The sequence below is a fragment of the Misgurnus anguillicaudatus genome, chromosome 17 (assembly GCF_027580225.2).
Source record: "Misgurnus anguillicaudatus chromosome 17, ASM2758022v2, whole genome shotgun sequence".
Taxonomy (NCBI): domain Eukaryota; kingdom Metazoa; phylum Chordata; class Actinopteri; order Cypriniformes; family Cobitidae; genus Misgurnus; species Misgurnus anguillicaudatus.
Genome location: NC_073353.2, coordinates 22,178,005 through 22,250,093, shown reverse-complemented (window position 1 = coordinate 22,250,093; position 72,089 = coordinate 22,178,005). Strand labels below are relative to the sequence as shown.

The following is a 72,089-nucleotide window of genomic DNA, read 5'->3' as shown; positions in this document are numbered from 1 at the left end:
AATCATTGCTCGTATTGTTATGAAACATGATGCCTAATGCAGAGAGTTAAACACAAGATCAGATATACGAATGGGGAAATTACGAGTCTGTTAACTCAAATATCATTTTCATTAACATTATCATCCTGATCATCTCATCTTTTTAGATTTCAGAGTGATGATATTTACTCCTTCCTGATAAATGAATAAATCATGCTAGATTATAAATACAAGTCTGGAGTCGCTGTATATTTAATGTATGTTTTGAATCTGTGTGTATCTTCTGGGATTAGACAGAGGCTGGAACTGAAGTAATTACAACAAACTGACAAACAGCTTCTCTCATCATCTCACCATTTCTCTCCTCCAAATCTGCCTCTCTCACACTCTCAGAAAAAAAAAGGTACAATAAGGTATAAGCTGTCACTGGGGTGGGACCTTTTTAAAAAAGTACACTTTTGTACCTAAAAGGAGCATTTTGTTACTTTAAAGGGATACTTCTTTTTTTTAATTACTCATTTTCCAGCTCCCCTCGAGTTAAACATTTGATTTTTACCGTTTTGGAATCCATTCAGCCGATCTCCAGGTCTGGCGCTAACACTTTTAGCATAGCTTAGCACAATCCATTGAATCTGATTAGACCATTAGCATCGCGCTAAAAAATAACCAAAGAGTTGTGATATTTTTCCTATTTAAAACTTGACTCTTCTGTAGTTACATCATGTACTAAGACTGACAGAAAATTGAAAGTTGCGATTTTCTAGGCAGATTTGGCTAGGAACTTTTTTTTTTTTTGGCTAGGAACTATACTCTCATTCTGGTGTAATAATCAAGGACTTTGCTGCCATAACATGGCTGCAGGAGGCGCAATAATTTTATGCAGTTTCTGAAAATAGTCCCCTGTTTTTGAAAGTTACCATAGATATGTACACTAGATGTCGCCTTGGCTATGGCAGTTCATTGCACCAAATGCGTCAACTAGAGCCGCCATCTTAAAACAGGGGAACCCCACATCAGCGTCATTGTAGGCAATGGTGTAACAGAAATAAAATCACCATAAATCGTCATGAACGCAATTTTCTTGGTTTTCATTTGGTTTGTTTTAACAGTCAGACATGTATTTAGCATTTAGTTCAGGAAAAAATAAAAGTTTTGATTTTATGAAAATTTACTTTTTCTAACCATAATGCATAGTGCTAGTAGCCCTAACATCCATACGCAGCACAAAAGTCCGGCATCGTCCATGAATTCGAAGTACAGGCGGAGATAGCAGCTTTACCTAGCTACTTCCTATGACAAGACCCCTGTTCTAAGATGGTGGCGGTTTTGACGCATGCTCGGAGCCCCAAGCCGACATCTAGTGTATAATTTACTAACGGGACTATTTTCGGCTGTTACAGCAGCAAAGTCCTTGATTAATACGCGAGAGTATAGTTCCTCTTTGGCTATTATAATAACTCTTCGGTTATTTTTGAGCGCGATGCTAAATGGTCTAATCAGATTCAATGGATTGTGCTAAGCTATGCTAAACGGGGTACAGCTAGACCCGGAGATTGGCTGAATGGATTTCAAAATGGTAAAAATCAAATATTTAACTCTAGGGGAGCTTGAAAATGAGAATAGTTTCAAAAAAGTGGAGTGTCCCTTTTAAGGTACACATTGGTACCTTAGAGGTACATACTGGTATCTCAAAGGTACATATCTCTCCCTTAAATGGTAGGACCTTTTAAAAGGTACTGTCCCAATGACAGCTTTTGTACCTTTTTTTCTGAAAGTGCACTTGTTTTACCTTACTGTCATACCATTTAAGCTCATGTTAAAACACCATATTCACTGAGTTTGAGAAATCTGTAAACCTCATTTTGAAGGTTGGAATGGAGGGCAAACCACAGCCAGTTCATATCAGTTTAAGTTTTTACATGCGATTTACAGCGGTGTTAAAGATGCCATATTAAAACAATAAGCTTTTAGAGATGTAGGAAAGTAATTATCCTAATCCTCTGCCTTTGTTGGCACCTCAGATAATTGACAGCTTGATCTCCATTCTAAATCCAAAAAGTTTCGTCCTATCCCACTTTAATCCACTGAGCAACCGTAAGTCATTGTCATAGTCATGGGTTGACGTCCCAAAACTTGTGACACTGTGGCATTTACAAAAGTTTCAGTTTGATTGAGTGTTCTGATATGTCAGCTTCTGATTCATCCAGTGACGTGTTCAGAGCTACTTGTTTCCAAACAATGGAAGATAGGCAGAAAGGGAAGTATTTGTGAAAGCTGTATGTAAAACCTCTGGCACCGATACTTCACGCTGACGATTTTTAAGGTTGCTCTTTCAGGCAAATGCACAGACACACATCACCTGCATCATGCACCATTACATGTGCCGTGTTTGACTTCTCACACATGCATATTTTATGAAAATTCCCACAGCACAGTGAGACATTATGCAAAAATAAGTCTCAGGTAAACTCCCCTGCACTGCTGTGAACAATTAAATCGATTTCTAAATGCTCTGGATCTCTGAAGTTTGGTTACAATAAAGATTCATAAACAAAGAAGCTAAGGTGAATTGAAAGCAAGTGTGTGTGCGTATGTGTGTTTGTGTGTGTGTGTGTGTGCGTGTGTGTGTGTGTCAGAGAAAGAGAGAGAGAGAGAGAGAGAGAGAGAGAGAGAGAGAGAGAGAGAGAGAAAGAAAGAAATAATTTTGTGCAGTGGTGAGATGAGAATTATGGAAATGTATTTAGTCACACTTCAGTCAACTTTAGAAAGAGAGAATCTACATTACAGCACATGCAAATGTGTGTTAAGTTTATAATCGGCCTGGTGTATTTAACCAAAACAATATTAGTTGTTGCCGATGATGTATTGTAGCAATTTTAATATACCATCAGTGACAGAAGGACCACTTAAAGGAATATTCAATTTTCTTAAAAGAAAAATCCAGAAAATTTACTCACCACCATGTCATCCAAAATGTTGATGTCTTTCTTTGTTCAGTCGAGAAGAAATTACCCACATGGAAGAAACATATATAAACATATATGTTTCAATATAGGTTTTGATATAGGTTTTACATATATGTGACATATATAAAATTGGCCGTTTTCCTATATTATATGTACATATATGTACATATATGTACATATATGTTAACCTATATATTGGTAAAATTATTAAAATCTGTAGCTGCTAATAAATTAAACATAAATAAAGGTCCAACCAATGACAGTCTGCACCTGCAGGAGCCAGGATTCATACATCCCACCTTTCCAATTACAAACACGCAATCTCACCCGCCACTGTTGGGATTCGAACACCCAACCTTCCGATCATTAGACAACTGACTCTACCATCTGCGCTACTGTCACCATTTTGTTATACATGTCCTAGACAGACCTTGTAAATGTTTTAAACGTTCAGACATCATAACTTTTCTCCCTGTATTTGCCATACACTCTTAAAACGAATGTGTTAAAATAACACATCTAATGTGTTGTCCTTAACTTAACACAACTCTGTGTTATTTTTGTGACAACACACTTTGTGTTGTTTTAACACATCTTGCCCCTTTTCTTTATTAAACTCAAAATCAAGATGGAATGACACATAGTGTGTTAAATAGGATTAACACATCCTTTCATAGAGTGTAGTTAAATTCCATAAAATGCCAATTACATACAAATTTCATGTGTTTGCACATACATAAGTTCTTGCATTTTTTTTTGTTAGTTCTTAGTTATTGCCTTGATAATAGAAAATATGAGCTGGGCATGTATGAAATTTGCCAAAGTGAGATATGAGCTAAAATGACCAGATCCTGCTTTATAGGAGACATAACTTATAGGGCTCATATGTGGATATAAAGCAGCAATACAGGAGACCTATATGGCCTGTATATGCACATATATGCACCTCAATTTTGCATATATGCAGCATATATATTATCATATATGGGCATATATGCTGTATATGTGCAGCATATATGTGCATATAGGTTTCATATATGTGCATAAATATTATTATATATGTGCATATATATGTGCATATATGCTGTATATGTGCTGCATATATGTGCATATTAGCTGCATATATGTTTCATATATGCGCATATATATTTTTATATATGTGCATATATGCTGTATATATGCAGCATATATGTGCATATAAGCTACATATAGGTTTCATATATGCACATATATCCACATATAGGTTCTTTCCATGTGGGTATGTTTTTTGAGGAAAACATTGCAGGATTTTTCTCATTTTAATGGACTTTAATAGAGCCCAACATTTAAAACTCAACACTTAACAGTTTTTTTCAACGGAGTTTCAAATGACTATAAACGATCCCAAACGAGGCATAAGGGTCTTATCTAGTGAAACGATTGTCATTTTTGACAAGAAAAATAAAAAATATCCACTTTTAAACCACAACTTCTACTCTAGATCCAGTCGTGACGCACTAGCGTGACCCCACGCAATACGTCATGATGTCAAGAGGTCACAGAGGACGAACGCAAAACTCCGCCCCAGTGTTTACAAATGTGTTGAAAGAGGACCGTTCCTACTTTGTTGTATGTCAACTGATACTAATTAATGTCTTTGTGTCAGTTTATTGTTTACAATGGTCCACAAATGTGCGTTTTATATATGTAACACGTGACCTCCCTACGTCACTACGCATTTACGTTAGGTTGTGCTGGACCGGACCTAGACGAAAAGTTGTGGTTTAAAAGAGCATTTTGTTTTTTTCTTGTCAAAAATGACAATCATTTCGCTAGATAAGACCCTAATGCCTCGTTTGGGATCGTTTATAGACCTTTGAAACTCCATTGAAAAAAACTGTTAAGTGTTGTGTTAAGTATTAAATGTTGGGCTCTATTAAAGTCCATTAAAATGAGAAAAAATCCTGCAATGTTTTCCTCAAAAAACATAATTTCTTCTCGGACATCAACATTTTGGATGACATGGTGGTGAGTAAATTATCTGGATTTTTCTTTTAAGAAAATGGAATATTCCTTTAAGGTGCAGCCTTCAAACAGTTTACAGTTCACCCAATACATCTCAGGCAGTTAATTTTGAGATTTTTCATTTTTATTTCATTTTTTGTTTTCATAATACACTTGGACAGACACTTTTATTCAAAACAACTTATTGTGCACTTAATCTATACATTTTTATCAGTACACTTTAAGAAAGCAAGTGTTCATTTTTACACATTTTTGTGTTATGCTTTTAACACATTATGTGTCATTTTGTTTTTTGTTGATTTTAAAAGTATAACACAAAATGTGTTGTTCCCATAATAACACAGGTGTTCCCAGGATCAAACCTATGACCCCTGCATTGCTAATACAATGCTCTGTGAATTGCACATGCAGTTCTTGTGACAAATTCTGTTTGTATACAACAGAAATCAAAACACATACTGTAGGAAAATCTGTATTTATCTGCATCTGTATTAAAGTGCCAATTTGACAATAACAGCAGTACTGTCACTAACTGTTAAAAGTTTTTTTACTAGCACACTGGCAGGCTCTTTTATACATTAGCTGCACATAAGCCATATGTCATATTCTCTTTAGGAGTCATTAAAGGTCACGAAAACTACAAATGTGGATATGGTAACCATGACAACAACAGGATTGGATTTGTTGAAATATGTTGAATGGGTAAAACATTATAAGTGTGTGTGTGTGTGTGTGTGTGTGTGTGTGTGTGTGTGTGTGTGTGTGTGTGTGTGTGTGTGTGTGTGTGTGTGTGTGTGTGTGTGTGTGTGTGTGTGTGTGTGTGTGTGTGTGTGTGTGTGTGTGTGTGTGTGTGTGTGTGTGTGTGTGTGTGTGTGTGTGTGTGTGTGTGTGTGTGTGTGTGTGTGTGTGCCTGGTAATTATCACGTTGTGGGGACCAATTGTCCCCATAAAGATAGGAATACCAGTGTTTTTGTGACCTTGTGGGGACATTTTGATGTCCCCATGAGGAAACATGCTTATAAATCAAACAGAATGATGTTTATTTAGGAATGTGAAGTATCAGAAAGTTTTCTGTGATGGTTGGGGTTAGGGAATGGGGCGGGTAAGGGGAATAGAATATACAGTTTGTGTGGTATAAAATGCACACACACACACACACACACACACACACACTTTTGTTTACCTTTTTTCTGACAGTGTATGTGTCCTGGTAATTCCTATGATGTGAGACTTAGTAATACCAGTCATTTTTGACCTTGTGGGGACAAGTTTGGGCCCTCCTGAGGAAATTTTTTTTTAATTCATACTAAATGATGTTAAGTAGATGTTTATCTTTTAGGGTTAGGTTCAGGGGAAGGCGATACAATATACAGTTTGTACCGTATAAACGTCATTACGTCTATGGAAAGTCCCAATAATTCATGGAAACACAACGTGTGTGTGTGTGTGTGTGTGTGTGTGTGTGTGTGTGTGTGTGTGTGTGTGTGTGTGTGTGTGTGTGTGCGCGCGCGCATGTGTGTGTGTTTGTGAGCCTCAGGGTCTATGTGAGGTGTAATTAACCTGTCCTGTGCAACACACCTTCTGATTCCTTTATGTTTATAGATACTCGCATTGTATAAAACCATGTTTAATAGAGCTGCCAGTCAAAATGGAGCCCTGAAGAGTTAAACCCTCTTTACGGGATATAAGAGAACAAAGATGTTCTGTGCAAAACTCATGACTATGCCATATTCAGGCACATATCATCCAATTCTCCAAACAGCGACAGATAAAGATTAGCATACCTGAGTTGGACTTTATTTAACCCCAAACTCAGTGGAAAGAAACAGATATTCAATTACTAGACTGTCAATCATTCTTAACTGAGCAAATGCAGGTGTGAATGCATATGTGTACATTTAAATGGCATACATGGTAAGACAAATCCTGAAGTTAAGCGACAGCTGAATTATTAATGTTTAAGTATCTTGAACCAAAAATAAAGCTTAAACAGCATGCAATAGGAGTTTGTTCAACCTTACATTAGATGCCAACATTTACTAATAGTTGGTCATGTGAAAAAGGTGAAAAAAACTTAACTTGTAATGCTGAAGCACTGATGCTTTATATCTTAGACTCCCAAGATGTTGAAATAAGCATGAATGCAAATTGCATTTAAAAGCATTTATTTTTCACTAAAGAAAATCAATGAGCCGTAAAAAAACAAGATCTTATGTTCGATTGATTTAGCTCAGTATATTAAAGGTTGTGAACAAATGCATACTTACTGTACATAAATACTCTTTGTAAGCAAAAGCAACCGATCCAATTTCACTCTGTGGGCGAATTTTCAAAAATATCTCTACCGATGTTAAAACCAAACCTACACCCTTGTTATTGTAACGAAATAAGAGCGGTCTAACAGTAATCTTTCTAACACTGTAAACCAGAGCTGTCCAAAACAGTAAACAGCTAGAGAGTGTTTTCTCACAGACGTGGTAACATTGGCGCTCTACCTAAAGGGTTTGAGGTAAATGTGTGTTTGGGGTTTTGGGTGACAGTGCATTTGTACGAGAGGGAGCTGTGTGTGATACCGAACACAGCAGTTAAGTGTAATGTTACACCCCTTTTCCGAATTATTCTGACAGATTCCCACACACTCCTACCAGTTTGATGAAGCTCACACACACAACCATCCACAGACACACGTGCACACACACACACACACACACACACACACACACACACACACACACACATACTACAAATATATAGCTTAAATAATATTTTATTTAAATCCTGGTGTTTATGCGTGTGTAAAGGGCTCAACGTCATTCTAACATTACAGGAATGTTTTGTGTCGGACAGCAGATATGTCGTCCTATCTTACTGCTACAGGCTGCTTAACTCGACACACATTCGGCATTGTCCTGCTGTCATCATATACCTGCACTGAGTGTGTGTGTGTGTGTGTGTGTGTGTGTGTGTGCGTGCGTGCGTGCGTGCGTGCGTGTGTGCGTGCGTGTGTGCGTGTGTGTAAGATAGGGAAAAATTGTTTTCATCAGCTTGAGTGCTACTACAATAAAGCATGTCATGAGGAACACAAAAACACACACACACACACACACACACATACACACAATTATTTTCAAATATAAAGGCCTGTAGCCCATCCATAGGAAAAAGACAATGAAGACTTGTTCTCATTGTTATGGAAGAAGATTGCTCACACACACACACACACACACACACACACACACACACACACACACACACACACACACAGAATGTATATTAGTATGAGATCAGCGCTACCACCTGCAGTGTAAAGCAGTGATGTGTGGCTCCTTTGTTTAGGGAGTTTGGGATTTTTACATGTTTAAAGTTATATGTATTCATTATTTACATTATCATTATGTGCAGATTTAATCTAAAATAACCAATTTTTACAGTCAATTTATAGCCGTGTATGTGACGAATAAACACTTGATCTTGAACTTGAATGGCTATTATTCAAGTAATTATTTTGCAACAACACCCGGCTGACTCTACATTACCAAACTTAATACATAGCTACTTACTAAATAAATGACATGACATATTGATTTGCATTTATCCTATTAGGTTTATTCCATTACGTGACAACACAATGAAAAGCAATTTCGACACACACTGTAAACTGCAGTTTTACGCTCCAATACCTCATCACAAAGCAACAAAGCAGAGCAGTTGAATTAAATGCTGATTACAAATAAAATTTGATACAGTACAGAAATGCTAATGGCTTTGCTGCCTATAAACAGTGCTTCGAATCAGTCACATATGAGCTTATATTTCAGTTATGATGCTAATATTGCACTATGATTTGGAACCCTGATGAAAACTTTTTCCATTTTATTTTTTATGCCTCTTTTATGTATTGCCAGTAAACCTTTAACCATTAAATCTAGAATGTGTTTGCACCAATAAAACATCAAATTAATAATTCATTTCAATTAAGACAATTATAAAGTCAACGTGCATCTATTAGATATATTTCTGTATGGCATTGTTAGTGCTTGCCATTGGTTTACAGCAACTCAGGAATTTATGCATTATAGCAATTTCTACAAATGTGAGTTGAATTTTAGCAATGCTATGAGCAGTATATTAATGTATCACTAATGAAGCAATGGTTGTTTAAGTGGGCCAATCAATGAGATGAGAGTTGAAAGGATAAAGGCTTCCCTGTAGTTGAGATCATTTTGAAAGCCCTTGTCAGTGGTGGGTCTCAAGCTAATGCAGCATAACAAGATCTCAGTTATTGATCATTAACAGTCAGAGATATTACATGCTGCTCTATTGATATACAAATGCCGTACTATCAACCTATTAAAGCGTGTGGGCATGCCTAGCTGACAGACAGACCAAAAGAGGGACAGACAGAGAAACAGCGAGACACAAAAGCGATATGCACAATTATTAATGCTTAATTGGTTATTTTCAACTCAGCGTTGGGTTAAAAAAGAGACAAACCTAAACTGTTTGGTTGTAATTTAACCCAAATTGCTTCAAACCCATAAACCTTTTCTAGGTTTGTCGTTTTTTGACCAAACGCTGGGTTGAAAATAACCCAGCATTTTTGTAGAGTCTACATCGTATTATCCAGCCATGCCCGCAGCAAGCAGATATTTGGTAGGCCCTTATTTCTGTCCTGCCCACAATAACATCTCATTGGTCCACAATATGTGATCATAGCCATTATTTTACTATATTTAACTCACATTTGTATTATTTTACTATATCTTCTGCATTATGCATCTATTTGCATGTCGCAAATGCAAAGTACAGAGGTTATTTTGTTCAGTATATTTAAGTAAAAGCATGTGAACACAACTCAAACCAGCATGAGTAAGTATGTGCGTGTGCGAATGGGCTTGAATAAAATGCTTGAATAAAAGCATGGTCATATGTCAAAAGAAGCACATTGAAATAAAATCTTTAAAGACATCCGTTAAATGATCTGTCAATTTCAAAGAAGCCATTCTTTGAACATTTGGTACTAAAATTTATATTCAAAAAATCAATAGATGCCATGAAAAAGCTTTGACATTATATGTTTTGTTCTAATAAATAACTTGCCACAACGTAAGGTTCTGCATTTTAATACTTAAAAAGAGACAGATGATTGTATGAACACATGGAGTATTCCGACATAGATGATCTTAATTCTTGGCCACAATATTCACGCACACACAACCAAATGAAAAGCTTGTTTTGTTCAAGGATTTTCCTCTTTATCTCTCTCTCTCTCTCTGCCAGTCTCTCCTCTCCCCTCCCTAGGCTCTGAAGTGGAAATAAATTGCAATTACTCCCATACAGTCGTTTCTCTCTGTCCTTATTATTTCATTTTTATGACAACTATTTTTTCCTTGTTTTTCAGGTCTAATCCGGCTACATGGCACTCATGAGCAGCATACGCAATGCCCTTCTGTATGTGTATGTGTGTGTGATGAGGCGTAGAACTTCAGACGGGTGGAGGGGGGTAAGATATTGATCTTAACTTGAGTTACACTCTTCTGATCTCTGCTGGGTGTGGAGCTTATACACACACAGACACACACATAGACACACACAGACACAACACACACCGCCGAGATGAATTGCACAGTCCAGAGTGTACCCATGGCAACAAGTGAGGTGTATGACCCACAACTGTAACATAGCTGAGGATCTCATTGTGTGTGTGTGTTGTGACTTTAAACATGAAACAGCATTACTATGATGTAGTGTCTAATGATCATAGACAAAAGGTGAGCACTGTTAGAATGGTATGATGTGAATGCATGAAATTGTGAGTTTTGGGGAAATCCACCGACAATCCTTAGGAAACTATACATTTTATACTCATGTGATAAATGTGTATTTTTTTTTCAAACACACCGTTTCTGCTAATCTCATGGTTATCTTGAGTACCTATAGAGTAGTATTGCATCCTTCGTATTTCTGAAGAGTCTTTAGTTTAATTAGATTGATAAAAGACAGATCAGCTGAACCACTTCTTTCCGATAAAAAGCAAGCTCCTGGAGGCGTACCATGGGCGGAGCCATTCACAAGCAGGCAACACACACAAAACATTATCCAGTTATCTCTGGATAACGTATGATTCACTAAATGTGTGTGTCTTTTATGTCATGATCCTGTCAGCCCTGTATGTCTTATATGTTTAATGTGACAGGGTCATGGCAGCCCTCACTGTTGTCTTGTTTTGTGTGGAGAGTCACGTGGCCTGTGTTTGTGTGCCTCGTGCTCTCCTGTCTTAAGTCTTGACCCCGCCCCCTTGTTAATTATTCATTATTAGTTTACGCCCTTCACCTGTGTGTCCTCGTTCCCTAGTTTAGTTCTTCCCTATTTAAAGCCATTGTGTGTGATGTCCTGTGTCGGATCATTGTGTGTGTCATGTTTGACACTGTCATGGGTCCTGTTTTCTTTTGCCATGTCTTGTTAAAGGAATAGTCTACTCATTTTCAATATTAAAATATGTTATTACCTTAACTAAGAATTGTTGATACATCCCTCTATCATCTGTGTGCGTGCACGTAAGCGCTGGAGCGCGCTGCGACGCTTCGATAGCATTTCGCTTAGCCCCATTCATTCAATGCTACCATTTAGATGTAGCCGGGTTAAGAGTACCTTTGTTTAAAATAAAGGAAACCAAAACAGTGGCTTAACATTAAACTGGGGTTCTTTTATTCCTGACCACACTCAAAAGGAGTGCAGCATTAAATATTTTCTTGCTTTCTTTTAGTATTGGTTTCGACAATTTTTAAAGTGGACAAAAATAAACCATAACACTGAAATAACACAAGTTACTTCAATTGGCATAACATAGAAATAAAAGAAAAGAAAAAAATGAAATTGTTTCTTTGGCTGTAATACTCTGTAATGCACACAAGCCCCTTAGTTACACAAGAAAACACTATTTTTCACCTAAGCAAACAACGGTAGTGGCCCAATTGTGCTCTGAAAGATAATAAAAACACAAAAAGATACATATAGGGCCAATTAGAATTCACTTATCACTCACATTACATAGTAACACAACCAGCATTTAGTATTTTAACCCCAATCATAACAAAAACACAATTATCACATGAATAGCAAGTATAAACACATTCAACACGCATCCATTACATTTTAAGAAATCAAAGACACATCAGCAAAGAAAATAATAAACAAAACTTACTTTGCAACAGTCTCCTTTAGCTCACGTGACATACAGCTTTGCGTGTGAACTCACATTTAACCTCTCCCCTCTAATACAACAAAGAGAGAGAGTTTCCAAACCCTTAGTACAACACTATATTAAACATTTGCTGCATTACAGTCATAATTTATCACTCAGTATCATAATACAGCACTTACGCTCAATATGAGAAATCTCCAACCAGCACAAACAACGTGACGAAAACCGCTCGCTCGAGGAGATCAAAACACAGCACAAACCAACAACACGAAGCCATCCACTGACCAATCTTTAAAAGATGCAATCATTACACACTCACAAGTTGATATTTTATGTTTTGTCCTCAGTTTATAAACTTTATCAACGCTTTCTCACCGCATGGAGCTCTGTTTACTTCCTAGTCTCTTGCGCTCTGCGCTCAAGCTCACGTGCTCATCGTATACTCGTGCACTCTTAAAGGGGCCACAACACTTTTTTTATTAAAACACATTACTGCTCATCATTTACTTACACAAGCATAAACACTGTTTTAAGTGCATTAAATTAATGGTTTATCACATGCTTTGTTTTATTTAAGTGCAATTAAATTATTTTACCCGGATATACTCTCCCCTGCTTACAGTCATCGTCCGCGGTGACTGCTAAAACGTATCTCTATTCCTGGAGTTTCCCAGAGGTATACAGAACAATACCAGCTAAAACCTGGGAAAGAACATCAGGACTGACAGACAAAGCTCTACAAGTGGGCTTTGGCAACCTGTTCGGATTACTATGAAAACCAGCAGTAGACCGTTGGCTTCTACGTGGCAAAGGACTTGGTGCATCCTCCTGACTGTGTGCAGCTCTTTGCTTTCTGGGCACTGGAACTGGCCTAGTTACCAACACATTTAAAGGTAAACCAGCTCTTTCTGTTTCATGATGGGAAAATTCTCTGACATTATTTGCCTCATTGTCCAATTGTATATCATCATCATAACTTTCTTGTGCTTCTTCCATTACAGCTGCAGCCTCATTCTCTGGTTCCACATTTGGTTCTTGTGATTCCTCCATAACTGGATCCATCGGGTTCCTTGCAGGCTGTATAGTCTCCTCCACAAGCACACATTCTACATCCAGCGAAGGCACTTCTCTTTCCATCTCAGAGGTAGGTACTTCTGTTGGTGTAACTCTGCTTCTTGGTTTTGGGACTGGAACTGGCTTCGGACAGGGTCTGATATTAGACCTATGCACCCTCTTCGCAGGACCTCCTCTCACAGGCTCCACCGTGTAGGTTGTACCCTGCACTTCCACCACCTGATAGGGTTCGGGTGCCCAGGCATCCTGGATCTTGTTCCGTCCTGGAGGACGATGTCGTAAGTACACGTGCTGACCAACTGATACCTCTGGACAAAATACCCCTTTGTCATGCCTTGCAACCCGTTCTGCTGCCTTCCTTTCCGCATAGTCTCGTGCTCTAGAGTGCGCATCCTGGAGACGGTCTCTGTGAACGGTCAACCAGGTAGGCTCCTTTTCTCTCACTGGCTCCTGACCTAACAACGCGTCCACTGGTAAGTGTGGCTGCCTCCCAAACAGCATGTAATAAGGAGAGTGGCCTGTAGAGGAGTGGGGGGTCACATTATAGGCGTAGACCAGTTCTGGTAAGTATTCCGGCCACTTTCGTTTCTTGTCAGGCGGTAATGAACGCAAGAGGTCGTGCAGCGTTCGGTTAAACCTCTCGCACTGTGCGTTCCCCTGAGGGTGATGAGGCGTAGTGCGGGACTTTCTTACCCCATATAATTTACAAAGCTCTGCAATAACTGCACTCTCGAAATTGCGCCCCTGGTCTGAATGGAGGCGCTGTGGCACGCCATACTTTAGGAACCATTCCCTCAGAAGGACCTTAGCGGTAGTGTCCGCCTTCTGATCGCGGGTGGGAAATGCCTGGCTGAACTTCGTAAATACATCGGTCAACACTAGGACATTCTCCCGGCCGTCAGATGCAGGCTCCAATGTGGTAAAATCCATTGCAACGACTTCTAATGGATGAGAAGCTAAGAAGGGGGTCCAAGGGGCCTGAATTTTGGGCTGTGGCATTTTAGATAACACACACCTCTGGCACTGCTTCACCTATTTATCTACAGCATCATACATTCCCACCCAATAGCAGCGTTGGCTGAGAAGACTTAGTGTTCTCTCTACTCCCTGGTGTCCCATTTCGTCATGGACACTGCGCAGCACCAGCTCAACTAGGCATGCAGGGAGCAGCAGCTGATGGCATTCCCCACTGGACACCTCATCAACAATTCTGTACAGGAGTCCTTCTTTTTCTTGGACCTTGTCCCACTGCTTGAGCAACAGTCGAACTGGTCTGGACAAGCCCATTCTCTCAGGTTTTGCGGGCTTCCTCTTCATGTCCCAAAACCTCTTGAACATGCTGATGGTTGGATCTGCCTCTTGAAACTGACGAAGCTCATCCTTTGTGTATCCAGGTAACGTTGGGGTATTCTCTAGAGGGTATTCCTCTCCAGAACCTTCATCCTCTATGGCTGCATGTAGTTGCCCTGTTCTTTCCTGGCTAGGCCCCACCACTAGTTCTGCCAGGTCAGGCCCCACAACTGCTCCTGTCCGCAGCCCATTGCAAAGAGCTACACAGCCATCATACTCCGAATCGTCAGTCTCCACTTCCCCGTCTAGTCCTGGTCGTCCGGAGAGGGCATCGGCTGCTGTGTTACACCGCCCAGGACGATATTGCACCTTAAAATCAAATACAGCAAGCTGTGCAGCCCATCTCTGTTCAATGGCACCTAATTTGGCCGTGTTGAGGTGGCAGAGGGGGTTATTATCGGTCAGTATGGTAAACTTGGATCCGAGCAGGTAACTCCTGAATTTCTCCACCACTGCCCATTTGAGTGCCAGAAGCTCTAGCTTCATACTGCTGTAGTTTCTGTCATTTCGCTCTGCACCCCTCAACCTCCGGCTTGCATAAGCTATGACAGCTTTTCTCCCCTCTTGCTGCTGGTATAACACAGCGCCCAACCCCAGGTTACTCGCATCTGTCTCAAGTATGAAAGGTAGGGTAAAATCTGCGTAGCCCAGCGTTGGAGCACAGGTAAGTTTCTCCTTGAGATGGTCAAAGGCTTGTTGGCATTCCGTCGTCCAGGAGTCCTTGAACAACTTATTGGCCTGAGCAACACTGCCCTGGCGTACACAAATGTTTACCACATCATGAAGCGGACCCGCCACCTTGGAGAACCCCTCGATGAACCGACGATAATAGCTGCAGAATCCTAAAAAGGATCGCAGCTCTTTCAGGGTGTTAGGGACTGGCCACTGCCTTACTGCGTCCACTTTATCAGGATCGGTGGACACCCCCTGGGCAGACACAACATGACCCAGAAACTTTACCTCAGGCTGCAAGAAGTGGCACTTTTCCACCTTAACTTTCAGCCCAGCCTGTCTCAATCTCTGAAGCACTGTCTCTAGTCTCACCAAATGCCCTTCAAATGTACTGGAATACACCAGCAAATCATCCAGATAGACAAGTACTATTTGAAAGACCAAGTCACTCATTATGGCCTGCATGAGCCGCTGGAATGTCGCTGGCGCGTTACAAAGGCCAAACGGCATCCGTTGGTACTCATAGAGGCCAAATGGTGTAATGAAAGCAGTTTTGTGCCTGTCCTTTTCATGCATTGCCACCTGGTGGTAGCCACTGGCTAAGTCAATGGAGGAAAACACCTTAGCTTTACTTAAAGCATCTAAACTCTCATCTATCCGCGGCAACGGAAACGCGTCGCGTCTAGTTTTGGAGTTTAATTTCCTGTAATCGACGCATAATCGCAGATTCCCGTCAGCTTTCCGAACCAATACCACCGGGGAGGCATATGAACTGGAGCTTTCTCGGATGACACCCCTTTTTAGAAGTCCCGAGATGTGCTCTTTTACCTCTTCCAATTGGTTCGGTGGTATTCGTCGGTAAGGCTGCGAGACAGGAACATCATCACTTACAGGAATCTCATGTGTGACATTTTCAGTATAGCCAAGATCATCATCGCATACTGCAAACACATCCAGATATTCTATCAGAAGTGCCTTCAGCTCTGCCTGTTGTGTGGGGGTACCGCCTATCTTCACTTTCTCTAGAGGACACTGCAAGCCAGGGCCAACCCCTGTCATTGACCTCTGGCTAACTATAACCTCCTCATGATCAGCAGAGATCCGCTGGAACTTAACCTCACAGGAGCTACTGTCAATGTGATGGCCCTGGGTAAGTACCCCGAGTTTTAGTTTAGATGGTAACCACACGTCCTCTGGTGACAAGTTTACTACCTGCACAGGGAATACACGACTGCCAGGCGACACTAAGGTAGGAACCAAAATCAGGCCACCCGGCAATGGCGTATTTCCCGGCTCAAACAAACCTATGTCCCTGTTTCCCATCAGTTCTCTCGGTATTCTAGCTTGAATTGTTGCCACCGAGGCTGCGGGCACATAGGACTTACATGTACCTGCCACTCGGACCATACGGTTTGCCTCCCCTAAGGTAGCTTCCTGCACTCTGCTAAAAGCAGCCCTCCAGTCATTATCCAAGGTACCCTCCAAGGCATTATCAAATTCAGCCAAAATCAGTTGTTTACAGCGTTGTGCTATATTCATGCCGAGTATGCCTGGAGGTGCTGTGTCAGTCTCCACATCATCGTGGTCACGTATCACCAAAAACCCACACCCAGGTACAGTCAACCCCATTACTTGGATATCAAGTTCAACATACCCAAGGTAAGGAAGTGGCAACCTATTAGCAGCAGTGATCTTTAACCACTTGGTGGTACAATGTATGTCTGTATCTTCCCCATGAAGATGCTCTTTAAAGAAACTCTCAGTTAAAGTGCTTACATTACTACCAGTGTCCAAAAGGCACCTGACAGCTACCCCCCCAATGTAAATTTCTACTTCTGGGCATTTGCCCACTGCACGCTCTAGGAACCGCTCTTTAGTCAGCGTGCCGCTCTTTGAGCCATCAGTGCCACCCCTCATCGCTCGGCTCTTCGCGATGAAGGTGCCTCGTTTCCCTGGGCTGAGGACTCGGGTGGAGCTGGCACAGTGCTCTCTGGGGCACGAGGTATAGTGCATTGCCGAGCTAAATGTCCAACGCCCTCACATCTTAAACAAATGGGTTGGCCATCACGCGTGTACCTTGGCTTAAACTGGCGCCTACTGGGTTTCTCAGAACTTGGATCAGACCTGTGGGTAGTGAGATCACGGACAGCATTGGTGAGTTCTCCGATTGCCTTCCCTTGTTGTGAAATTACCTTAATTACCTCTTGCAGGGCTACAGTCAGGTCGTTTGTTACAGTATTACTCACATTTGTATGTTCTACATTTTCTTCTACCCCCATTAGGTTTCTAGTTTTAGCAACATTAGCCCCACGAGGTCTCTCTTCTGAACACCACATCAAAGCCTCCTCACGGACATCAAATAATGTAGCACGGGGGTGCTCTCGAACCACCTTACGCAGTTCCCTACGGAGGGCTAAATCCCTCACCCCCTCGATAAATTGATCTCTTAACGTCAACTGCATGTTTGGAACAGCGTTTGGTGACTGCTGAAGTGCAGCGCTTAACTTCAAAGATAAAGCGTGCGAGTAATCGCGAAAATCCTCACCATCCAATTGTTTCCGCGCGTAAAATGCATGTAACAATTGGGGGGTGCTTCGTTTTTCCCTGAATGCGGCGCGCAAGAAAGAGAACAGGTCTTGAGGTGACTTATCTTCCCCCCCCCATGCACAGCTTAACCTCATCTAGAGCTGAACCCCTTAAGTGTGAGAGGATAAAATCCACCTGATCCTCAGTATTCAAACCTCTCACTCTTATAACTCGCTCCAGTTCCTCAATGAACTCATCAACATTTTGGCTGTCTTTACTCAGGTCCCCACTAAAGGGTACAATTTGTCTCTCCCTTGGTATATACACATAGGACCTAGTATTAACATTAGTCATGTTAGCAAGAGCTGACACTACTTGATCATGTCTACGTCCCAGCTCAAGTATCTGTGATTGAAGCTGTGAAATAGGGTTACCTCCCTCAGTGTCCAGTTCTGGAGCTGCAGCACCCGCTCCTTGAATGTCCTCAGCCTGCCCGGCTGCACCCTCTATGGGTTCAACGTCCATGTTTTTGAATTGTTACGAAAAGTCTTAGGTCTTTAACAGTCTTTCCAACAAGCCACGTCCTTAACGTTTCTAGTAGTCCTCGCACACCAGTCCTTCGTCCTCGCACGGCTCCTCCCAGTTTGGCACACAATGCTTTGCAGGATCTCCCAACACTTGGCCGTTCCTTACCACTACCGTTGTTTGCAAACACCCACAATAGTACTTAAGTAAAAGAAAGCCGAATAAAAAAGGAACCCCACTCCTGGTACCAAAAATGTGGAGCCGGGTTAAGAGTACCTTTGTTTAAAATAAAGGAAACCAAAACAGTGGCTTAACATTAAACTGGGGTTCTTTTATTCCTGACCACACTCAAAAGGAGTGCAGCATTAAATATTTTCTTGCTTTCTTTTAGTATTGGTTTCGACAATTTTTAAAGTGGACAAAAATAAACCATAACACTGAAATAACACAAGTTACTTCAATTGGCATAACATAGAAATAAAAGAAAAGAAAAAAATGAAATTGTTTCTTTGGCTGTAATACTCTGTAATGCACACAAGCCCCTTAGTTACACAAGAAAACACTATTTTTCACCTAAGCAAACAACGGTAGTGGCCCAATTGTGCTCTGAAAGATAATAAAAACACAAAAAGATACATATAGGGCCAATTAGAATTCACTTATCACTCACATTACATAGTAACACAAGCAGCATTTAGTATTTTAACCCCAATCATAACAAAAACACAATTATCACATGAATAGCAAGTATAAACACATTCAACACGCATCCATTACATTTTAAGAAATCAAAGACACATCAGCAAAGAAAATAATAAACAAAACTTACTTTGCAACAGTCTCCTTTAGCTCACGTGACATACAGCTTTGCGTGTGAACTCACATTTAACCTCTCCCCTCTAATACAACAAAGAGAGAGAGTTTCCAAACCCTTAGTACAACACTTTATTAAACATTAGCTGCATTACAGTCATAATTTATCACTCAGTATCATAATACAGCACTTACGCTCAATATGAGAAATCTCCAACCAGCACAAACAACGTGACGAAAACCGCTCGCTCGAGGAGATCAAAACACAGCACAAACCAACAACACGAAGCCATCCACTGACCAATCTTTAAAAGATGCAATCATTACACACTCACAAGTTGATATTTTATGTTTTGTCCTCAGTTTATAAACTTTATCAACGCTTTCTCACCGCATGGAGCTCTGTTTACTTCCTAGTCTCTTGCGCTCTGCGCTCAAGCTCACGTGCTCATCGTATACTCGTGCACTCTTAAAGGGGCCACAACACTTTTTTTATTAAAACACATTACTGCTCATTATTTATTTACACAAGCAAGAACACTGTTTTAAGTGCATTAAATTAATGGTTTATCACATGCTTTGTTTTATTTAAGTGCAATTAAATTATTTTACCCGGTTATATAGAGATAAAGTTAGAAGTGACCAAACACATCAACGTTTTTCCTGTTTAAGACGAGTAGTTATACGAGCAAGTTTGGTGGTACAAAATAAAATGTAGCGCTTTTCTAAGCGGATTTAAAAGAGGAACTATATTTTATGGCGTAATAGCACTTTTGGGAGTGCTATTACGTGCCGATTGCCAACAAAAAGACATTTGATGCTGTTTTATTTACCGCCTGTGACTCATGACCGGTTGTATTATCACTGGAACGAAATCCAAACACACTTACACAACCCCGCTGCTATACCCTGGATAAACAAACTACATTCATTGTTCCCATAATTTAGGTTTCTTTGGGAAGCTGAACTTTCCTCACAAACAACAACAGACTTTCTTAATGACGTTGATTTTATGTGTTCTTGTGCTATTCCGGGTGAAGCCCATATAAAGACTTCCACTAAACTTCCTACGCTGCTTACGTAACAGATTCAGTGGTCAAAGAAACATTTCGAAACTTGTACAAACCCAGAGGAAGTGCATTCATCAAAGAAATACTCCGTTATACGTCCAAATGGCTCTTCAAAACATTGCCCATGTTTAGAATTAAGTTTCACAAGTTCGCCCTTAGGCTACATCTAATCTGATTGAGAAAGTAAGCATATTTTGGTGTGCTGTGCTGTACTGGGGGAGGGCTTCGGATTCGGAGTGAAGCTCGAACTCAGAATCTGGGGTATGGCCCAAACCCGGAGAACTCCCCCATCCCTAAAGTGGGATAAAACAGATTAGAGTAGGGAGTTGGGGTGGTGGAGGGATGTCGGAAAATGATCTCAGGACTGAGGTAAGTAGGATGCATGTATAAGTAGTGTTTAGGCTGATTAGCTAAATGAGTTGCACCTGTGCCGAATTAGTTAATTATCTAATTGTACTCCCCCCGAACCTTGTTCATAAAAAATCATATAGAGGGTATGCATTGACGTCACTTTTCAACGTGACCACGCCGGAACTCGCACTGTTGAGTGGCAAATGATTCAAGAAAATGTCTGGTTTTCATAGCGGCTGCTGCGAAAATGCCAGTAAAACTGATTATTATCAGCTTAAATTTAATTTAGTTGGACTTGATAACAGAGGTGGACAATACCTAGTTACATTAGTTACATTTTCCAAGCATCAATGCTGTATTAGGGTGTTTGTATTGGGAAAGATTTTTACTTCACTACATTCTAAAGCATAGAATTATACTGTGTATTCTTTTATATTGCATATTAAAATTGATTTAATACCTAATTACATTAAAATTGTGTACATTTACATGAGTAAAACTATGTTAATGTACTTAAATAAAAATAAAGAGTAAAAAATTATGATAATATGCTTTGGAATGTATGTTTTCCAAAGAAAAACATGGATAAAATACAAATACTTTTAAGTAGAAAGTAAAACTTCTGCTTGATAGTGACCCTAGCAACTTGTCAACCCACCTGTGGTCAGTGGATGTTGGCATGGACGATCAATTTACTTCTCCTTTCAGTGTTTCTTGGCAGTCTCTAAAACGATAGCACCGAATTCTCCTTAATCTGTTGGTACAATCTATCGCACAACAGCTTTTTTCCATTTAGACGCAGTTTCCCCATGTTTTTGCTGATTTCACACTGTATGCCGCTCTGTCTTTTGCCACTCAGTTGGCGTAACCGCAGCCACTTTTGCAAAAGGTGACGTCACGTGCATACCCTCTATTCCTCCCAAACCTCGTTAATAAAAAATTAAATACTCAATTTTTTAACTTTGTTACCAAGTTAGAATGCATGAAATACCATTAGACCCCCTCCCCCCCATGCCCACACAGTTCCAGTAAAACATGTTAAAACATCTTAGGAAAGCACTTTTAATATAGTCACTAATATTTGATCTTTGTTCAAATTGGCCAAATAATGTTTTACTTTAAATTTAACAGTGAAAATTCAGTTCCCATAGCTCAGCTAGTAAATGTAAATGAGAACTGCTTTCCATAAGTGTTTGGTGTAGCAAATACTATTATCTTAGTTTGAAAACATTACATTCCTCTTTAACGTAGCTTCTAAGGTCTCTGTGTGAGTGTGTGTGCGTGTGTGTATGGTTGCGTGTCAGGGCTCCATGCATCACTAACAGCGTCACATTAAGGGCGATCTAAAAGCAGATGCTTTAGTTTTACTGCCGAAATCTGTCTCTTTATGTAGCTAACACCCGTTTTAGCTATTAAGTGCCATTTTCCGACTGAATTTACAACGGCAGTGAGATGGAAACAAAAGGAAAGCGTATATGACCCTATAGATTAAACTGAGAGCATTTAAGATGCTATCTAAGCAGGGAAATGTAAGCTAAAGCTGGAAGGCATTAAAGCAACTCTTTACTGTAAAGATATTCATCATTTTTCACTTCCTTCTTTTCTTCCTGCCATTATACACAAGGTACGCATATGTTAGTGTAACTTAACAACACTGCCCATTGTTAAATTACCATCTATAGCTCATCTCACCTCGAACACACTAACAAATAAACATCTGTACAGTATGTAACAAGAGAATTCACAATAAAATACAAACATTAACAAATACAGTATCAGGATCTATCCCAGAGAAAACATATACTGAGAAAACAACGTTATCTAATGGCAATTTGTTCAAATTTTAGCTAATTTGTATTAATTTGTACGACCATATTCCTACATTTATGTACGATATGCCTTTGCCTGACATTGGTGTTATGGGTGGGGTTTCGTTAATGTTTTTTTTTTTTTTTAGATAATCGTATGTTTTTGCGAGATTGACTTCGTACGAATTAGCCAACTTGTAAATATGTACAAATTCTCGTGAGTTTAGGCTGGAAAAATGCATAAAATGCACTGAATGCACTGGAGGTCTATTTGGATAAATGTAAATATTATGCATAAATGTAAATGTAGACCTACAGTAAGTCATTATAAAAATTTAAGTATTGGACAATATAAGCGCTATCACAAATTTTGTGATACACACACACACACACACACACACACAATAGTATTAGTATGTTAACTTAATAACAACAGCAGGTTATACTGCCGTATATTCCCACATACAGAATTTCTTCCACAGGTGTCCTTTCATTTTTCATTACATTTGTGTGTAATCTAGTTCAGTATTCTCTCTCTCTCTCTTTCTGAATCTGTCTGTCTCTTACCGGCTGATGTTCAGTACTGTGATTCTCTAGACAGCACAGCCCTCGCATTGTTCTCCTCTCCTCCTCTCACACTCGTCTTTCACTGCATTCCCTCGCTTCATTCCTCTATCTGTCCCTGACGGTCTTCAGATGACCTGCCATGAGATGACAGACTGACAGAAGTGTGGCAGGGCCAGTATGGGTATGAGAGTGATGTCCATCATTACAAGAATGTCAGAAAATGGGCCATAAGTTAATGTCTAAATTATCAGCTTCAGTCATAAGATAACCGGTAAGTAGGCTACTGAATCTGAAGTGAACATGGGAAAAATAGTATGAATGAAGCTAAAGTGAATATGCTTATCTCAGTCTTGATAGTCTTTCTACTAAAGCCTGGATTAGCTCAACCACAGTCCTGTGATAATGTTACCCTGTCCATTTTATTAAGCAAGGCTCGGATGTAGTTCTGGTCATTGTGGGGTTATGCTCATCCAGCTTATTTGAATGAGGAAACACTGAGTGGCGTAATTAATGTTTGCCGTAATTAATTTATTTGATTGTGATTCCTCCTGTTTGTTTTTTAATGAGTAACTGTCTCTTTGTAATGCTATGCAGTGAATTATTATAAAGAGAAGAAGGTATGCATATACCACGACATTGCTCCACTGGTTATTTTTAAGACATTTGACAGGTTAGGTGTGTGTATATCAAAAAATAGTGCATACCTATGGAACATTTCTTAACCAATCGGAAAAAAGCATTCAAGAATGTGGTATAAAGCATCATGATTAATGTGACATTTGCTAACTCCGTAGGAGTTTTAACATGACTCAACTCTGAAAAAAGTTGACCTGTAGTTCACCCATACACAAAACTGACTTACAATCATGCATTTTCAAATATGCTAAAGATATTTTACCTTTGATTAAAAAGTGTTAGTACCTTTAAGGTACTAATAAGCATAAATTTGAAAGGGTACCGCCGCAGTGACAGTTTTTGTATGTTTTTCTGAGAGTGTAGTACTGTATATGAGACACCGTCTGTGAAATCCGTTTAAAGTCTATTAATTAAATTTATGATTAGGAGCAACAAAGTTTGATTTTACTTATTGGTTTCACTTTCATTTCAATCTTTGACATGGCCTTTTTTAGTCAATATAAGATACCAAGGTTAGAAAATAGCATAACAATGATGAATGATCACATAACAAATTAAGCATTTTTGTCAAATCAACATATATTTTATGTTACTTTAACGTAACAAATTCAGATAAAGAATTTCAACTTGTTTTTATAAGTTTATCAATTTATCACAAGCCAAAACTTAAAGGGGAACATATCATGAAAATCTGAGTTTTTTCATGTAAAGTGCTATAATTGGGTCCCCAGTGCTTCTATGAACCTAGAAAATGTGAAAAATGTGAATAAGAACAACTCAGTAATTAAGTTTTGGTAAACCATGTGAAAAAATAGTTCATTGAAATGTGTATCCCCTTGTGATGTCAAAAGGGGATCTTATTAAAATAATACCACCCCTTAATCTGCACTATCCAACCGTGGCACGGCCATTTAGTGCAGAGAGAAAGAGAAAATAATTGAAAACACAGTTGAGTTTCAATTTCAACAATCATTGTTTGCATTACATCAGCTTATTTGCATTTTAAAAGACACACCCCAAAACGGTACATTTTTGCTCACACCTACAAAGTGGCAATTATAAAAACTTCACATATGTCCTCTGGGGACACCAAAGATAAAAAAAGACTTAAAAAAGTCTTGTGAAATGTTCCCTTAGAAATTGGAGGTGAAATTGACTTTCAAAACAAAGTTGTTTCAACTTAATGCTGCATATTTTTAAAAGTGTATGTAATTATGACATAAATCACGTTTTCAAGTAGGCCAACATACGGAGAGCACTTTAATCCAGTAGGCGGAAGTTGTTCAGAAGCTGCTCTATGAGAAATATTATGACAAATTAATGTCAATAGTGACAGCTAAAAATGTCAATTATTTAAATGGATAAAGATTATTATTTTTATTCACTGATTTAACTCTGTGAGTAAAAAGTTTGACATTTTTACTGCCTGTCTCCGAGGAAACCCTCGCCTTTAACATGCTAATGAGTTTCAAGGAATACACTTTCCTTCCTCCACAGAGGTTTATTTGTTTTACTTTGCTTTATCATCATTACAGTCACATGTGTCAAACTGATGTTTAAACCTTTTCATGTGACATAAACTGGGCTGGGCAAAATTCAGGACTAAAGAATTTGCTTCCTTTGAATGTATGAGCTGGATTTTGAATTGACCACACCCAATAGAAGAATGTTGCATTGGAATTTAAAAAGGGATCGATTTGAATGGATGTTCTGTTCCTAAATTTGAATGCATCTTCTTTGATACTTTAGTTTAATCTAATATAAAGTTTAGAACTCAAGACATGAGTAACAAACACAATGAACCCCATGACAAGCTATGATAACTTTCTGAATGACGCCTCTCTATAGAGCATGAGGCCAATCACGAAAAGTGAATTCATGTCATCCTGTCTTGTCCACGTTAAACTGATCACTCTTCCCACAATTCACTTTCCTGTTTCATCCTGTAAAAGATTAAATAGATAGTGTTTGGCTAATAAATTAAGTGCTATTTAAAGACATTAAGTTAACCAGTTTAACAATTCAACAGGTATAGGTTTTATCACAGACCTCTTGTGACACACACACATGATCAAAGTCTTTATTAATTCTGTCTAATCACAAAGGCGAGGAGCTACTTTATATTTATGTATGCAAAGAGCCACTGTAGTTATTCCAGCGATGAAAATGAAAGCCGAATCAGTGTGTTAATTTAGATCTTTTACACTCAAACCCCCATGTGGCCATGAATCCCGACCTCAGCTTTAGTCACACATGAGGGAATTCCAGAAATAAAAATGACGTTAATAAATGCATGACTCAATATGAATATGCGTTTCGCAGGGGGGCGGCCGAATAGAGCAGATTCTATTCAGGCAGCAGGCAGAGATTTTAAAATTAAGTTTGATGATTATTATTATGTGTGCGAGTACGCACACCGAGCCGAGACGGTGCGATTGCTATGACAACGCTGACGGACAGCTCAAAGCTTCTTCGGTGACAGGTGGAAGTGATAGAGGGTGGGGTATCTATGGTGACACGCCTCCCGAGAGCTGTCAATCACATTGATTGGTGGGCTTCAGTAAGCTGAAGCTCTCTAGACGTTTGCCTGTTTTTCAATGATGCTGGAGGAGAAGCTACTGCGAGAATGCCAATGTTTTTATGTCATATAGGACAAATTCTGAGTGGTCCTCCCTCAGGTCCTGTAGGATTGATCTTAGTTTTGTATTAACTTAGTCATATTTACAAACAATCAGGTGTCAGCATATTTCAGTGACAGATAATCATTTACACATTGGCCAACCTGAAACTGTACTTGCTTAAAGCAAATACTGATCCACACACACACCCAAACACACCCAGCGCACCTTTCACACCGGCCGTGCGCTTAAACACACTCAGCGTTTGTCTTTTCCAGAGGAGGGTGTGGATGAGATCGAGGTGAAACGCAACCAGTGGCTATAGATAAAGACAGCGCTCTTTGTGAAGACGAGGTGTGGAAATGTGCACCCAAACGGTGACGTAGAGTGGACCTGAAACTCATCCCAAACCGCTCCATCGATCCCCACCGCATTGTTTTGTTTCTGTTGTCAAAAACAACGGATTATCGATGCGGCCTTGATTGCTTTACACTTGTCAGATGGCATTAGGAAGTTTTTACATTTTTGGCACTGCACGTATTGTTTAGCGTAAACACAAGCGAATTGTTTTTGTGCCGTCAACCGAATGTGCATGAACAGGTTTTGCCCTTTAGAATCACACAAAGTGAACTTATTAAATTACAAATATTGCATGTGCAGCTGTAATGCTGTGACCGTGCAGTACCTCGGCTCTTCTCTAAGACAATATGGCTTTTGTTTCCTAACCCACATCCATACTGGGCTTACAGTTAAGCCCTGAACTATCAACCCAGAATGATAAAAGAACTAGTCACTCCCCAAACACCAAATCCCAGAGGGCAGATCTCTTAATGTTAATCCTACTGCAAAAATACAAAAAAATCACAATAACATTATTATATTTCGTTCTGTTTCATGTATACTTTATTTATTTTCCCCCACTGGAGAGTTTTCCTGAACTAAAAGTTCAACTGCGACATGTGGCTCCTCCAAAAGCTGGACAGCTTCAGTAATCCATTAATTTTCAGGAACTCCAGAGACTTTGAGCTGTCTCTTGGCCAAGCGATTTTATTCACAAAATGTTTCATATTCTCAGATATCCGTATAAACTGTCTACCTGGTGGAAACATCTGAAACAAATAATTGGAAATCGGGTTTCACCCTACATTACGGTCAGGTGAAATCATGTTTTGTCTTGTTTGTGTGACACATCATCACAGCATTTGATTTCCAAAAGTTTCAACTAGTCATAACTCATAACAACTCCTGAAAAATATTCCCTCCGTCTTCGCAGGTGACAAAAAAAACCATTGGAAGTTTTATAAAGACTTCTTTGATTCCTATTTTTTTACTTCATAAGGAAGAAGATATGGATGAATCGATGTGAAGAGAAGAAGAGCGTCTCTTGAGTTTTGAAAGGAAGCGCTCTGGAGAGACCACCAAGATATTATGCTCCTTCAAAACAATGAATAACAAGAAAGAGTGCATAACGACAAAACACAGCATGCAGTCGAAGAACTGAATGTTTGTACAGCCTGAGCAATGATCTTCAGATAAACTTGAAGAGAGAAAAGAAACCGTCTTCAGTAGAATCAATCGCTTCCTATTTTGTTTCCCCTCAATTTTCATAACTGCAGATGGTACACGCATTAAGTAAAGTTTGCCTAAATGACAAAAAAAAAAACACTGTATCTTTAGGTGTTGACACTGCTGCACAGCTGGCACTCGAAACTGCAACATATTATTTATTTTGAAAATGATTAACTTAATTCTTAAATTATTTATTACAAGGGTTGGGCGATATGACCAAAATCTTCTATCACGATAGGATTCATTTTATATCATAATAACAATATTATCATGGTAGATAATTTTTTTATATTTAATAAGGGTTTTCTGTTATTAAAATCTTTAATACCATAGAAATGTTCATAATTTATAAAAAGAAGATAAAAACAAACAAAACTAAATAAATGAATGATAATAAATAATTATGTATGTATGTATATATATATATATATTTTTTATTTAAGGTAAAAAAGTGATATAGTCAAGAGCAGTGAGAGATTTTCTCTTGTTTCATAAACATGAGTGGCAGACCGGAGCAAAATTAGGTAACTTCCCCTTTAAGACCAAACCCCGGACCCTATGTTACACATGCGTTTTCTCTTTAAGCTGTTCATTTTCACTTCAGCGTTAAAGGGTTGTGTTTATGGGGATACTTGCAAAGACGGGAATTTTGACGCATATATGTTTACACCAAACGCGAAGCATGCAATTGCATCGCGTTGCTCGCTTAAGATTACTCGCGAGATTTAACTACGTGTCATGCAAATTTTTTGCTCGAGTTGAATATTTTCGAGGTGAATTGCGCATGTTTTCATGGCAAACGCGCCGCCCATATCGCGTCATTCGCATCACCCCACGCGAGGATGCGTCTGATCGTGTCTTTGCATTTACTTTGTATGTAATCTACTCGCGCAAATCGTTGAACTCGCATCTGGTGTAAAGCCAATAAAGTGGAAAAATGCTCACAAGCTTAGTGAGCAGCGGTTGCGCGACTTGCGCACTCCTCACTGACAGAAAGAGCAGCGGTTGCGTGACTTGCGAGCTCCTCACACACAGAAGGAGCGCATGCATATAGATCTGTTGTTTGTGTTTCAATGGCGTAAGAACTGTGCTGATTAAATTAATGTACAAACGTTAAACGCACACAGGAGTGTGACGTGGGCACTATAGAAACGATCTACCGATTGACAAATTTCTACCGGTTAATCATGTCTACCGGTTTATCACCCACCCCTAATTATTAACAATATTGTTATTGTTAATAACAATAATGGTAACACTTTACAATAAGGTTGTATTTGTTAACAATTGAAGAGTTTCGTTGCAAAACGAGATAAATCAATTTTTTACATTTTTGTCAAAACATGTTTATTATTATGTTATCATGTTATTATTTTGTTTTATGGTGCTACTTGTATTCTTTAAGTTATGAAGGTTTAAATCAAAACAAAACAACTGCAGTTGAATTGATATTAATTGGAATGCACAACCAAAAAACGAGATTTCTGAACAATTAAAAAACGGATTTATCTCGTTTTGCAACGAAACTCTTCAATTATTTAATGCATTACTAATATTGAACAGTCATTGAACAATACTTCTACAGCATTTATTAATCTTGATTCATGTTTTTTTTTCAGCTTTTAATAATATAGTTTTTAAAATCGAACGTTGAAACTGTCAAGTAAGGAATAATTGACGACGGCCATTGAATTATAAGAAAATAATACACACCCAAGGTGGTAATGAGGCACGACGCGGAGTCAATTTTTCCGCTTATACCACGGTTACCACAAACATTGCTCTGGTGCCTATTTTTAAGACATTTGACAGGTTAGGTGTGCGGTTATTTAAAAATAATGCATACCCGTGGGACATTTCTCAACCAATCAGAATACAGCATTCAGCAGACCCGTGATATAGACCGTTTCACCGGGCGCACGTGCGGTGACGCGATAAGCGTCTGGTCCGAACTTTACTTCCGGTTTCTGTTTGTTTAAAAATGACAACTGTATTGACATTAACTAATGTTAACAAAGATGAATAAATCCTAAAAACTACATTGTTCATTATTAGTTCATGTTATTAAATACATTTACTAATGTTTACTAATACAACCTAATGTAAAGTGTTACAATAATAATAATAATAATTTATGAGCTACTGTGAAGTTTTTTTTTAATTAATATGTTTGCTCTACACAATCTTATTTACAGTTTGGTTTCTGAATATAACCAACCCATGATGTGTCTCTGCAGAATATCAGTAAGAATGTGTTCATTTAACTCAGAAACAATGAGAAATTAATTCCTGAGATGTGAAAAATCTTACAATAAAAAAGTCCAAATTGAAAGGGTTAAACTATACCTGACACAACGTGTCAAAACTCATCAAATAAACATAAACGAGAACTGAAAGTTCCATAGGAAAAACATTTTATTGAAAAACATTTTCAGTTTGTAACAGACTGGTGGAATGTGTGTCATTTCTACGCCTTTATAATGTTGCACGTCCTGACCAGATCTCACTGCGAGGGAGAGGTGGGCGCATCAGCCACCGGGAAACGATAGCAACAAAAAGATAACAGGAAACGGAGAAGTTCAGAAAAACTCAAATGATAATACTGAAGTTGTGTACAAACTGGGTAAAAAACAAAACAAAAAAAAAATCAAAGAACTAATTAAATAAATATCTATGGTACACACGTATGGCACAAATATGCAGCAAGCAGTCAGTTTGGCAAATCTCTATCTCATTTTTATCTTTAAACCAGATCAACATGGGAACAGTGCAAAAGGGTTGAGTTGGGGAGTACTGACGAGTGCTAGCTAAAATACATAGCAAAAAATTCCAATTCTATACAAAACATCTTACTTTAAGAGTTTATAAAAAAAGATTTATTGGGTTCGTTGTCAATATTTACAAGTTATTTACCAAAAAATTAGTACGCTCTCTTTTTCAACTGAAGTGATTTGTGTATTTTTTCGTAACTTTTTTTTATTTGCTAGAAATGTGAGAGTAAGGCTATCGTAACAACCGGGGAGCCATGTACAATACAAACAATAACGTATTTACAGCCTCTTATACCTACAGATGTACGGTGCAAAAATTTGAGTCTCGTGAACTCAGGGTGACCATACAAGCAAGGCATTTTACAGTGGACTGAAGACACTTCTCCCAGCTTTTCGCAAATGTTCTGTCAACATCGGTGCAACATTTTACGCTATACCACTCAAATCACTCCTACAATGTTACTAGAACATTTGCGACCTTGGGAAAGTGTCTTCAGATTCAAAGAAACTAAGGAGATTGTCATATTTAGCCCATATGGGATAGCAACCAAACAGCAACATGTTTGTAGTGTTTTGTAGTATGTGTGTCTAGTTTAAAAACAACTGCTCAGTCTTAGTGTGTCTGTGTGTATGTTTTCACAGTTTAACTCGAACCTACAGCACTAAGTAAAAACAAAAAATTATAATAATAACACACCGGGGTTGTAACATTTTCTTATGCTGTATTGTTTCATTTAATTTCAGTGGTTAAGAACACTTTCCATAGGTGAACGTATATCATATTTTTCTCAATTGTTATAAAAATAAATAAAAATTGCATATTTGCAGATTTTGTGGCCTCTTACAGAGGCACAAAGCTCCGATCACACAAGGCTTGGCTTCTAAGCGAGATTCAAGAACCTCCATGAACAAGTGATAAAGAAATGGATGAACAGTTAATGTGGCCCTCATACATTTGTGGACATTAAAAGTCCACTTTTGGTAGACAAATTAAAATTGAAGTTAATGTATGGTAAATGCAGGCTGGCATTGCTAAGAAAGGGGTTTGCACAAATGACAACACACGATCACAGGGACAAGACCTTTCTGTCAGGGAAAATGGGAATTACTGAGTCCTTTGGGAGCTGCGGACTGTGGGATTCACTGACCTTTGCTTAGTGGCTTCCTCTCTAAAATGAATACTGGGTCTAGTTGTGACCTCCGTATCAGTCATAAATCATACTTGTGTTTTCGTTCCTACAGAAACCTCTCACAATTTGAGCCTGACAGATTCCATTTCATGCAATTTACTACATTTAGCCTTGACTCGTGGGTTAGGCATGCTTGCTAACCCACGTCGACTGCTTTCTTTCCAGATTAAGGGGCCTAATTTCTACTCAGAGCACATCTGAGCTTCATCGAGAGAGACAAGCAGGCCGGAGAAGTTGGTTTAGTCAGGTCTCCGTTAGACTTGCCCTTCCTTTGGTCCGTTTCTGGCCCTTCCTTCTCATTCCTTTCAGCTATTTTAAAACCCAACATGCTGTTTTCCCCGAGGGCTCCGTCCAAAGCCACCCCTTCCCTGGCTGTGAGAGCATGTGTGTGTGTGTGTAGTGTGGAAAGGCGGCTATTTGTGTAGGGATTGATGGAAAAAGCAAATAGCAAATGGAGAAATCGGTACGTTAACGGAAATCTCTAAGCTTGCATAATGTGCAGATCTTTCATAAATTATTCATATGCTTGCTGTTTTGCGCCCGTCTGCCTGCATTATAAATAAATTCCACTTGCACTTTTTCCATCCGTTTTGATATACATTTAAACAAATTCCTAAAGAGATGCTTATGAACTTTTTTGTGGTAAATTCAAAACATTGTGTGTTGTGACATCCCTGTGCTTTTGAGCTATAAGGAGAGCACAGCCTGCACTGGTAAATGTGATGGCAGAAATACTAGTAAAACAGGAAACTTGACATGACATGCAAATCTCTTCCAGCAAATGTGTTTCAAAATGGCAGCTCATGCCACAGCTCAATGAGCCTTGTGTAGAATCGCTCCCTTTCGTCTCTGTTTGTTTATATGCTATGAATGGTCTTGCTTATGCTCCACACAGATGATGGGGCTTTCAAAGTGCTGCCAAAGTGTTCATGTGGGTCCTCCACCTTCCCAGCATGCAACAAGACAGCGACAACTGTACCAAATCTATTCATTTCACCTAACCTGCTCTCTTTTTCTCCTTCGCACCTCCAGCCAGCTAACATGTACTAAATGAAATGTGTCTACGTGTCTCCCACAGTACTCAGAAACTGCACATAATACCAGCACGAAAGGATCTCTAGTATGATACACATTAGTTCTTCTACCAAACAAATCCGCAACTGGGAATGACAGAAAGAAATGCAAGATGCATGACCGTACAAGTACACCTTGTAAAAGTGTAGAGGTGGACAAATGAGGCGGGTTAATGTAAATGAAAACAGTACGAGTGAATGCAGAAAAACGGTTGATGTCCTTTGAAAAGTCCAACAGTACGCTCCAAACGTCCGATGAGCCGGTGGACGGGAGGTTCCTGCTTCCTCTATAATTCTACTTCCTGTGGCTGTGACCAATGCGCTGCATTCACTTCCTGTTTTTGTGACAGATCAGCCACTCTTATTCACTTCTTACTTCCAGTCACGTCTCTTCTCCGTCTCTCGTGTCTTTACAGGAGAATGCAGTGAAATAAAAGAGGAAGAATAATTTTCTTCACCTCTCTTTTCATGCCCAACCCCTCAACCCCCCTGCTCGTGTGATTCACACATACTCCCTCATAAACACACTATAGTATCCTAAACGTCCTTTATAGTGCACGTCAATCCCCCAGAGGGATTCCTGTTTTGTTTTTAATTTTCTGTTTGTTTTGCAGGTGCAAGAGCAGCGAATCAGGAGCTTCACTCCAGCATCTAAACTCGAGAGTAATAATCAGGAATATTCTTACAAAAACGAAAAAGACAGCCACGAGAGAGCGGGACGAGGGTGCGCTCAGGCTTCAATCCCGCCATACGGGGGTTCATCGAGGGGCGTGTGGGGGTTGAAGTTAAAGTCAAAAAGTCACACTTTATAATAGATATTCGCCGGGCTCTGCGGTGGCATTTCCTGTACGATGTAAACTGGGTGTCCGTAATCACCGCTCACTTTCTCGTAATGTGGGCAGAAGACGCTGTCAGCAGTCCGCAATGGGATGATGATGTCACTCGGCTCCGAGCCGTTGTTGTTGCTGCCGCCGCCTCTTTTGGGTGTGGCTAACGTGCTGAGTGACAGCGTGGTGGCGTGTTGAGGCGAGTGTTTGCGGTGACGTCGTCGATACTTCAGTAGGAGGAACACCAGCATGATGATAATGATGATGACAATGACGCTGGCCGAGGCGATGCCGGCAAACAAGGCGACCTCCGAACCGATGACGGAGGATTTATTTCCTTCTCCTTTTTCTTCTCCATGTTGAGATGCATCTAAGAGGAAAAAGGACAAAGGTGAGCATACCCACAAATCCAGTAGTACAGGAAATTAGCATACTGAAAAGAAATTCCTCAATGCTTCGTAAGTTTCTTTGCGTGTGGTGAAACATGTCTAGGTTTGTTTATTAAGCAGACAATTATCCCAAGCAACTTTATCCGATAAGTGCAATACTAATACTGGAATTCAAACCTAAAACCAGACAGTACAGAAAGGATACTTTTTAAAATTAGAAAGTGTCTTAATCTTAATAGCTATGAATAAGTGCTCAAGGAAGAAGTATATCTTTAGCCATTTCCTAAAATATATCCCTAAGTATAAAATTAAATGATTTGTTAAAAAGGCACAGCCAAATTTGGCTTATAATAGATATCGTCTCAGAAACTATGCACAAAGGGGTCATAGAAAGCCATTGACAGAGTGCCACAATGTTTCTCAGGGGCTGGCAGAACAGATGAGCTGCTCATATTCACAACAAGACATGCGGATTAGTCTACCTGAGACACTCCTTTCAAATGACTTTGATGGCCATATGCTTCTATTTAGAGCGAAGAATGCGAGAAAAAGAGAGGGATGTCGAATTTTGCAATGACTAAGTTTCACCACGCCCATCCTGCTCTGTCACATTTATAGCTGCTTGTCAATTCATGAGAAAGCATCAGAAATGTGTGTGTTTGTCTATGTGCAGGTCATTGACGGATGATGACTGTCACTTGCTAAGCAAGAAGACAAAATGAAAACGCAGAGCGAGAAATGATGAATCAGCGAACATCCCTTGCAATGTCAAATTAAACACGCAGGAGTGTACGGGTGATAAAGCTTACCAGGCTTGTCAAGTACTTCATTCGATTTGGTGTCCTTGATCCCTGGGTCGTGGTATTTGGGGGGGTATCTGGTGGGGTAGTCTTTGGGGAAAATGGGATCTGAGGGGTCTGCAAAACATAGATAAGAAACACATTCATCACTCTGATACCTACATGGGCATTTCCATGGAGACTTATTACTTTCTCGCTGCTCGAGGAAATCAAAGTCCGCATGCATGCATTTGTGACTAACACAAATCATGAGCGTGTGTGTGTGTGCTCTTAATTAAAACACGGGCAGCTATGATTAATCCAGTGACCTTCAGTATGTGTCTTTGCGTTCGTGAGAGAGCGAGAAATTCGTGTTGGTGGGTGTGGCTATGGTAATTACTATGGATGTCGCTGGTGAAGTGATTGTCATTAATTACGATGCACGGCCTGCAACGGGTTCGGATTTTGAAACCGCTATATTGTTCAACACCCACATGCATGTCCACAGTAAAACAGTTATTACACACCCACATTTGCACCGCAGCTGTAAAGATTACTCACTTTGTCCAACCTTCATGACGATTTTCATCCACTTGGTTTTACACACCCCTCCTTCCTGATTATCCAGCCCGTCCATCGTCCCATTAGACGTAGCTGGGAGGCAATGAAGAAAAGAAAACTTTAGCAACACATCCTAACACGCAAAAATGCTATTTTAATATGCAAATCCATAATTAAGATTGTAAAAAGCTTGTACCAATTTACATGATGTCATTACATGCATAATTAACATAAACGGCGAATATTCATTCATCCTTATAAAATAGTCATCTTTGCGCAGCACGTTCATAAATCATGTAACTAAACTTTGAGTAGTTCCTAAACTAAACTCCTGCAAGCCAGCTTTTATCACCCGAAATCGTGTTTGGATAGATGTCAGGACCCCCGCAGAATGATGCTTTTAAACTTTCATTGAGATACAGGAAGGATTAAAGGAATAATATAAAGTTGATTTTGTTTGCCGGGGAGGCAAAAGCCTGGAGCAGCAAGAGCGGGTGTTAATAATTTAGCAAATAAGGCACAGAGAGAGAGAGAGAGAGAGAGAGAGAGAGAGAGAGAGAGAGAGAGAGAGAGAGATATTTTTATGAATATGATGTGCTGTTGAAAGTGTGTAATGCTTTACCACAGCAGATGTTTGTACAGAAACAACGGTGTAAGAAAAAATAAAAATAGTCCTCTCTTTTGAGCAGATGTTAGACTGGTCTTAAAAAGTCAATGCAGAAAACAATTAATATTTATATTTTTTAATATAAAATGACATGTTTTGTTTTCAGTGACAATAAAGCAACAGACTAGAATTAAAATAAAAGCAACTGTCAGCTCAAATACTCAAAGGGCTTCCTTTCATGAACCTCAAACCAAATACACTCATCGCAAACTGAACCGAGATATTTTTGACGTTATTATTTGTGTCTCCAAACAAATCCCTAACACTATCAACAGTATTCTAGCCACTGGTCCCACGTGTCTCATGTGTCCTTTTAATCAACAATGCAGCTATGCCGTGTGTGTGTGTGTGCCCACGCCCGGCAGGCTTGTGGTCTATTGGGTCAGTAACGCAGAGGTAATGAGCTGCCAAGGGCTTAACGTCTGGTCAGCGTCCAGAACAATGTGGCCTGCATTCACAGCGAGAGAGACACAGAGAGCGAGGGTGTTGTAGTCTATGAGACGCCTGTCCCATCATCACTTTTTCCCAATGCTGCCACTTTAATAAAGCAGAAGGGGTGAGAGTGAATTTCTGTATGGCGTCACCATGAGACAGATCTCTCTGCTGCTACTTCTGTCATCCTGGTGCGTGTTCAAATCTTTTGTCAGCAGCATAATCCTGGGGCGATTTTTCCCTTTTTCTGGCTTTTAGTATGGTCAAGCTCATTATATCTAAAGCTCCTTAAATGCTTGCATTCCTTTCAGCGTGTTTGTTTCTATATACACACACATGCATAAAAACAGCAGATCACTAGACAACAATCACATGATTTTATGATCTCCCATTCCATGTCGGCAATTTGTTTACAGACACATGGCACACGCATTCTTTAGTTTTGGTTTCCCTGACTAATCCTATTTCACTGTCTGATCAAACTTGATATAAGCATTTGGAAAAAAATATTATAATTACTAAAAAGAAATACAGTTAGGGTTAGGTTTAAGGCTGTGTGTGTTACAAGCAAAGTCACAACCAAGTACTGATACAGGATAAGTGAAACCCTAGCAAGATCAAACCTGGCCGTAGGGTATCTTAAGTCCTGCCACGACAAAATGGCAACCAGTAGGAAAAGAAATTGACACCATTTGTAATTATATTTCTGAAAACTAAGTACTAGTATTCACCAAACTACACTATTACTTAATTTAGACAATTTCAGACAATATATGACGTATATAAAAATAACTTTGTGCATATATGCAAATATATATTACTTCTACAATGCCACTAATACTTTGCTATTGCAAACCAAGCCAAAATGGCTATATGAAGGTAAATCTGCATCTGAATTATGATGAGCTGCTGTTTTGCCTGGATCAACATGCCATCAGGGTCACGAAGCTGCGAACAGCGCTCAAGCCAATAACCGGAGCTGACACACCACAACACACACACAAAACATTACACATCTTCTCTAATAAGATATGGCAGAGAACCTCGAAAAGCCCTTAGTGCCTTTGACCAAAGCCGCACAACCACCGCCTCCCTCTCTCTCTCTTTCTCCGTCTCCATGTGTCTTCTCTTTCTGTCTGAGTCACAGTCAACAAATCACTGGCTCAACTGGTAACGTTAACAATATTGCCAGGACAGAAATAGACAATAAAAAAGGTTAAGTGCATGAGAATAAAAAAGCAGGGAAAATCGAAAATAAAAGATAGTGACCTTAGCATCTGTCACTCTCTGTTTCTGGGCCTGGAAGGTAAGTACATGATTTCTCTGCAAATAGCAGCAAACACATACACGGGTGATTCTCACGAAACCATTGAAACACCACGGCACTAATGATTTTAGCTTTAAAATGTGTAATATAGTAACATTAAAAAGCATCAGAATTAACACAATACTGTGTTCTACCTTGCACAATGTGTGATTTCAACATAAGAATTTATAATTGGAAATTTTATCTCATTTTCTGCTGAAATTCTCATTACCGCAATGTGTCCGGCTGTGTTTGAACATGCGTTATGTTGTAATTTAATCAAATTAACACAAAAATATTAAGAAAAAAATAAATGGATGTTTTGCTAGACTACTTTAGATGACAGAAAAAATATTTACTGAATATTCATGTATAATAATAATGAAGAAAAATTAGGAAAATGATGTGTCCATGCCTGATGTTCTCATCCTCCACAACACTTTTTGAGAACAGTTTAAGCACACATACAGAATTTTAATAAAGTTTGATTTTGAGTGACCAAGCACATGGACCAGTTACTTCAAGATGGCTACCAGGTAAGATAATTTTTTACAGTTAATTTGAAATATTGTCTTGTCAGAATGCTTACACGACATTTTGATTATCATTACCGCAACAGATGCTTATTAAATGTTAATTTAATTAATAGAAGCATAATACTTTGATTTTAAATGCATGTGCAGAATCTCCAAATTATGTTCTTTCAGGTTTGTCATGTCATTTTGAAAATATGTCAGTGTTGATGTTTTCTGACTGTTGCGGTAATGAGATTTTTTAGGACTATTTTTTTTAATTATGTTACAAAAAGTGTTAAATGATAAGTAAAAGTTTTTAAATTAATGTTCCCATTTACTCCAGACTTTGTTTTTCAATGTCTGGAGGGGGAAAAGGTAAATTTAAAATTTAACATTTTCATGCTTGACATTTTTAAAACCAAGTTTTCGTGAGAATCACCCACACACACACACCTTTTATAAAGCTATATTGAATCATACTTAGGGCTGGGTATCGATTCAAATGTTCCAGATCGGTTCGATTTCGATTCTCGGTTCGATTTTCGATTCAGATTTTTTTTTACGCTGTTTATTCTCGATTCAACTCAATGAATATAGATTATATTATATTATATTAGAATATATTAGAATATAGACTGAATGAATGAATGATAGCTTCTTGGTAACATCGCGCAAGGCAACAAAGAGGGTGACATCTAGTAGAAAAGACTAGTAATTAGATTAACATTAATCTTACGTTCAATGTTTGCGAAAATAAATATAGGGGAAAAAAACGATTCGTGGCCTTTGAGAATCAATTTTGAATCGACCACGGTAAAAAAAAAAAGATTAATCGAAAAATCTTTTTTTTTTTGCCCAGCCCTAATCATACTGACTATAAAAAAAAGTCTCACACGCAGTCACGCACACACGCACGCCCGCACGCACGCACTGTGTAATACAGTAAGTAAAACTGATGCAATGCAACACTAATTAAAGTATCAGATGAAATTCGCATTCAGCTTTTCAAAACACTACTTTGTCTCTCTTTTTGCACTTAGCTTGTAATGTTTCTGTTAATGTTTTCCTGGCTGATATTATTGTCGTCTTGGACCTTTTTATTGTGACATATATCAATATAAATGCATGCTGTTTAGACAAACAACTCAAAATGTAATACAAAGCTGATTGTGTGATTTTAATACGGAGGTCACCGCGAGGGGAGAACCCTTAATGTAAAATACAACTGCTTTTTCTAGGCCAATGATATGATATATCACTTTAAACAAATTTAAACTACTGTTCATTTCTCCAGGGGCAAAATATCTGAGTGTACCTGTATAATTTACATAGATGGGGTTTAATATCTTTTCATTGTATCGTGTGTTATTTCTTTTTAATGAAGCATTTCTGCTCTCTCTCTCTCTCTCTCTCGCACCATATTTAGATCATGTTTCTCTCTCCTGGCTACCGGCCGCAGGGCAGTCTGTCAGACAAGATCACATCAAGCTCATCTTCACACACAAACACACACAATCATTTTAGAGTCATCAGCATCCGGCTGCAGATGAACCATTGAGAGCAATTTTAACGTCTAAGCTGCAAAAACACGTACACAAACACAGACATTTGGCTTGCAGAACACGTTTGCGAGGGACCGAAATCATCTGATTGGTTTCTGAGCAGATCCGTTTGATAAAGACAGAGTGATTAAAACAAGCTGTTAGGATTAAACTTTTTAATTAATGACTTATCGAATAAACCACAGCAGTCATACAGCTCTGCGCTAACACACACACACACACACCTCTCCACGTACACATATACACACATGATTCCAGCCGTACAACAAGGCAATTAACATCTACAATGCCGCAAAATGAACTCATTTCTCTTTACTTCTTTTTCTCTTTCACTTTTCCTTTACAAATTAGAGTAGCTTAAAGAAACTGAGAGAGAGCAAAAATAAAGGAGGAGCGAATTTCCCAGAACAGCAAAATTGGATTTTCTCTATTTGCTGGAGGTAAACTCTCTACGAGCGAGCGAGGCAGAGGGAGTGATAGAGAAAGAGAGAGAGAGAGAGAGACGGAGAGGAAACCGCCCTGAACTTACTAAAGGCAAATGAGATTGACGCTGTTTATCAAGGCACAACCGTGTTTATGTTATATGTATGTTAGAGAAAGAACGTTTGTAGACGTCTGGTGTGTGCAGTTAGCGTTTTGTATGTGTGTGTGTGTGTGTGCGTGTGTATGCTTTCATAGTTAATGGTGCCATTTTACAAAAAAAACGCTTTGTTTATCTGAAAATCACCAATAATGTCAGTCGACATAAACAAACACAAGCAGCCATGACAGAAACGTGTCATTAGCTAAACACACGGACACAGTGACATGCTAAAACATCACTAATGTAGTTTACGCAGCAAGCGCACCGTAATGTCAACAGTCACCCTAGTGCTAAAGAAACCACATAAATTTGACCGCAAGGCGAACATAATTGGCCAGAATCATTCGGAAAAGTGATCTAATGGTCTCAAACAGGCGTGTACGGATATCCACTGTCAAACTTACAGATAATGTAGTAGTCTTTTCCCCTGAAGAACTCCAAGCCCCAGAGGTTTGGGCTGAACTCTTGGAATTTAAGAGTGAATTTGACGTCCTGGTCCGGTTTGACGCAGTTGAGTAAAGGCGTATCCGCCTTTGTGACCGTACAGGACTCCAGCTGTTCCCGAGGAACCATATAGAGTTTATAATACTCCACTCCTTCCATTGAGCCGCCCTCCACGCGTGGGCAAACAATGTCCATCTTATCCCCGATCTGTGGGTACAGCACCAGGCCCTGTCCTGGCACGAACCTTCAAGAGAGAGACACAGAGAGAGGAAGTGAGACATGACACACAATAAATTACATTCGCAAAGATTCTGAGGTTGAGAAATACGCTGGATGGTGTAATAAATTATTAAAATAGTGTAATAAATTATTTAGCAATGATTATAAATCAGATTCTGAAAAAGTTACACTGGCTACTGAAAATGTGGTAAAGTAAGTGACGTGCTCTTAAACGGCAAGCTTTCAACAAAAACCAAAAAACGACAATTCAGATCGTTTTAAACTTTATAATGAGAAACGGAGCGAGAATGAGACAAGAGTGTTGACAAAAGTAATTCGGATTTAAGAATAAAGGCAAATGTTGGTGTCTTTGATGCCAAGTGCTCAAACATCAGGGCTGTGAAAACAAAATGATGTCATGAGAAATGAGAAGCGCCGCAGCCCGCGTACACACGCAGTGCGTTTCTGTGTACGGCATCAGGCGACGCTCACAGTCAACTGCCCCGAGGGACTAAAACAGGAGTAGCTGGGAAAACTGCTCTGGTGTGTGTGTCTGTCTGATGTGCAGCGGGTAGCTGTCAGGACTATCTGTACCACAGATCTAACTACACAAATCCTCTTGAGCCGTTTTCGGCATCAAAACACTGAACACTGGATTGCAATCTCGTTCATGATGTCTTATCTCTGCGCTAGCTTATTTGAAAAGCCGAAATAGTGTTTGTGTGTTGTAAGATTTGCCTAGGGATCCTTCAAAAGAAAAGGGTGCGACTCATGTATTCCCTGAGCAAAACATGATCACACCTTAAAAGTTTACACACGTTTACAAATCTGTAAACTGAACACTGTAGACTTATTGTGTGCAAATCTGCATTTGCATATAAACAAAATCTCTTGCTTACCAAAAAGCATACAGATCATACTGCCCAAAACAAACGTAGGCTATATTGATTTGCATCTCTATTTCAGACATGCCCATTTTTTTTATGCACACATGATTGGTCGGACACAGAGCAAAGAAACAGAGAGACAGAGGGCAAATGCATCTTTCTTGTTACGACGCACAACATTTTAGCTCACCCACATCCCCATAGCTAGTCATTATCCTAAACCACAGGCTATACAAGGTCACCCCACAGCCCATACACTCACACATTCTGCTATTAAAGGGGTGTTTTATGTGTCTGTATTTTACATGAGCCATTGTAAAAACAGTCTTTGGTAGTTAAAGTCTTGGGAGGGGGTGTTGGGGTAAAAGCAGGGGGTAGTTGTACAAATAAAGCCAGAGGTCAAACTCATGTTTGCAAATGGCTTTAATCCTTGTCTAAAAGACACACTTTAACATCCCAACTTTAGACTTGGTGATTCTCCCAGCGGTCATAAATACTGCAGGACATGTGAATGTGGAAAAGAAAAGGATGACAGACGAAGGGTTTGCACACGTTTAACACAGACCGCTCATTCTGTTAACAAGACTGCAGCTGCACACAGAGAAGCCATTAAGCCAGAAAGTGTGTGCATGTGTTTGCGAAAGAGAAAGAGCGGCCGGGACATGTGCAGCGCATCTACGAAGACGCGACCACTCGTGGACATTTCTTCATAATTTTATTTGCGGCCTGTGATTTTTCCTTTTTTATCTCCGTTTCTCCCGCCCGGTGCAGCTGTTTCGTCTTTTGTCACTGTCTATTTCTCACTGACTATTTTTCGCTTTTGGCAGCGTTACTGAAAACTTGAGGCACTTCAAAATGAAGCCATTTCACTTAAGTTGTTGGCCACAGACATGAAAGCACCCAAAAAGAGAAAAATCAATACGTTGGCTAATGAGCGCAAGACTTTCAGGACTGTCTTTGTTCACTTGCATGTGATTATGAAACTAAAGCTGAAAAGCAGGTCTGCTTGGACAACTGAAAGGTGTTAAATACCAAAGGAAAAGACATCTGTTTTATTTTAATTCCTATTGCCTCTCCATATTTCTTATTCGTCTGATGTTTTTTTTTTTTTTTTTTGAACGAGAGACTTATTGGGGGTCAAAGCCAGGCTCAATTACTAAGGATAAGATGAACACATGTTCTTAATACAAACTAATAATAAAAAACCTTTACTTTCTCTGTCGCAGCATTTAGGGATTGAAACTCATCATTGTATTCATATATCTTGCTCCCTTGTCCTGGAAATGCATCCTTATCTTCATCCATCCTCTAGCTTCTCCCTTTCCCCCTCTTTATTTCTGGAAATGATGCCTTCGTATATAAATCTTCATTATTTGCTTTCCCCTCTAGCTGCTCCCTTTCCCCTTTCTTTATCCCCTTGATAATCTCAGGCTCTAGTTGTGTGGGCCGAGTCGTGACATGGTGACAGCAGTAGCCTAATCCTGTCCCAATAGGACCACAGTGCTCTAACGACACTAGCGGTGGACGCATTGGAGCGAAGGGAACTAAATGTTTGACTTTCAATCATCTGACCAATACAAAGGTCTGTTGGAAATAGAAATCCATGGATACAAAGCAGGAAACAATGGAAAAGGACAGACATCTCAACAGTTTAAACATGCTTTGCAACAAATGCTTTGACACAGTGTCAGCTGACAGGGCAAAGCAACCAGACAGGCGCCTCATCCCTGTATATGCTCGTTTGTCAACCTATTTCTTTCTTTTCTATTTTCTTATTCATTCCATAATCCTGATGCACAAGTGCTATGTTATTACTCCAATTTTATTATTTTCATTGCACCCCCTCTCCTTTCCACCACAGCAAACTTCATCTGTACAGCTAGACATCTTATTTTCCCTTCAGTCTCTTTTCCTTCCCACAGCGGTGTCACAATCCCACCCATCTGCTAATATGTTGACAAAAAAGACATGCCAAATTTCTAAAATGATTTACTTAGCATCTTAATCATAACAGCTTTTCATTAGCAGTCTATCAGAAGTTCTTGTGCCTCTCAACGCAATGGGGAGGGGGAAGTTATTATTCGCGTCCCACTCGCCCTTTCATTCATTCATGCTGTATCTGCATGTGTATAAAGCCATGGATGTGTCCCCATCAGATCCCTGCTAAGACATGTAATCTCTCAATGAAGAGAGGGAGAACCTCTTTTGACTGAAAATGTGTAAAGCAGACTGCTTTTGTTTTCTCCACCTCTAACAAAATGGATTACCACAAGGAACAAGGAAGAGAAGGCGAAGAAGAGAGAGGAAAGAAATCTTTACGTGTCAGATACATCTGAGGTAAAGCAGCTGAGAGGTATTACTGTATAGAGGCAGTGCGCTCTAAATTGTCACATTTTTGCAAAGGGAGGAAAGAAAAAACAAACGTGTTGTTTTTTTAACGTCACACGTACAGACACTCGCTCAGTGATTCAGTAATATTGGATGCCTGTCTCTCGACAGAAGGCCGAAGGGAGTACAGTACCAATTTTAAGCACTCCTACTATTATACTGCGCTGATACATTAGATGAAGGCATATCCCGTTGCGCTCCATACTCACAAATACTGTACCTATGGGATTTATTTATCCATCGTCTCCAGACAATGCGCTCAGTGTTTATTGGGTTATTATGTTTCTAAAGTAAAACAGATGACAAAGAAAGAAAGAAAGCTTGCCAACGCTTACACTAGTCTATATATACCCAACATCTTATCTCAATGTTTTGTAAATCTGGTTAAGATAAAGGCGGTAAAACAGCTTTTATGATGTAAAAATACAGCTGTTAGCCACAACAATGTTATCAGCGGCATCACCCTACGGTCCTACAAAAGATTCATATATGTGAAGCTGCCACCTCAACAGAATGCTGGGAATGTCCACTGTGGGTTATTCCATGGAAAACCAGCTCACCAAGCGAAAATAAGGCTTGCAGCAGATATGAGCCACATATTTACAGTGACATGCTGGTAGAGGTCACTTTATAGTTGCCATGGGTCTCATTTTCACCTACTAAATATAATTAATTGCAATAAAATAACAGCTTTTAAGTTCAGATAATTACATATTAAGTAAGTAGGCCTACATATATTAATATTGTTTAGTTTGTAGCCTACTTAATAAACACTAGCTTACCTATGTCTATAGAAACAATCTGTTTTCTGATTTATCCATAATATGTTTTGGCAGAAACAAAGAAATTTTACATTTTAAAGTAATTTTAACATTGCATAAAGGCCGGTCATCCATATCCATTTAACGTGCATATTTCAGTAAAGTTAAATGAATTCGTAAATGCAATTGTGATATTCCTCTACAATATTACAATATAAAAACGATTAAAATGGAAACAATGTAAAAGTAGGTTAAGTAGAGTAGGCCAGTGGTCATAGGCACTTTTGGCAAAACTGAAATACTTTAATACGTCTTTCTTTCTGCGATAAATTTCCTACGAATAGTGTTGTACATTTTCTTTCCTCGTGCATCATTACTATGCTATTTTTTGTTCATGCAACATCTACCTTTAATTCATTTAGACCTCCCAATTATGAGCATGGGCAATTTTCTTTCTTTTCAAAAAAGTTACTCGCATTTTCACAGCTGAGAAGTTAAATGAAGGAATTAATAAGCGTATATGCACAGATTTCCAGAGCGTGAAGATGCAGCAATGAAGGCCGAGGATCTTTTGAACAATTCAATCCCATCGCGTCGCGTGGAGAGCCAACCGCTTTTGTGAATTACACACTTATTATTTAACCTACGCCTGCGACACATCCAGAGGACTAAAGACATCCGCTTTATTACCTGAGTAATAAAGAATGATTATCAACACAGGACACCTGTTCTGCGCTCTATCCATCCTGCACCCTGTCCTATACAGGCAAAGGCTGAAAAGAGGGCATTGGCGCTGTGTAGACAGCTAAACTTCAATTATTAAACACGCTGGAGTTTCACCTAAGAAATCCTTACGAACCGCGAGAGGCTCCCGCGCTGGGCACGAGACCCCTGCGAATTTCAAGGAGATGTTTTTGTTTTCACAACGCTGATAGTCGACGCGTTTCTGCTCATTTAAACATTTTTTAAAGACTTACTTCGATGTCATTTAGAAGAAAAACGTAGCGCAATGTTTCCACAATAGAACGCAATTACTTTTGAATCTATTGTTTCAGAAAAATGCACGGTGTTCAAATTACGCATTATATATATAGAAAAATATACACCCCTTTTTCAATAATAGACTTCTCCATCACCACGTAGCACCAAATGAGGCCTGTTAAAAAAGTAAACACGGCCTATCTATTAGGGCGAACAATGAAAAGGGGGTTATTTGCTAACCTTTCAGGTTTCGTTTTCTATCAGAGGATAGTTACGATAAGATAAAAAAAATCGTGAGGACTTAAACATTAACATTCTATTTTGGTTAAACTACATTTATGACATAAACTTTACATGTATGCTTCCATAAACATCAAATGGCATATCTACAATTTTGTACAAATAAACGAGTAGCCTAAGTTACAAAATGTCGTAAAAAATATTTTAACTGTGAAATACACCTCAAACCACTGTGCGTAAATCATCTCGGAGTTATGACCTGAGATCATGGGGCCATCTAAAACAATTAATTTCGAAGCGTTTCCCACAGATTTGCAACGTAGCACAAATAATTATGTTATTAGTTTTTATAGAAAAACTAACCTCAGCTCGATCACCTGCTCTTCATTTTATTTACAGTAGGCTAAGACAAAATGAATGCGTTGGCACTACATGCTAGCCTATAATGTTTTGCTAAACATTATCATTTCGAAATCACCCACTTTTAGTAATTAGCCTATATATTAGCCTAATGAGAAAAATAAACAGCAGTTAAATGTGACTGACGGACTTTGCAGACTCGTGCACTTACTTGGTATTCGTCGTGTTCCAGTATATGGAGTCGAGAACGAGCGCGCGGGACAGGTTCACCTTGCACGCGATGATTAAAACTCCAAAGTAATATCTCCACAGAGAGTCGCCCATCGTCCGTTATGACCGCTACGGTCAAATTCCGTTTCGCGGGAATTTCTAGTTTGAAAAAATAAAGAAACTAAAAAAAGAACACGTCTTGTGGAGTGACGCGTGTGACAATCAATATCCCCGTTCCAGGAGAAAAAGGCAAATAATGTATAAAAGGAACCCGGTTAAAAGTGAACCATCCGAAAGAGAAGAACTACTCCTCTAATAGTCCTGCTCGAGATGACAGAGAGCAGCACCGCGGACAGCAGACAGTTTCTCATTCGGTAAAATACACTACTGAGTGGAGCACTCTCCGTTCAACCGGCTGTGGTGAGCACGTACATTCCTCAGAGGAAGGCGACCAGTGTCGTCGCCGCCGTCGTGCTGGATGTCCGTGGAGACATGGAAGTTAATCCCCTCGATGTGGATAGAAAGCCAGGCAGGTACCAATTCCAAATGCAGGAAACCCAAGCTTGTCTCGAGGTATTCCGTTCAGGCACACGAGAGAAAAATGCCAGAGTTCCCAAAATGAATGAGGCAGTTTGGAAAAGATGGACAATAATTAAATAATTGCAGCCTACTGGATGAAGGAAAAAAATAAGGATGATAAATGACTGAAAATAAAAAAAAGAAAATGGAAAGATGAAGTCAAATGAAAGTTCTCATGGGTCGCCGTGAAACCCGCTCTGTAGCAGAGAATAGCTGCGACGCGAACCATACAGGTCCGGATTGAAATGCTGTGCGCGTGAATAGTGGGACTGCTCCTTTCTCCGCGCGAGTCTTTACTGCAAGTAGCTGTAAGCGTTTACAACGCGGAATATTTGTCAGACCGAGTTTTTTTGGACTCCTCCCACCTAGCGTTTCATTGGATAGGTGGCGATGGAGAGAAACCTGTCAATCAAACAGTCGCTCAGTGACTGGTCTAGCCATACGAGAATATTTTGGACTTCAGGTCCATCGCTCCAGCTTTAAAACAATAAGAAATAATGAAATTTACGCATATAAAAATTATTATTGAAACTACTGTTGTTAGTAAAACGTATTAGTATATACTGGTAAAGTTTAGGTAATAATCACTCTTATAGTGTGCACATTATGCTTTCTGTTGATTATAATTTATTATTTTTTATTGGGTTTAAATATGTAGGATTCATAGCATTTATAAAGGTCGATTCCAAATCCGTTATGGCCAGCAAGAATAAAGGCATTTATTTAGGTTGAGGCCATCTAAATGATAGGAGGATTCATTCAACGGACAACAGCGCCCACTAGCGCTCAAATAGACTTAAAGTAAGTACTTTCATTCGTTTTAATTTGTTCATGTAAAAGTTTAGCACTGGCTATCTTTTACGTCTTAAAATTGTGCGATATTAAATCATGAATTTAGTTTATTGTAATCCAGAATTGTATATAATTTTTATTGCTGTTATATAGTGTACAAATGCACAGTAATACCAGCTTTTATAACTAAATGTGTTATCAGAAAATTACCAATTTGAACTAACTTTAAAGCAAAACAGTATAAAGTGTCATTAAAATACATGTTTATTCATGTAAATAATAATTTATAACAATAATAATTTATTGGTAGAATTAATTTATTTAGTAGTAGACACTTTGTAGCCTATTGTTAAAATTTTAGGTATTGTTAATGTCATTTAAATGAATTTAATATAACTATTTAAGGAGAAGTAAAATAGGCTATATGAGGTATAAAGAAGATATATATTCGCATGCGCAGATTGCGCACCATTAAGGAAACAGCACTTCTAAAGCTGAATTAGAACTCAAGTGTGAAAAAGTTTCCACACTCTCCAAAGGCTTAAATTTAATCAGCATATTTATTTTTGTCGGTGTTGTTTTCTCAAACGAGCAGATTCCACATCGAAGCGACAATTGTGACACTACAAATGCTGAATACACAGTCTGCTCCGTTCAGTAAAGTTTAACGTGCTACATCAAAGAAATTCCAATTACATCTGTGTTATTGTTTCACGTATAGACATATTTTTGTATATAGAAAAATGATATAGAGGAATAAATATTGGGTATTTATAAGTTGAAAAAAGACTGTCCTATTGGCGATATAGCCAGCCACCAAACGTTGACAAATGCAAAGGTAATCAATTATTTGCTGTGCACGGCTGGTGTTGTTCTTCTCCCACATTACCAAGACAAAAGCAAACAATAGGACGAACTAACACAACTCTAGAAAGCGTCTTCCCTACAGGAAAACACGGAAACGACAAGTTCCTGAGTTGTCTCAAAATAACCAACGCAGATGAGTCTCGGTTTCTTGGTTAGGAAAAGGCTAATTATATATAATATTTTGTAGAGAATTTTCCGTAAGCTATTTTTGTTTTTAATTTTCACAAATACTAAGCTAAGGATAGGATAATACTGTAAGCAAAAATATATGTGCACTTAAAATTAAACATAAAAAATATTTCATACATAAATTCTGCAGTTGACTGACAGGATACATTTAATTGAAATATTTTTAAGAAACAAATTGAGCTACACGCAAACCTAAGTGCACTTTAATTAGGCCTAAATTAAAAGCAAACAACCCTTCGCACCTTTTAGATAAACTCTTGAAATCACAGGGTCATGCTCGATGTTTATTCAGTTGCGCACGAATAATCTCACTGTCCGTAGGTCGTTCACAGCCTGCGGGGATCAAACACATCACAGTTAAGAAAAACACACCTGCTGGCATCTTCACACATATAAACAATCAGTCTGTGCATATTTTTTAAACAGATACGCTGTTATTTCTGCTGTTAAAACTTTTCTAGAGCGCTCCACGCTTTTCACTCATGCTACTAAAAGTTTATAGTGCAGCAGGGCTCGCTCGAGTGAGATCATACACGTCCTCACATAAGAGCAGAGTTTCATCAGTCGTTCATCAGCTCGGTATTGTTAAAGCTGACAGTGACTAATACACGCAAGACTGCATCATGCGGGCCTGTCAAAAAGCACACGTCTGTGAATTTGCCAACATTTCCATTAGTGTTACCCAAGAAATGGAGACAGCTGCCAAAAGTAACCTCGGGGTGAATCTGTGATCGGTATGGGCAAATTAATCAGAAATACATTGAAATCCACGGTTAATGTCCGGACAGGCCCTTTAATCCATGGAGACTTTAACAGAGGTGAGAAAGTTTACAGTAAGGAATTCAATCAATCACTAAAATATTTTAAGTCTTAGTTTCTGCATATTTTTGCAATGTCATATTATTATATTTGATTGACTGAATATAAAAAAAACCCTACCATTTATGGATACTGTATACACTGTAAAAAATTTCACCGTAATTTTACGGTAAAGTACTGGCAGCTGGGGTTCCAGCAGTGCACCGTAATTTTACGGTGTCATTGCCGTATTCTAAATTACGGCTGTTCTGTAAATTAATAGTAAAATACCGCAAGCATGTTTTAGCTGTGTACCGTAATTCTACGATTTCATTACCGTATTCTAAATTACGGTTGTTCTTTAAATTTACGGTAAAATACTGGCAGCAGGGTTTCCAGCTGCATACTGTAATCCTACTGTTTAATTACCGTATTCTAAATTGCTGCTTTGTAATTAAATAATAGAATGGCAAAGATAAGATGAGGAACCATAAAATTACCAAATAGTTTGTGTAAAAATAACCCAGTCTATAGACATATTTAAACAAATTCAAGTTTATTATTATTTTTACACATCAATTTTGAGGTCATTGAAAAAAGCTTTTGTAAAAACTTGGACAAAAATGGGCCAGGAACATTCCACAAAGAGTGACTAGCTCTTAACAGGAACAGGTCAGGTAGTCTGAAAGATAAACATAAAAAAAACTTTGTAAGCAGTGTGTTAAAAGTAAATTTAATACTACACGTGGCAGTAATAGTGTGTTGAGGGTTCCCCCAAAAAGGAAAAATCTCTCATCATTTACTCACGCTCATGTTGTTACAAACCTGATTAAATATTTTTGTTGTGAGGAATACAAAGGAAGATATTTTGAGAAATGTTTGTAGACAAACCATTCATGAGCCCCATTCACTTCCATAGTACTTTTGTTTCCAACTGTGGAGGTGAGTGGGGTTCATGAGCGGTTTGTTTGCAGGCATTGCTCAAAATATATTCCTTCGTGAGTACAAAAGTGAGTACACTCTAAGTGATTCTGATAATGACACCATCTTGGACTCAAGAGTAGCTGCACAACATACCCATGTCAATGAGTGCTCACTACGTTAAAACTCGTGTGAATCATGTGTGTCCAAGATTGTGCCGTTACCGGAACCTAGTTATTACAATTTATAAAGTTTGAAATATTTTTCTTACACAATCACAACCATTACCCGCAGAAGACCTTTATTAACCTATTGGAGCCGTATGGATTACCTCTGTGAAGCATGAATGCACTTTTTTGGGGTTAAAAGTCAGAAAATGTTCCCTGATCACTGGACATTTTCTTAAATAACTCTAGCATCGGCTCGAAGTTAAAGCTATAGTTCATCTTAAAATGATTTTTTATGTTTATCAGCTTACCCCCAGGCCATCCAAGATGTAGGTGACTTTGTTTCTCCAGTGGAACACAAATGTAGATTTTTGTGTCCAACCGTTTCAGTCTGTCAGTTGTATAATGCAAGTTGATGGTAACAAAATCTGATAGAAATAAAAAACATGCACAAACAAATCCAAATTAAACCATGTGGCTCATGACAACACTTTAATATACTAAGACATGAAACAATTGGTTTGTGTGAAAAACCGAACAGTATTTATAATTTTTTTTTAACCTTTAATACAACACTATCCCCATAGCAATACGCGCATTCACATTACCTTCTTATTCATCTAATGTTTAATAGCGGGTTGCCACCTACTGTATCGGGTGCACAGCATGAGGGCACATATAGACTATATGGGGCTCCTGATACAGTAGGTGGTGGTATGCACCTATGAAGTTGTTTTGCAACCTGCTATTAAACATTGCAGTGAGCAAACACATTTCTCATGATGATGACCACTCACCTGCAGAGTTTTTTGTGGATCTAGTCTCGAATAAGCCATGTGACATGGAACCGGCATTTGCAGACATACTGTTAGGAAAGGTAAAAACTGAAGTTAATATCAAGTTAAACACCTAGGTCCATATTTATCAAGCTTCTCAAAATGCCATTTTAGTAGAGTACTGAGAATATATGAAATGTACTCCTACTTTCAAACTTAAAGAGATAGTTTACCCAAAAATAAACATTTTGTTATCATTTACACGGCCTCAAAGCCTGTTTGGGTTTCTTCATTTTGTTGAACATAGAAAGGATGTTTTGATGGATGATGGTAGGCGCGCGGTGGACTGTACCTATTGACTTCCGTGGTATTTATTTTTACCGTGGAGGTTAGTGGGTACAGTCTACTGTGCGTTTCATCATTTGTCAAATCATCTTCTTTTGTGTTCAGCACGGTGGGGAGACTCATACAGGTTTTGAACAACATGGGTCTGAGTGAATGATGGCATGATGTTTATTTTTGGGTGAACTATCCCTTTAAGTTTGAAAGTGATTTGATTTGTGTGGATGAGCTGTGTTCTGACTTCACTCAAACTGTACATCAAGTCAAAGTGAGGTCTGACTATTTCATTAGTTATTGCGATTTCATTTATCCATTGCATCATAAAGACCAACATGCTATTTAACTTTTGAGCACTTGACTTGTGTTTGATTCTGGTGGCTGTGCAAATATAAACAAAGTAATACTTACTCTTGTCTTTAGCCAATATAAAACATCAAGACACACCAAGAAAGGGATCTGAAAGAAGTAACCATAAATATACAACAGTTATTAATTCAGAATGGCCTTTAGCTTGTTTAAGTTTACTGTAAAACTTTAACGTTGTTTTTCATAAGAGGGAGCTGTTGAACAAATCCCATATTGCAATACTTGTAGTTAACCTGCGTTTTAATTAACTAAACAATGTCAAATACATTTAACAACAAGCACAACACATTTTTATAAAAGATATAAAGACTAATAAGTTAAAAGATCTCCACTAACGTTAGCTCACGAGCTCAGTCAATCTATGCGGGAGCTGAACCAAGCCCACATTGCAATTCTTGGAGAAAACTTGCGTTATAATTAACTAAACTATGTTAAATACTTTTAAGAACATGCATAACACATTTTTATAAACGATAAAGACAAATAAAAGATCTCCATTAGCTCACAGCTGCGCCGAGCTCAGCTCACCCCACTCAGCGCTCGAGCAAAACGAACCAACGGTCAACGGTTTATCATATATTAGTCATATCGAAATATACAGACAACTGAATAAACATCACTGTGAACTAATTTCAATAAAGTAACCACAAATGTAAAGAAACTTACCTCATAATACCACAGAAACACTCGTCTGAGGAGAATAGCGGTTAATCCAGATCGCGCGTCTCCCGTTTGAATAATCACGTGATCACAAAGCATTCGAGGGACGGACACGCGCCTTACGCGCCTCCGCCAAAAATAACATAATAAAAGTAAATAAAGATATAAAAGATGAAAGTAAAGTGCTTCTTCCAGTGCTGCGTCCGGGACCGAAATTGCCTGTTTAGAGCCCATTTAACATAGAATATTTATTTAATAAAAACAGAAATATTAATCGACTTTAACTAAAGGTTTCATTATCATGCAGTGTCCTCAATATTATTTCTACGTATACGTTCATGCAGATTTTGCCCGGATTATTGAATGAACAGACCCTTTTATGGACATTATATATGGTTATATTAAAATAGTTATGCAGTCCAAAACAGACGTTTACTGTAGTAAAACCATGTTAAGGGTCCTCAGTTAAAGGTGATGTAGGAACACATCTAAGATTTTAACTGTTCTTTGCTAGATGTTAACTTTGAATTTGAACAGTACTTGGCCATCTACTGATGACGTTTCAAAAGTATTCAGTCTTTATAATACAAGTCCAGACAGAAAATGCATATTAATAAGTGGCCAACACATACCACTCAGTAATTTCAGTGCAGTTCCTCCCCCCACGCCCACTGCTCATGGAACCATTTACGGCAAGACACTGTAATTTCATAAAACAGTTCAGTACCGTAAAATTAGGCCGTAAATTTACGGTAATTTTTTACAGTGTACGCATCACTTTGTCATGAGCTACATGCATAAACAGGTCTTAACCACAAAATAAATAAATCAACAAACCCATTGGCTGCTTAGAGGTTCAAGCTGTAACCAGTTTAAGTGTAATTTTATTGGCTGCTTACTTGTATAATGCATATTGCTACTTCTCTTAACCAACTTGTGATACGTTAAAAACTTATATTTAGTACGTTTATCACAAAATTATTACATTTAATAAAAAATTCCTTAGAAATTACAATGTTATTACAGCTGGGTTGCCAGTAACTTACCGTAGATTTAAATATGTTATTTACTGGCAAGAATTTTTTCAAAGTTAAATAAATTTGAAATATTAAATATAATTAAGTCTTAATCTTTACAGAATAAAACTATACAATAACAGCCTCATGCAAAGCATTCTGGGAACCAGAAATTATCAACCTTTTTCTGTTTTTTGTTCAGATTTTATTTCCCAGAATGTTTTGCTTGATGCTGTTTTTTTACTTTTATTCTGTAAAGACAAAGACTTGTAAATATTTTATGTTCATTTAACTTTAAACAAAGTGTTGCCAGTAAATAACATAAATTTAAATCTACGGTAAGTTACCGGCAACCCAGCTGCAATAACAATGTAATTTCTACGGAATTTTTTTACAGTGTTTAGTTTGTATGTTATCACTTTAAAAAATGTACTGTAATTATGCAGGCGGTTGCCAGTAACTTACTGTAGAAGAAAAAGACTGAAAATGTTTCATGTTCATTTAACTTTGAACAAACTGTTGCCAGTAAATAACATAAACGTAAAATCTACAGTAAGTTACTGGCATTTTTTTACAGTGTGTCTATTAAAAAGCAGATGCAATATTAAATGCACTTAAAATACATATCAAGGTCTATTATTTATTTCTAATTCAATAAAAACACAGGACAATAACCACTTGAGCCATGCAAAGGTGGTGTGTTAATGTAAAAAAATCAATAAAACTTTCAACATATAGAAATAATCAAACTAAAAATTAAGCAGCTACAGTAGTACAATTTAGGACCCAGACAGGATTTAGATTAAGCCAGGACTAGGACTATATTAAGATATTTAGGTCGGTTTTTTTTACCAACATACTAAAAAAAATTTTACAAAACATTACTGGTGTGCATCTTGAAATATACACTGTAAAAAAATTCCGTAGAAATTACAATGGAATTGCAGCTGGGTTCCCGGTAATTTACCGTAGATTCAAACTGATGTTATCCACTGGCCAGAGTTTGTTCAAAGTTGAATAAATATTAAACATCAACAAGTCTTTATCTTTACAGAATAAAACTATACAATAACAGCCTCATGCAAAGCATTCTGGGAACCAGAAATCATCCTCAACCTTTTTCTGTTTTTTGCTTCAGATTTTGTTTCGCAGAACGTTTTGCTTGATGCTTTTTTTAGTTTTACTCTGTAAAGACAAAGACCTGCAAATGCTAAACGTTCATTCAACCTTGAACAAAATGTCGCCAGCAAATAACATACATCCAAATCCACGGTAAATTACCGGCAACCCATCCGCAATATATACCGATTTTTTTACAGTGTAACTATGGCACTGATATATTTTAACATACATCAAAGCAAGCTGTCAGTTAAGATATAGATACTAGTCTGGGACTAGGCTTAAACATTGGATACCACCCGTATATGGCTTAAAACATAAAGGGGCGGTTTCCCAGACAGGATTTAGGTTAAGCCTACACTAGGCCTTAGTTATATTAGGACATTTAAATCGTTTTTACAAACGTACCTTACAAAAAACATTACTGGTGTGCATCTTGAGACTACCGAGCCCCTAAGGTGACATTGAAGTAAAACAAATCTAAAGTTCAGTTTCATGTGCTCACGTGAAACCCCCATGTGCTTAACAAAACTTAAAAAAAAAGATTCTGCACATGAAGGTTTCGCGTGATGAAAGTTTCACGTGAGCACATGAAACTAAACTTTATTTAATTTTTGCTCCATGTCCCCTTAGGGCTCAGTTTTATCCAGAACAATGCCACTGATATATTATAAGATATATGTATGTGCTTTCAGTTAAGACAGCTTAAACAAGCATTTTAGTCTTGGAATTTTGCACTGTCCGGGAAACTGCCCAAAAATGTCTATAAATATAGTATGCAGAAAATAGTCAGTGGTTAAATTAAGCAAGTGCTCACTTCAATAATTAAAATCTTCAGGAGTATACAGAAAAAGCACAGGAACTCAGGCAATGATGCATTCATGGCATTTATTGATGAACATATCAATGTCCTACTTCACAAGCAGAGGGGTAATTAACCACAAGACCTAGCATACTCTCATACAACCACACAAGCTCACTTGCACACACACCCTAAACTAGTCTTACCTGTGATTCCCGATTTCCTTAAGGTACCAACAGAGCACTAGACATTACAAGACTTGCACGCTGTTTTTACCTAAATGTTTATATGCTAAGGAAGTGCTGTCCACACATACTACTTTCTTATGAGCACTGAGTGAGGTGTATCAAAAACAATGAATGTGATCCAGGCTACAGTGCTAAAAACACAGCTCATATCATGTGAGAATGGAAACAATGTGTTAGTTAAGCAGCAGTTTAGGAGCTCTTCAAGGACTTGGTTTGTTAAATCTGTAATCTAAAAAATGGAATTGACAAAAAATCATGTATAAGCACAAAAATTGATGCTAACAAAAAACCTCCTAAACAGCTCCCAAGCCACTGCCATACAATGACCAACCACACACACTCATATATTTACACTTAATCATTCTTATTTGCTACTCATTAAAATGAAAAATAAAGCCTTGTTTCTAAAGAAGATGCAACCAGTGCCAAATATCAATATATCACATTGATAAAAAGCAAAATGTGGCAGCTGATCTTGCTGCAAAGTCTGTGTTGGTGCCAGCAAGTCCGGATTTGAAGCGTGAGGACTTAAGTAGTTTCTCTTCCTCAGGTTTACGAGAGAGCAGTTTGTGTGGACAAAGCAGACCTCTCCAACCGATTCACTTCAACATGAAGCACACATCCAACAAGGAGAGGAGGGAAGTGAGGGCAGGACAAAACAGAAGAGAGATCATTCTGCAGCTTTGAGAGTGAAGGAGAGGCGAGGTCGGGACTTGCCCTTCCCCAATATTATTTTCTGCTCCTCTTTCTGCTGCCTCTGCCTATCCTGCTCAAGCTTCATTCGTTCCTCGTGGATCTTTCTTTGTTCTTCTACTATACGTAGCTGATCCTCAGCCTGAAACAAACACACACATGTTTACTCAAAATTGACTCTGCCCATCGCTTGAGGCATGACCGGGTTTACATTATGTCATATGACTGTCTGACACATTTTAATAACAATGACGTGTATGAATACTTTTTTTGTATTTCATTCAAGCATGTATAGATAAAGGTCACATGAGGACAAAGTTGGCAAAGCTAAGCATATATGGGTATTTCCCAGAATTCGTGCCTATTTATGTCCCCAGGATGTAAGTCTATTAAAAACAAATTAAATCTAATAAATTTGAGTACCATTAATTAGTATAAACAAAAACAAGCCTAGACTTTTTATGGCTGCTCTTACTAACAAATTTATCACATTTTATTGGTGTTTTGTGGTACAATATCGGTGTTTTGGTGTTGTCCTTCACTAGAGTTTTCACATGTCGTGCCATATTTCAAACATTATTTATCACAAATTAATAAAAAAATATGTATACGAATAAAAATTTTACTTGAACTAATAAACTACATGCACAGATTAAGCATATATATGCATTTTGTACTTTATTTTGCGTAATTTCTACCTGTCCCATGGTTTAGCTGTCATTACCAACACGCTCTGCATAAAAGGACTTTCCTACTGTTTTTTCATCAAAAGTTAATTTGGTAGCCATGCCATGGTAAACAAATGACATAGTGGAGCACATGGATTTCAAGCTGCAAGACTGATGCCTTGAAGTCCAGAAAAGTAAGTAAATCTACTCTTTATTCTTTGTGTTGGGCATGTACACTTATTATGCGTCATTACCATATGTGTTGTATTTCTGTATTTTTAAACATTTTTGAAATATTTCTATCACTTTAATAGTTAAAATGGTGTACATTGCATGTAGAAAGCTAGCTACACTTGCTTACTCATCATCTTAGCTAGTAGGGCTAGTTTTTTGACAAAAATGTCATTACCAGCACAGTCATTACCGGCACAATACATAATTTTGCCAATAAATTATGTATAAATAACAAGAGCATCCTACAATTATACATTTCTGACAATGTATTAAAAAGTTTTGATAAATGGCATTCACTTAAACAAAGCTTAGATTCCAAGCCAGGGTAGATTGATGAATCAGAAATTTTGATACGTAAATGACTATAATTCATCTTGCAAGTAAAAATCTCATTAAGTTCAAGATAAATTCGATTACATGTTAAACCACAAAATGTTTTAAAAGCACTGATTTATCATTTAAGTTTTATTTTTTTTTTACATATATTCGATGATGTGATGGTAAAGACACATTTAATTGACATAGTTAAGAAAATGGCAAAAAAATCATAAATTCCCTTATCTTATGGTCTCAACCAAGCTAATAACGTCGCTCTTGACTTAAGGACTGATAATTTGATGTATACAAATTTGGAATTTTAATTTTCAAAATTGCAGCACCCCAATTTGGCCCTTAATCTGAGAAATATCCATATATTAAAAATGAATTTACACTCCCCCTGTATATAATGACTGTGGGAGCCTTGCCAACTATAATCAAAAGCCAGATAAAACTGAAACACAACTGAATTTCACTTTGTTGTCATGTAAATACACATTTGGCTTGATACATGTCGCACTATTTATTAAACAACTAAGATAAAACGCATACCAGCTTAGCCTGTGCTTCAGCAATCTTTCTGTTGTTTTCCTCCAAAATTCTTTCCAGTTCCTCTCGTTTGGATTTTTCTTCCTCCTAAAGGGGTGACACGGTGACATGTTAGGACGGGCAAACAAATTCTCAGAAACAAGTCCCCCCCATACATCCAGTTTCACACTCAAACACGTCTACACTTGAACAAAAAGCTACCAGCCTGCAACATTCACACAATCTGTCACTTGGCCTCACACAAATTCTCCAAATTTCACATATTCGGTCTGTAGCATCAAATCCTGAAGCTAACCTGTACATATGCTACAATGACCAAAAACCCACCCAAAGATGTATTCAGTCACACCTATAATCCCCGCCACGTTTTATCCAGGCATTCATTAACATACATACAGATAAAGACAACACATCGACAACTAACGCTTCATTCGCTTGCAGATGAATAAGGAAAATCAATCATCTCGTTCTCTCTTTTCTTAAATTGAGTTTTTTTTTTTACATCTACAGCATCCATAAGCAAGAACTTTCAAAAGAAAACGAGAGAGAGACAATTCAAACAGATTAAACGTTAAAGGAGAGAGTGAATAGTAGTGGCTCACCAATGCTTGTATACCTACGCATTTCTCCTTTGACTGTGTACTGTACCTACACAACTGATGATTAAAGGAGTGAGTATTTACTGCCTGGTCCCGTGTGTCCCGTCCTGGACAGCGCAGCACATCCCCTTTAAAATCTGAGCTTCTAGCATGAGCTAGCGCTCTTAAACAGCAACACCACATGCAGTATAGCACAGTCCAGGAAAATGAATTATGTTAATGATACAAACATTACCATGTGGGGACGTCAGGCTATTAAAGTTAAACGATGTTAAAGACTGCAAAAACACAAAGGTTGGATCAGACGTTAGATGATTGTGCTTGAATGCAAAAACAGTGATGTGTTGAGGTCTAAGCTCAATGGCAGTACCGGTAAGTGTGGATGTAGGTGTGTGTGTGTGTGTGTGTTTGTGCGTGTACCCGTACGGCAGCACTCCTGAGGAAAAGCAAATTGTGAGCACACAGATGTACATTTAAAACAGTGCACTTTTAATGACTCCACAACGTAAGGGTCAAAGAAGAAAAATGGTGTTATCAGGATCTGTATTAAAATCAGCAATTAATAAATAGAAAACACAGTTGACAGAAATGGATGATAAAGATGCGGGGGAAGTGTTTTCATGTTTTATTATGCAAATAAAGACTGAATGTACAGACAGAGTACATAACCGAGGCATATAAGAGGGTCGAACTATATTGACGATGTCTATATGTACAGATGGAGGGCGCATATTCATCCCTACTACTGCTGACTGGATTTTGTGTGTGCCTGTGGAAAGGAATTAGTTTGTCATGGAGTCTGTAAAATTTGTATATGATAACCCTTCTTTAAAATGGTGATGGCTATATGTGAATTGAGGTTTGGCAAATTAAGTTAACTAGTTTAGTGCTTTCTGAAAGGTGTAATGTACTTGTGAAATCCAATACAGCATTGTGTTTTCACCCATTAAAGCGTGTCAGACAATTACAGTGGACGTTCACCTTGAAAGCTTTTCAACAAAAACAGGGCTAGTCTGAACACCGAGGGACCTTTTGAAAGAAGCTTTTTTATTTAAGATAAACAGTTTCATACACAGATGAAAGTAAAATGACATGGATCAAAGAATGAAAAGGCATGAGAATGGAAAGTAAACAAGGTAGGGGTGAAAAAACAAAGCCAGAAAGAGGATGGGGAAACAAAATACTGGTCCCTTGCAGCCATGGCAAAACGTTCACTTGAAACCCAAGAGAGCATTAGAGGTGTATTTGCTGGGAAATGTCCTATTGACCCTGATGTAATGAATCACATGAAACTTGTATCGTCTGAAGCAATGTTTTTTAAAACTTCACTAGCCTTAAAAAAAAACAAAGAAGGACCCACTTGCATATCTTTCTGAGATATTCCCATCAGCATTCCCCAGATAACAGGTCAACTGCACAGCTTCAAACTTCATGTCATTAAAGATCAAAATCTCAGTTTGACTAATTGCATTACTCTGCCAATTAATCAAGCAAGTTTACTTTATCCTGCATCTCCAGCTCTCTCTCGAGGGGTTACCAGTGTCAGGTTGTGCCATGGCCGCCAGCGTGTGGTTTGCGGCTGATCCCCGCTGGATTCCGAACGACCGAGCGTTACCTCTCTAGCTTTTTGGGCGTTCAGCTCGGCATGCCTCTGTCTCTCTAGTTCCTGTAAAAGCTGCGCCTCCATGATGCGTTTGGCCTCCTCTACTCGCCGGAGGACCTCTCGCTCAATCTCATCGCGCCGTTTCTCAAGCTCCTCCTCTACGCGTCGCGCCACCAGCTCCTCCACACGTCGCGCCGTCTCCTCCTCAATCAGACGCTCCTCAATCTCCTGCTGGCGGCTGTGGTAGACAAGGAACATGCCACAAATATGCATCAAACATTGCCTTTTCTTAATTTCATACACAGGGATAAAGCAGGTTCGTGATGCGAGTAATCTTTTTTCTGTATTATTAACGTGTAAAATACTTTTTCTGTGTCCCCATGGTGCGTGTGCAAAGTTCTAGCTCTGAATACCCCATAGATAATTTATTAAAGCATGTTAAAATTGCCACCTTATACGGGTTTCCCACACCATGGTCAAAGGGACATTCCACTTTTTTCGAAAATATGCTCATTTTCCAGCTCCCCTAGAGTTAAACATTTGATTCTTACCGTTTTGGAATCCATTCAGTTGATCTCAGGGTCTGGCAATAGCACCTTTAGCATAGCTTAGCACAATCCATTAAATCTGCTTAGACCATTAGCGCTAAAAATATAACCAAAAAGTTTCAATATTTTTCCTATTTAAACTTGACTCTTCTGTAGTTACATCGTGTACTAAGACCGACGGAAAATTAAAAGTTGCGATTTTCTAGGCAGATATGGCTAGAAACTATACTCTCAAACTGCCGTAATAATCAATTACTTTGCTGCTGTAACAGGTTGCTTTCAATAGCAGGGGACTATTTTCGGGCAGTGCGTAATATCACTACGCCTGCTGCAGCCATGTTACAGCCACAATGTAACTACAAAAGAGTCAAGTTTTAAATTGGAAAAATATCAAGACTCTTTGGTTATTTTTTAGTGCAATGCTAATGGTCTAATCAGATTCAACGGATTGTGCTAAGCTATGCTAAAAGTGCTAGCGCCAGACCCGGAAATCAGCTGAATGGATTCCAAAACAGTAAGAAAAAAATGTTTAACTCTAGGGGGGCTGGAAAATGATCATATTTTCAAAAAAGTGGAATGTCCCTTTAACAAATTAAAGGACGTTTCAAGAACTTTCCAGGTCCAATACCTTCAGATTCAAGGACTTAATGTGGGGACACCTCATAAGATACATTGTTAAAGTTTTTATGTGTCAAACACTGCAAAAAAGCATTTTGGTATGGAAATTCCCATACAGAAGATATAAGCATTTAGCATGTATGCTAAATAAGTCTAGAATTCGTTCTACATTACACAGGGAATAATATGGATTTTTTTTTCCACTTTCCCTTGCAGTCCTTTCAATTGCCTGTATCTATTTATGTTTATTTTTAAAAGCTTTTCAGGGCCTTGATTCCCCCCTCAGATTAACAGTTTTGAAGGATTTCAAGGACCCGTGGGAACCCTGCTTATGGTGTGAGCAAAAATGTGTCATTTTTAGGTGTGTACCTGTAAATGCAAATTAGCTGATGAAATGCAAACACTCATGGCCATAATGGGGGTTGGTTGAAATGAAACTCAACTGTGTTGTCAATTATTTTCTCTTTCTTTCTCTCTCTCTCTCTGCACTAAATTACACTGCCGTGGCTGGATAGTGCAGATTAAGGGGCGGTATTGTTATAAGATCGCCTTTATACGTCACATAGGGACAGAAATCTGAAATACATATTTTTTCACATGCTTGCAAAGAATAGTTAACAAAAACAAAGTTATTGGGTTGTTCTTTTTCATATTTTCTAGATTGATAGAAGCACTGGGGACCCAATTATAGTACTTAAACATGAACAAAGTTAGATTTTCATGATATGTCCCCTTTAAGAAATAGATTATTGCAATGTCCTGTTATCTATCTGGCCTGACTTAAAGTAAAGTGTGCCAGCCTGAGGGAGACCATGATTTCAAAAGCATGTTTCAGCTTTATTTACACTTTAAGCATGACTAAACCATTAGAGCGGAGCAACCAAACACACCTGTGTATAGGAAGGAACACAAACACAGACACAAAGCCAAATCAAGTGACCATAACACTGCCCTGAGCCTAAACAAAAATCAAGGGACGGCACATCTCTTCATTTGATTTCAGTGCCATGAAACTCAATCCTGTCTGTCTTGTCCAGAGTCCCCCTTGGGTTAAAAACCACCCTGAATGCATTCACAATGTATTTATGGTGAAAACAACAATCCAGTCAGGCCTGAGGCTGCATTACATCTCTTCCTGTGCTTTCACTGGGTCCCCCTTCATTTTCTTCCACAAACCTCTTCATTATATCAATGATCTCCAATCACAAAAGAGAGATGACAACAATCTGTGACAGTTACAAAGACATATCAGTTAACATGGGCAGCAGATCTGCAGTCATGAGACGACCTGATCTGTGACATCTGTCTATGAGACTTTACAAGACTTCATGGAGTGATGAAAGGTTATAGAATACATGCATGTAATGCAAAACCTGACACTTTTGGGCAGCATTTCACCCCCCCCCCCCCCCTCTCCTTATACTCTTATCAATATTAAGGACTATAGAGTTGCAACCTGTAACGAAAATGAGAGCAATGCATTAAAACTTCTGACACAGACATATTTACAAACTCACATCTTCCTCTGTCTTTCCATCTCTGCTTTCCTCTCCTCGTCTTCTCTTTTCTGTTTTTCATCGTTGCTTCTCTTGCTTAATGTCCGGCCGAAGATGTCGGTCCGGTCGGGTGGTGAAGAGGCTCTGTCCCTCCTGCTGCTAGATCTGGACCGGGACCGTTTGCTCCTCTTCGGCTCTTTCGATCGGCTCCTTTTCTTGCTGGATTTGGATCTAGATCGGCTCCTCTTGCGGCTGTGTTTCGAGTGTTTGGTCCGAGACGAGCTGCGGCTCCGAGAGCGACCCATATTCTGCACGTTGATTTAAACGGACCGAAAGTACTGGGTGTATTTAACGATACAGTGCTCTAGGAAACGAGTTTATGCAGTTTTGTTTGAGCGTTAGTCGTGTTATTCCTGTGACAAAAGCTCATGTAATCAGAGTACGTAGTTTTGGTTGCAGAACTAAACAATATGGCGACCGTCCCGAGTCTTCCTTTTTCCCATAACGCAACGCGCTCGGGTGTTTTCGGCTACTTCCGGTATGTGACGGCGCTGAATGAGGATCACGTGTAGGGGTTGTGGCTAGAAGGGATACAGCTATGGCAAAAATCTCACCGGATGAGCGCTGTTCTCGGCCTAATCCTACCAAACCTAACCCTAAACCCACGGGGCGGTTTCCCGGACAGGGATTAGATTCATAGACTAAAATAAAAGTAAGTGCTATTCAAACTAAAATCATTTTGCACTCACATATTCATCACTACCCTCTTTGTTTTGCCTTAAAATGCACACAAGTATAGTTTTTAGTAAGGCATAAAACTATTTACATTTCCTAATTAAACTAAGGCCTAGTCCTGGTTTAAGATAATCCCTGTCCGGGAAACAGGCCGTAGTAGCTCCCTGCTGAAAAACAGCATAGACCAGCATAATTCCCATGGTTTGGTGCTGATTTAGCTGGTGGTCACCAGCACCAAAACACAACATGCTGGTCTTGCTGGTATGATGATTACAACCAGCACCAAACCAGGATGGGAATTAGGCTATGCTGGTCTTACAAAAATTAACCATGGTTTTATTGTGGTAAAACCATGTTTTTTTTTTGGTGTATTAATTTTGGGTGACCATACGTGCCATTCTTCCCGGACGCGTCCTGTCCAGGATTTCGGAAGTCGTATTTGTCGACCGCATATGTCATCGAGGATTATTATTATTATTACAGAAACGCAACCGTTACATTTTAAGGTAAGAATGAAACTACGATTGTATGGCTTATGTTTTTAAATGAATGGCGTATGTGGTCAACAATATACTACTTCTGGAAGACGCACCGAAATCCTGGACAGGACGCGGGAAGAATGGCACGTATGGTCACCCTAATTGATTACTATCAGCAAAACCATGGTCTCACTACACTAACTATTATTTAACTATGGTTTTTGAAAACCATGATTGTCTCACCATGGTTATTTTGTAGTAACTATGGTTTTACTACTGTAACCATGCTTTTTTTAAGTGTAGTAAAACCATGTTTTTTTTTAAAGGGATGCTGGTGGTCACCGGCAAACCAGCACCAAAACATAACATAGGCTTATGCTGGTCTTTCTGGTATGCTGTTTTTTTCCAGCAGGGCTGTATATCCAATATAGCCAGAACCACTGTTTTTCATCCTAATTTTAACAGCCTTTTTTAATGCTATTGAAAATAGAAACATTTATTTTGCAGTATATAGAAGATCATCACTGTTTCAAAATGCTAAAATGGTGATTATGTACTGAGTGATTACTGCCATCTCATCACAAATTTCTAGTTTCATTCTGCTGTTCTTGTTTTATTTTGTGATTCTTTTTCCTTAAGAGATAAGTTTATTCTAACTCTGAAGACAAATGGTCCCCTTTGTCAGCTCTATACTGACAAAACGGTCAGTCTAAGATTAGGATCCAATTCTGAAGCATTGTGAGGCAGGTGCTTATTTAAAAAAAAACACACATTCTAAAAATATTTAAAAACACTTGTGTGAAATGATAATAAATTTGTTTTGAGAATTGTGTTTAGTAAAGACGATGACCGACTTTATGTTCTCCATGTTCCAAGTTCTCCTTCAAAGATCATCTAAATGTTGCATCTACTTGTTTGCAGGTGATCATGTTTTTTATGTGATCATGATCTAGCTTTAATAAACATGAACTGTTACACAAATAGATCAGTTTTTGTAGGCAATCTCCAAAAGCGTGAATAAAGAAAGAAAAAAGGCCATCATGCAACATTGTGTTATGCCTTTATTTTAATCCAGCTAAAAGTTTTACTGTATGTATAGTGGGTGGAATGTTTTTTATTAATAAAGCTTTATCTTATATATGAAGATGCAGGATGCATTTTAATGTCAGTTAAAATTCTTCCATTATTCAATACCAAAACTTATTAAACATTGCTTACTTTAAATTTTCTAAGTAACACAATATTTGTGTGTGATGTAATTTTATACTTATTTCAGTAAAGGGAACCTATATCATTGCTAAAAAAACAATGTAGCTCCAGATTTCTCCAGATAGCTTTACAGATTTTGTACAAAACTCATCGATCTGAAAAGCACTGTGTCCCTGATTGGCCAGCTAATCTGCACGATGTGATTGGCCTTAATACCTCTGATATCAGCCAGAAATGTGACGCTCCTTACCATGTTTGAAAGATTCGCTCACAATGCAATGCTAACAGGAGTTAACTTACAGGCTGAGTCAGAAGCGGGAGGAGTTATGATAATGTCGGTCTTCTCCAGGCCCAGGAAGTAAACTGTTGCCTACAATCCGTGTGTTTGTTGTAGTCCAAGAAAAGAGATTTAAGTTGGAAACGAATACTCGCATCATCGTTTACTTTGGGGTTTGTACCTTTTGGATATTATTAACATGTACTTACACACACTTACACACCAAAAGAAATATAAAATCATGAATCGGATCATAGGTGCTCTTTAACTAGTATAGCATGTCTCGTATTAACACAATGGAGTTCAGTTTCCAGTTTATGGGTCACACCTTTGGCCCCACAACCTCATTGTTGCCATAGGCAATCAGTGGAAATTCCTGTTTACATTGCTAACATTTTTTGAACTACTCAACATACAACATACACTTCTTCATACACATGTACACAGTTTTTGTATATGGGAAGGACCTTTTTTTTTAGCACAGTTACCTTAGCTAATTCAAACTTCCTTCGACAAATAATACAGGAATTAGATAATACTTTCATTTTGGGCAGAATTTCAGATAATCTCAGATGAAAAATGTTTGTATTTATATTAAAAGTATTTTTGAGTCAAAATATTTTGAGGAGATTGGAGAGGTTAATTGAAATTCTTGATCTAAATAGGCTGTTGTTTATGTATTTAACTTATCAACATTATATTCCCTTTCTTTCTGCATTTTTGCTTCAGCCCTCATCATACATAATACAGGAATAATGTTCACAAACTTTATTCCCGGACATAAACAAATATGCTCTGATCTCTGTTTTTTTTTTTTTTTTTTTTGCTATAGGAAACCCAAATATCAAAAGCATTATATGTGTTGATGTGATCAATAAACATCAGACTAAATGACTTCCCAGCTAATGCACTAAGACAGTAACTGCATTTCCTTCCATTGGAGATACGCAAACAAAAGACAAACGTCACCACTACCCCAGGCCATGTCACCCGCTCTCAGTCGACCCATTTTACAATTCTCGAACATATTAACCTGATCTTTAAATGATTAGTTGAGCATTATAATACCGCTGTTTTTCCCGCTCTTCCAACATGAATGGCCTTCATGGTACTTGAGTTAATGAAAAGTCGCTGCGCTCTTTCTTCTCCCTTTTTACTCATTTGATCAAAGATGGCCTCTCCTCTCCGGCTAACCTCTCCTCTCCGTTGGCTGTAGCCTCTGTCTCTTGAGGGTGAGGGCACTTAACAAACACAGGATCCCACCACTGGGGCACATTGTCATGTTGATATCCCAGGGGCCCCTACACAAAGGGCCATTGAAAGGAGGAAAGGAGAGAAAGACCTGAGACAGAGAGAGAGAGAGGGAGAACAAGACTCTCAGGAGGAGTTTCTTTAACCCACTCAAGAAGTGTATGTGTGTGGAGTGGGGGAGGGTTGGATATCGGCTATAGCTCTTGTGTTGTTGGTCGGTGGACTGATCCTGGTCACTGACTTTTTAAAGTCTCATGGGGATGTTTCTCCAAAGAGTCACCTTACTGTGTATGTGTGTGTCTCTGTGTGTGGTTCCATGGAAATTCAAGAAGCTTTTTAGTCAGACATGCTTCAGTTGTATTTCAACCTCGTCCATTCTTCCTTAGGTGCCATTTAAACTGACCAAAGCCATATCTAGGAAATATGCTCTTCTGACTTGGCCAAGTACTAAGCATCTGCGTAGCAACATGCTAACAGTTGCTGAGAAAACCCAAGAAACTACGTATAACATATGTTGGATTATACTACACAATATCAGCAAGATTTTGGCCTGATTTAATTGACGTAGGGTGTTTGCGCTTTTACAGTCACATTTCACGTCCAAAACCACACAGAAACTGGCGCTTTTGTCCTTCTTTCCAATGCGCTTGAGCGGTTGCTCTCCAATAGCGTTTGCCATTGCTAAGCAACATTAACCTGCAGCAAAGATATTTAATATTAACAAAATGAGTCACTGGTATTGATATAAATGGGGGGATCGCAATGGTCAGAATGGCCGCTCTTGTCTCGTCTCCCACTGAAAAGAGGCAAACGTCAAATAATGTAATCCTCTGAGAGAAGGACTTTGCACATGCACAGAATCGACACGTTTTGTTGGTCTTGTTTCTGAAAGCATTGCAAATATGGCGACGCCACTTCCTTAAAAGGACTTTTTTGTGTCGCACTCACCATATATTCAGTACTGTGTCTCCATGCATGTTTCTTCTATTTGTGTCAAAATTAACAGTTCATTCATTCTTTGAGTCCCTTTACAGTTAAGATCAGCTGTTCCTCCATTTTAAATTTGATACGGAATGATCCAATGTTGATACGTAAAGGGTGAAGCTGATTGGTTGGTTGTCACATGACCTGCAGTGCGGGTACAGCATTCTAAAAAGTTGAAATCGAAGATAAAGTATAATAAAGGCTAGATGTCTTACAGTGGAGTCTCTAAAATCATCACCGGCGGCCATCTTGTCTCAGTCAGCTTGCTCACTCGTAGCATTGTTTTAATGGTGCATGTACTTTTAAATAACCATAACATTGCTCAATTTTCTACCGATTTTCAAACCGTTTGGTTTCTTACAAATGTTATTAATGTGGCTATAATTCTGGATGCTTGAACATGTTTCATGAACATTATTCAAAAGTATACAGTGTCATAGGTAGGGTGGCCATTCGTTCCAGTTCGCCGGACACGTCCCGAACAGGATTTTGGGTGCGTTCTCCGGAAGTCGCGTTGGTAGACCGCATAAGTCATCAAGGTTTAATAATTTGGGTTCAATTTCAGAAAGCAACCGTCAAGAAATCCTGTTTGGGACGTGTCCGGCGGAACTGGCACATATGGCCACATTTATAACAAACCAAACCGTTTGAAAAACGATAGAAAATTTAACAAGTTATGGTTATTTAAAAGAACATGCACCATTAAAACACAATGCCATGTGAACAAGCTGCCTGAGACAAGATGGCCGCCAGGTGCGGACGTCGACCTCCATTGGCCAGCAGCGTGGATGAGACATCTAGCCTTTACTATACATATCTATGATTGAAATATTCAACTATTGCGGTGCTGAATGCTGACTGGATAAAAAAGCGTCGCATTGCATGCTTGTCACAACCACATCGCTCTTTAAGGCTGCATTTACACTTCAAATCTGCACAGATCTGATCTTTTGACCATATCCCATTTTTTGTCCTGCCTGTTTTCACATACTTTAGATACACCTCATATCCGATGTTTGTGTTTACATTAAACTTCCGCCTAGACAGAATGTTAGCTTAACTGGGTACAGTGTTAGCTATCAAATGCTAATATCATCACTTATTTAAAGTAAAGGCCATTGTTAATGATTACCTTCAGCATTATTATCATCCCCACTGTCTCTCTGTCATCACGTCATCCTCTGAAAAACTGTTGAGAACTTCGGGGGTCGGCAGCTAGGTTTATTGCCCAAAATTCGCTTTAGTTGCTCATAAAATGTGCAAGTCGTTCTGTCCTGAATACTGCGGTTGTTGTGATCCTTAGCTTCATAATACTTGGCTTTAATGCTCTTTATTTTGCGCTGCATTGCAGCCATGTGCAACTCCTTACGAAATGATGATGGTCAGCGCAATCCGTCGTGTAACACTGACGTCAAAATCAAGCTCAATCGGATATGTGTGTTTAGACGCAGTTCGGATGTCTGGATATCGGATATGTATCCGATAAAAATCCACATTTGAAAGTGGCACAGATCGCATATGAAAAAATCGGATCTCTGTACGTTTTTTGGGTTTACACACGTGCATCGATATCCAAACTGTGTCAGATGTGAGCACTAAATCAGAGTTTTTGTGACAGTGTAAATGCAGCCTAATTGAGTGAGCTTGTTGTGCGCACATACATTAAAAATAACGTATTTGCCTGCGCAAAAGATGCGAAATATGAACCACCCCAAAAGCACATTGACGTAAAGTTTTATTTCTCTGCACTCCACCAAACAGGACTGCAAAAATATGTTTCCCAAATTTCTTTCCCATCATCCACTGTGGTCCTGACCCAAACTCACACTATTAGTTGAGCCAATATAATCATGCATGATGGGTCACTCAAAAAACAGATGCTATTTGGTGCTATAAGTGGCACAGAAATGTAACTTTAGCTATACCCTGGATCCAATTTATAGATCCAAAGTCTCTATCACTGTAGAAAGAAGACATGTCATGTCTCTGTCAGCAGTTGCATAGCGGGTAGACCATGATGAGCCAAAAAAGAGGTGAAAGGTTGTTTCAAAAGTATTGAATTGACCTGAAAAGTAACACAGACACAGATGAAATCTCATCTTTCTCATCTAACACTCTACAGAAAAGTGCAAGTTTCTTCGCAGACACGTCTCTTATTCAGCGGTGTCCCTCTTTCCTCTGCTGTTGTATAACTGAGATCTTTGTCTTTATGTTCTGTTCAGTGTGAAGAACAGGAAACAAAATAAACAAAGCACATTACTCTGTGCTTATTAAAACAACACCAATAAAAAGCAAGTGATATTCTTTTCTTTCCTTTTCCCTCCTCTCTTAACCATTTCTCCAATGAGATTCTTGAGATAAACTGGAGACTGTGGGACTTTAGCAAGACAGGAAAAAGAAGCCTGAGAAAGTCCCTGCAGGAAAAGAGCCACATCCATCATGGCTCCAGACCTCCTCTCCTCCTCTCACTCTCTGTCTTTCTCTCTCCATGCCATTCTCTCTCTACCTGATCTAAAAACAATGGCCATTTCCTGCTGCTGTGGCTCGAGCCTGGAAGCTGGAATGACGAAGTGAATTATCATGAACGAAACACAGCGAAAGCAAGCGTGAGAGAGTGTTCTGCAAGGAACAACCCAAAGGGTCCTAAAGCTTATGTCACCCTTCTGTATGTGTGCAAGTACACGCATGTGCATCTGTTTGGATGGAAGAACATCATTTATAACCAGAACTGTAAAAAACATCCTCATCACAATCCACACAATGAAAAGCATTGCTCATTTGTAGAGTTGTCTAGATAGAGCCTATACATTTTAGTGTTCACATGGTCATGAAAAAGCTAATATATGGTGAGTTTAATATTATTTATTTATACTGTGAAGAAACATTTTTTTTTATCTCTGAGCTACATGTATGCATTCTGGAGAAGCTTTTATCCAAACATTTTCAGTGCATAAGCTTCACATAAATCTGTTCTCTAGGGTTCGATGCCACACCCTTTGCACTGCTAACACAATGCACTATTTTAAAGAAAATATTTCTTGCTATTAGTCCTGCAGAATATACTTGTGTCTATATCAGATACAAGATGCACATCATGCAACGTATACCTATTATTACAAAATGAGATCTTAAGTACACACCAGGAAAATGGGAGTGTTCAACGGATACCATTACACAATATCATACTCTTTTTAAATTCTTATTAGCCTTGCTCCCTGCACCCTATGGGACCGACACATTTTCTAAAGACTCCCTTGGGCCATCGCCACACTCCTCATACAACACACGCATGCACGCACAATAAAAGCC

At 38.7% G+C, this 72,089-nt stretch overlaps 2 protein-coding genes and 1 long non-coding RNA gene across 3 annotated transcripts; all 3 read right to left on the bottom strand.

Annotated features, from left to right (window-relative positions):
* Nucleotides 1-30,123: 30,123 nt before the first annotated feature.
* Nucleotides 30,124-47,767, bottom strand: efnb2a (ephrin-B2a). The gene is made up of 5 exons (XM_055214516.2): nt 46,879-47,767; nt 40,792-41,075; nt 35,323-35,415; nt 34,792-34,899; nt 30,124-33,963 (listed from the first exon to the last, which is right to left on the bottom strand). The coding sequence occupies exons 1-5, from the start codon at nt 46,989-46,991 to the stop codon at nt 33,566-33,568; spliced, it is 996 nt and encodes a 331-aa protein (XP_055070491.1). The 5' UTR covers nt 46,992-47,767; the 3' UTR covers nt 30,124-33,565.
* A 2,943-nt stretch (nt 47,768-50,710) lies between these two features.
* Nucleotides 50,711-53,613, bottom strand: LOC129449081 (uncharacterized). Its single transcript, XR_012358332.1, has 5 exons — nt 53,341-53,613; nt 52,717-52,764; nt 51,988-52,055; nt 51,502-51,618; nt 50,711-50,784 (listed from the first exon to the last, which is right to left on the bottom strand). It is a non-coding gene; the product is annotated as an uncharacterized lncRNA (long non-coding RNA).
* Nucleotides 53,614-56,343: 2,730 nt separating this feature from the next.
* arglu1a (arginine and glutamate rich 1a) lies at nt 56,344-64,364 on the bottom strand. The gene is made up of 4 exons (XM_055214515.2): nt 63,867-64,364; nt 61,196-61,421; nt 58,985-59,068; nt 56,344-57,354 (listed from the first exon to the last, which is right to left on the bottom strand). The coding sequence occupies exons 1-4, from the start codon at nt 64,148-64,150 to the stop codon at nt 57,190-57,192; spliced, it is 759 nt and encodes a 252-aa protein (XP_055070490.1). The 5' UTR covers nt 64,151-64,364; the 3' UTR covers nt 56,344-57,189.
* Between the last annotated feature and the right edge of the window lie 7,725 nt (nt 64,365-72,089).

Bases quoted from the DNA above. Each gene is read 5' to 3' on its own strand.
- efnb2a (XM_055214516.2), bottom strand. From the start codon at position 46,991: ATGGGCGACTCTCTGTGGAGATATTACTTTGGAGTTTTAATCATCGCG. The intron at 41,076-46,878 runs GTAAGTGCACGA...TCTCTCTTGAAG, and splicing joins TGGAACACGACGAATACCAA to GTTCGTGCCAGGACAGGGCC. The intron at 33,964-34,791 runs GTAAGCTTTATC...TTTTCCTCTTAG, and splicing joins TGAAGTACTTGACAAGCCTG to ATGCATCTCAACATGGAGAA.
- arglu1a (XM_055214515.2), bottom strand. From the start codon at position 64,150: ATGGGTCGCTCTCGGAGCCGCAGCTCGTCTCGGACCAAACACTCGAAA. The intron at 61,422-63,866 runs GTGAGTTTGTAA...TGTCTACCACAG, and splicing joins ATGGAAAGACAGAGGAAGAT to CCGCCAGCAGGAGATTGAGG. The intron at 59,069-61,195 runs GTAACGCTCGGT...TCACCCCTTTAG, and splicing joins ACGCCCAAAAAGCTAGAGAG to GAGGAAGAAAAATCCAAACG.